Raw genomic sequence first — 70,145 nt, 5'->3', positions numbered from 1 at the left:
ACCTCGAGTGGAATGAGCTTTGAGAAAATCCAGAACAAGTTTGTTCTGAAGAAGGTATGCCAGATCAATAGCCTCCTTGATCCAACATGCAGTCGTCACCTTGGAAGCACCGTCCCCCTTACAAGGACCCGCTAATAGAACAAAAAGATGTCCCAACTGTTGCAACTTCTGGGTCCTGGTCCTATTCTCCTACCCACCACTCAAGGGAACTCAGCCAAAGAAGATGTACGACGGCCTCTTAGCGACGCAGGCAGCGAAACTGGACCCCTATATCTCCAACCTGTTGTCAACTACAAGTGACTTTAAATCATTCCGAAAAGAAATCAAAACCCTGCTATCCAAAAAAAATATAATACAGCCTCCCCACCGACCCTAACAAGTAACCAACCCTAAACTCTTCTTCCCTACTAGTATTCCTCAATTCTCCTCCCTTCCCCAACCTCTCCCCTCTGCCTCCTCTATTTAACCTCCCCTAAACTGTAATCCCCCTGCATTTACTATGTAAGCGTCCCCTAAATTGTAATTCCCCTGCATCTACTGTGTAAGCGTCCCCCAAATTGTAACTTCCTGGAAATGTCCAGCTATCTTATACTGTAATCCGCTTAGAACTGCAAGGTACAGGCGGAATAGAAGTCACTAATGTAATGTAATAACCGTGAAGAACCCTACGGCAGTCCAATTTGCACAACTGCCTCTGCTCCAAAGAGCCCTCCTGACTACCTAAGACCAGAAGGGCAACAGACTGGTTGACATGAAAAGGAGAAGCTACTTTCAGCAGAAAAGAGGGAACCGGCCACAGTATGACCCGCTCCCTAAAGAACTCCAGGAAGGAGGCCTACACGAAAAGGCCTGCAGTTTGGAAATGCATCTCACGGAAGTAATGGCCACCAGGAATACCGCCTTAAGAGTAAGGTCTTTCAGAGTGCAAGAGCTGAGCGGCTCAAAAGGAGGACGATCAAGCACAGTAAGCACCATATCGAGATCCCAGGCAGGAACCGAAGGACAAACTGGAGGCTGGAGCAATTTCACCGCTCTCAAGAATCAAATCACATGCAGAGAAGAGGCTAAACACCAACCCTGCACAGACTGCGAAAAGATGACAACGCTACAATCTGAACCCTGAGGCAGGACCAGGCAAGGCCCCGCTCCAGGCCATTCTGCAAAAACTCTCAATATGTGAAGTAAAGACACGCGAAGGGGAGCCACGCTACATGCGGAACACCACTCCTCAAAAGGCCAAATGCGCACATAAGCCTGAGAGGTGGAAAGTCTCTGAGAACCATTCCTACTTAGGTGTACCCTTTCAAGAACCAAGCCATAAGACAAAAGGGACCCAGATCGAACATGGGAATGGGACCCCGAGTAAGAAGGTCAGGCGAGAGGGGCAAAGGAAGAGATTTGCCACTTGAAGACGAACCAGATCTGCGTACCACGGGCGCCTGGTGCTAGTCCGGGGCCATACACACAAACAGGAGATTCTACCTCCTCAGGGTAGAACAAAGAGAAGCAAAAGAGGCAACCTTGGTGCTCAATCTGTTTGTTCATTCAAGACCTGACACATACCCGTTTCGGCCGTATGGCCTGCCTCAGGGGTCTTATCCTCAATGAGAAACACTTTGTTTTCAAATCTCCTCTTATAGTGAAACAATCTAAATGGAAATAAATGAATGGTGGTTTGAAAGGATGACCTTTAAAAGCTAATCAGCTATGTATAAGAGCAATGCCATATCTCTGGGGCCACCAGGATCACGCAACCTGCGTGCCAGGCAATCTGAAGAACTCTGCCCACCAGTAGCCATGGAGGAAAGCCTGCATCAGAGCATTCAGCACCTTGGCCTTGACATCCCTGCGCCAACTGAAGAACCTCGGCGCTTTGGCATTCACATTCGTGGCCATGAGATTCATGACTGGCCGTCCCCATGACTGAACAATCAACTTGTAGGCTTCTAGCCCAAGACACCACTCACCGGGATCCAGCACATGACAACTGAGGAAGTCCGCCTGTTCATTGTCCACTCCCACTATGTGGGAAGCTGAGCTGTCCAGATGACCCTCTGCCCATTCCATGAAAATAGTTGCCTCCTGCGCTACCAGATGACCATGGATGATTGATTTAAGCCACCGCCGTGGCATTGTCCGAGAGAACCTGAATTGACTTACCCTCCAGTAACAACTGGAAGGCCACTAACGCCAACCAAATGACTCTGTTCTCCAGAATTTTGATCGACCAAGACGCCTCCACCAGCAACCAGCTTCCTGAGCTGAATGACCGAGACATTGAGCTCCCCAACTGAGGAAACCGACGTCCGTAAGAAACTCTGGGGCTGATCTAGACTCACTCTCTGAACCAGATTGGAAGACTGTAGCCACCAGCGCAGGCTGCGATGAACTAATCCCAAAAGAGGAATGGGACAGTCCAGATCGTGAGTCTGCGGCAGCCACCGCCAAAGAACAGCATACTGATGAGGATGCATACGAGTCCGAGCCCACCTGACAACTTCCAGGGATGCTGCCATAGATCCTGAGACCTGCAGAAAATCCTGTGCCCGAAGGCAATGACAATCCATCAGGGAGCGAACTTGTGACTGCAATTTCAACCCTGGGCCTTGGAAAGAAAAACTCTCCCCAAGCCAGTGCCAAAAAAAAAAACTCCGATACTCCAAGCACTGAGATGGAGTTTTGGACAGGTTGATCACCCAGCCTAGCAACTGTAGAAACTCCACAACCTGAGTCGTGACCTGGGAGCTCTCATGAAAAGGCTTTGCTCAAATCAACCAGTCGTCCAGATAAGAATGAAACAGATTGCCCTCCTTGCTCAAGGCCGCCACCACGACTACCACTACCATAATTTTGGTGAAAGTCCACAGGGTCGTGGCCAGACCAAAAGGAATCGGACAAAACTGATTGCGTTGTGATTTTAGGGCAGCACTAAGGAAGCACCGATGGGAGGTCCGAATCGGAACATGCAGGTAGGCCTCCGTCAGGTCAAGAGAAGTCAGAAATGTAACAGAGAGATAGAGAGAGAGAACATAAAGATCAAATAAAAACACATAAAAGATGTTAACAAAAGCTAACCGGTAAGAAAATCATCTTAAATTTTATAAAAAAAATTTTAAATGTATTATGTTTAAAAAATATAGTAGCTCCTAATCAAACAAAATAGCAAACCAAAGATAAACTTTAGCCAACAGACCTTTTAAGAAGCAATTCTTGATCAACAACAGATAATTTCAATTCTCCTAAAAACATACCTGATTTAGTTGCCAAACATACCTGATATGCCTGGCAACTAAAATTCAATGCAAAGAAATGCAGAGTAATGCATTTGGGGATTAATAATAGGAAGGAACCGTATATGCTGGGAGGAGAGAAGCTGATATGCACAGACGGGGAGAGGGACCTTGGGGTGATAGTGTCCGAAGATCTAAAGGCGAAAAAACAGTGTGACAAGGCGGTGGCTGCTGCCAGAGGGATTCTGGGCTGTATAAAGAGAGGCGTAGTCAGTAGAAGGAAGAAGGTGTTGATGCCCCTGTACAGGTCATTGGTGAGGCCCCACTTGGAGTATTGTGTTCAGTTTTGGAGACTGTATCTGGCGAAAAACGTAAGAAGACTTGAGGCGGTCCAGAGGAGGGCGACGAAAATGATAGGAGGCTTGCGCCAGAAGACGTATGAGGAGAGACTGGAAGCCCTGAATATGTATACCCTAGAGGAAAGGAGAGACAGGGGAGATATGATTCAGACGTTCAAATACTTAAAGGGTATTAACGTAGAACAAAATCTTTTCCAGAGAAAGGAAAATGGTAAAACCAGAGGACATAATTTGAGGTTGAGGGGTGGTAGATTCAGGGGCAATGTTAGGAAATTCTACTTTATGGAGAGGGTAGTGGATGCCTGGAATGCGCTCCCGAGAGAGGTGGTGGAGAGTAAAACTGTGACTGAGTTCAAAGAAGCGTGGGATGAACACAGAAGATTTAGAATCAGAAAATAATATTAAAGATTGAACTAGGCCAGTTACTGGGCAGACTTGTACGGTCTGTGTCTGTGCATGGCCGTTTGGAGGAGGATGGGCAGGGGAGGGCTTCAATGGCTGGGAAGGTGTAGATGGGCTGGAGTAAGTCTTAACAGAGATTTCGGCAGTTGGAACCCAAGCACAGTACCGGGAAAAGCTTTGGATTCTCGCCCAGAAATAGCTAAGAAGAAAAAAAAAATTTAAATTGAATCAAGTTGGGCAGACTGGATGGACCATACGGGTCTTTATCTGCCGTCATCTACTATGTTACTATGTAATGAGAAATCAACAGGTTGTTCTTGTAAAAAACACCTCTTGTATTGAACCTAACGATATAATAACTAATATAAGCATATAATAATAATAATAACAGCTTATATACCACAATACCGTGAAGTAAATTGATTGACTTTAAGAGGGGAGGAAGAAAGAGGGTTAATAGGACAGGAAATCCATTTTTGAGGAGAGAGTGATCAATAGAACAAGTTAATCGCTATAGAGGGGAGAGAGAAGAGAGGATCAGTTGTCTAGATGCTTTAGGAACAAGTGTGTTTTCAGACGTTTCCTAAATTCCCCATAAGTAGTGGGCGAAAGCAATTGTTCTAGGTCTTTACCCCATGATGCTGCTTGGTGCGAGAGAAGATGTTCATGGTGTTTTTTCAGTTTACAACCTCTCACTAAGCTCATTGTGACTGCTTTTATAGATACAAATGGCATTTTTCTACTAAACAAATTGGAAACATTTCTAAAAACGTTTTCTTACTAGAAAGCTTTTGCTGAATGCTAGCGGTAGAAGACAGTTTCGTTTGATATTGGGCAATCAGTTTTAAAAGGAAATTTATTATTATTATTAGGATTTTATATACCGCCTATCAAGGTTATCTAAGCGGTTTTACAGTCAGGTACTCAAGCATTTTCCCTATCTGTCCCGGTGGGCTCACAATCTATCTAACGTACCTGAGGCTATGGAGGATTAAGTGACTTGCCCAGGGTCACAAGGAGCAGCGCGGGGTTTGAACCCACAACCCCAGGGTGCTGAGGCTGTAGCTTCAAGCACTGCGCCACACACTCCTCACTAAATTCTGTAACAGGCAACTAAAAAGACCCCTGAGGCAGGCCAAGAGCCGAAACACTGGCGGTGTTGGGTCTTTTACTGAACAAAGAATTATTTGTCCCAGTTCTGTTGGTGTGGACACTTCTTTGTGGGCGTCACTGACTTTTTGTGTGTGTGTATTTTGATCCCGTTGTCCGTTTTGCAAAAACTTGGCGGGACATTTATATCTACTCTACACCAGAAGTCAGAATGAGCTCCATCTGCTTATATTAGTTCTTATATCGTTAGGTTCAACTCAAGAACAACCTGTTGATTTCTCATTGCATATCAGGTATGTTTTTAAGATTAACCCTTTCAGGACCAAGGGACATATTTGTCCCATAACTTTAAAATCCTATACATTTTGATTGGGATAGTCTACAGTTCTAAATTTGATATGTACGGATTCCATATGATACTGCCTTTATGTAAACAAACTGGTTCCGACATTCATTCATTAGCGTCGTTGCTAGATTGACGAGAAGATTCACTTGCCACACTGTCCATAAGCCAGAAGTGTGATTTTTTTAAATAAAAATAATGATATTTCACAAAAAAAAAATCAATTTTTTGGCATCTGCAAGCCCTTTTTACCATAAAAATGTCGTCAAAACCACAAAAATTGGCCTGCGATCCTTATGGTCCTGAAAGGGTTAAGGGCTCCCTTTACTAAGGTGCGTTAGGGCCTTAACGCGCGCTAGACCTTGATGCCAGCATTGAGCTGGCATTATTCTAGAAGTGTAGTGCGTGGTAATTTCGTGCATGCGCTAAAAACGCTAGCACACCTTAGTAAAAGGAGCCCTAAGTCTGTTGCTATTACTTTTCATTTTTATTATTGGCCTTGGTAATTACTATTTGAAATTATTATCCGTTGTTGATCAAGAGCTACTTCTTAAAAGGTTTTCTTGTTATGCTGGTAAAGTTTATCTTCGTCCTTTTGGTTTACTATTTGATTAAGAGCTATTTTTTTTAAAAAACTATCATTTAAAAAAAAAATAATTATAAAATGTATGATGATTTTCTTGCTTATTGGTTAACTTTTATTATCTTTTATCTATTTTTACATGATCTTTTATGTCATATAATATTTATATATGGTAGCCATTTTAAGATTTGTTTTTTTTTTTTTTTTGCTCCTTTTACAATGCAGTGGTATGGCTGCTGCTGCAGTAATTGCTCCAACACCCAGAGGGATTTAACGGGCATCGGAATATTTGCCACATAGCAGCCGTTATTGCTGCTGTGTAAAAGGGGAGATATGGTATAGATCTTGTTTGTCGGATAGATTTATTTTTCTGTTTGTAATTTTATTTTATTTCATTATAATAGACTCCTGATACAGGCCTTAGGCCAAAACACGATTGTGTCAAGTCTTGTAGACTATAAGGACTTTCTTTAGCACCTTGACGTCCTCTCTACTCTGACTATTTATTGCTCATATTCTGTGGAGTTTTTCTTCTGTGTTGGGTTTTGGTTTTTTTTTCAAATATAACAATCAAGTATAAACTTGTACAGAAAGCATGATTCAAGAAATATAAGAATTACATTCAGACAAACACAAAAATCAAGAAATAATTTCCATCTTAAATCTCGCTCAAGTCCTCATATAAGATCCAAGATTAAATTAAACGGAATTTAAGCAATCAATTAATGAAGAAAATATAGGTAAAACTGTAGTAAGGCCGTCATCTATCCATCATGAGAAAATTATTTTTGTTATTAAGACCAGCAATTACTGCCCTGGGTGCTACCTTTTTTCTTTTTTCAAATGTATAGTCCATTATAAGTCGCATAAATTTGTTTTCTTTGAACCTTCACAACTGACAACATTCCTATCACTGTCAAGGCTGGAGATAGCTCATGATGGATAGATGATGGCCTCACCACAGTTTTACCTATATTTTCTTCATTAATTGATTGCTTAAATCAATTAATCTTGCTTAATTAAATCAATTAAAATTGCTTAATCTTGGATCTTATATGTTTTTTTTTTTTTAATGAACATATCCTATTTTTCATTCTTTTTTTTTTAAAGTACCGTATTTTCGCGGATATAACGCGCGCGTTATACGCGATTTTACGTACCGCGCATACCCCTCGCGCGTTATATGCCTGAGCGCGGTATACAAAAGTTTTTAAACATAGTTCCCACCCCGCCCGATTCACCCCCCCAGCAGGACCGCTCGCACCCCCACCCCGAACGACCGCTCGCACGCGCTCCCACCCGCACCCGCATCCACGATCGGAGCAAGAGGGAGCCCAAGCCCTCTTGCCCGGCCGACTCCCCGACGTCCGATACATCCCCCCCCCCCCGGCAGGACCACTCGCACCCTCACCCCGAAGGACCGCCGACTCCCCAACAATATCGGGCCAGGAGGGAGCCCAAACCCTCCTGGCCACGGCGACCCCCTAACCCCACCCCGCACTACATTACGGGCAGGAGGGATCCCAGGCCCTCCTGCCCTCGACGCAAACCCCCTCCCCCCAACGACCGCCCCCCCCCAAGAACCTCCGCCCGTCCCCCAGCCGACCCGCGACCCCCCCTGGCCGACCCCCACGACACCCCCACCCGCCTTCCCCGTACCTTTGTGTAGTTGGGCCAGAAGGGAGCCCAAACCCTCCTGGCCACGGCGACCCCCTAACCCCACCCCGCACTACATTACGGGCAGGAGGGATCCCAGGCCCTCCTGCCCTCGACGCAAACCCCCCCCCCCCCCAGCCGCCCCGCGCCCCCCCTGGCCGACCCCCACGACCCCCCCACCCGCCTTCCCCGTACCTTTGGAAGTTGGCCGGACAGACGGGAGCCAAACCCGCCTGTCCGGCAGGCAGCCAACGAAGGAATGAGGCCGGATTGGCCCATCCGTCCTAAAGCTCCGCCTACTGGTGGGGCCTAAGGCGCGTGGGCCAATCAGAATAGGCCCTGGAGCCTTAGGTCCCACCTGGGGGCGCGGCCTGAGGCACATGGGCCAAACCCGACCATGTGTCTCAGGCCGCGCCCCCAGGTGGGACCTAAGGCTCCAGGGCCTATTCTGATTGGCCCACGCACCTTAGGCCCCACCAGTAGGCGGAGCTTTAGGACGGATGGGCCAATCCGGCCTCATTCCTTCGTTGGCTGCCTGCCGGACAGACGGGTTTGGCTCCCGTCTGTCCGGCCAACTTCCAAAGGTACGGGGAAGGCGGGTGGGGGGGTCGTGGGGGTCGGCCAGGGGGGTCGCGGGTCGGCTGGGGGGGAGGGGGGTTTGCGTCGAGGGCAGGAGGGCCTGGGATCCCTCCTGCCCGTAATGTAGTGCGGGGTGGGGTTAGGGGGTCGCCGTGGCCAGGAGGGTTTGGGCTCCCTTCTGGCCCAACTACACAAAGGTACGGGGAAGGCGGGTGGGGGTGTCGTGGGGGTCGGCCAGGGGGGTCGCGGGTCGGCTGGGGGACGGGCGGAGGTTCTTGGGGGGGGGGGCGGTCGTTGGGGGGAGGGGGTTTGCGTCGAGGGCAGGAGGGCCTGGGATCCCTCCTGCCCGTAATGTAGTGCGGGGTGGGGTTAGGGGGTCGCCGTGGCCAGGAGGGTTTGGGCTCCCTCCTGGCCCGATATTGTTGGGGAGTCGGCGGTCCTTCGGGGTGAGGGTGCGAGTGGTCCTGCCGGGGGGGGGGGATGTATCGGACGTCGGGGGGGGGCATCAGGCTTTCAGGATGGGGACAGACCTTCAAGGGGGGACAGGACTTCAAGGGAGGACAGTGCACGGAAGTCAGGGGGGGTGAACGGAGAGTCGGGACAGCGCACGGAAAGTCAGGGCGGGCGAAAGGAGAGTCGGGCAGCATGCGCGTTATATGCCTGAGCGCGGTATAGAAAAGTTTTTGTACATATCATCGTGATTTCTGCGCGCTATACCCCTGTGCGCGTTTTACAATGGTGCGCGTTATATCCGCGAAAATACGGTATATTTTTATTGAAAATGGCAAATGGTCCAGACATGGAATCACAGTCAGCAAAAGAATAATACAGGAAGAACAAAAGTAACAATGGAATATCTAGCAGAGCCAAACCTCCCCAAATAGCAAGTCCAACAAGGAGGCGGCCAGAGTCCAGCAAACCAATCCAGATCCCCACCATCCGTGACTAGTACAGTTTCAGACTAGACCAACAGCCATAGTAGTTTTCATTAAGAAACCCAACAACCCTCAAACAAACAAGCAGCAACCCATACTCTCCAATCCACACAACAGACATATATCAGTCATACAACAACCAACGCAAACTGACCTCCCCTATGAATCCTGCCCCCCCCCCACCCCCTTTTGGAGTACAGGTAAGGAAGCATTAGTGCCACAAGCGGGCATTCCAGGAGAGCTAAGGTAGTGCCACCGTCAAAGAGCAATTAGGTGGTAAGGAGATCTAGCAAGCACCCCCCCCCCCCAAAGACACATAATGCCTCATGTCCAGTCTGTGCGAATTATCATAAGCATGAATCTCAAATTGAGCCATCTCTCTCAGCTTGGCCCGCCATTCAGCGGTGGGAGGGGAGTCCTCAGAAACACAGTAGGTCAGAATCAATTTTTTGGCCACTAGAAGGGCATTGTACAGAAATCTACATTGGGGAGGGGGAGAAGCCCTGCTCTTGCAGAGAGCCCTGGAAGCCAAACAGCCATAGTCCCACTCTATAGGCCTATGGAGGATAGATTCAAGGAGGCCCAGGAGGCCCTCCAAAGGGTAAGCTCAGTGCACTCAAGAAACGAGTGGATGTAGGTACCAGGCTTACATTTACACTTGATACAGAGATCACTATCCCACAATCCAAGCTGCACCCCCCCTATGCCGGGTGATGTGAGCGCAGTGCAAAATTTTATACTGCAGTTCCTGATAGTCTGCTGACTTAGAGCAAAGATAAAGGGTCCGGAAACAGTCCAGGAACTGTGGGTTGGTAATGATCTGTCCAAGAAACACCTCCCAATGCTCCCACAATTTGCTCATCCCAGGAATCTGGGAAGAGAGCCGCAAGACACCGGTGTCAGGTCAAAAGTGCACCGGGACAAAGGCGCGCCCACAAAATTGAGCGCAGTGCGGAGGTGTGCGCCACTCAAAATTACTGTTTTTAGGGCTTCGATGGGGGGGGGGCGTGGGGTGGAACCCCCCCACTTTACTTAATAGACATCGCGCCGTGTTGTGGGGGGTTTGGGGGGTTGTAACCCCCCACATTTTAATGAAAACTTCACTTTTTCCCTGTTTTTAGGGAAAAAGTTAAGTTTCAACAGCTAAAACGCTGGCTGTTACAAAAAAAACCACGAACAACATATAAAAAGTTATTTGCGGTTTTTCTGTAATTGCGCCTATGGTCCACCAGCATCCCCCGCGAATATGGAGGGAGAAGTGTAATGGCTTTCTGAAATCAGTTTATACACCTGTATGCAAAATACACAAATAAATGCAGGTTTTAAAAAAAGAAATCACATAGAGTTTCAAAAATAACCTCCTTAGTCTGTAAATCCTGAAAAAACTATTTATTGCAGGTTTGTTTGGTTTTTTTTTTGGGGGGGGGGTGTTTGGGCAAAAGTATGTACTGCCCTTTAACCTCCTGTAACACTGCACCAGAAGAGAACAGGCAATATGATATAGACTAGAGAATGACACGGGGAAAAAATCTGTCCCCGTCACTGGACCACCGTCCCCTTCACCGCCCTGTCCCCGCCGTCCTTCATCGCCCCGACCCCGTCCCTGCTGTCCCCTTCACCGCCCCGTCCCCATAGCATCCACCCTTCCCTCTCACCACCTTACAGCCCTTCAGCGTCCTGAGAATCTCCCTCCCCCTTACCTTTGTGGCGCGTTAGTAAAGAAACTTAAGGGAGGGATGGTGCGTGGTCACCTCCCAAACCTAACTACGGCCAAATCTATCTCCCTAACTTCCAGTTGCGTCAGAGGAGAAGCTTTCGCCTAAACACGCGCGACTGCAGGCAGGCAGGCTTTGCCGGCTTCTGTAAGTTTTTTACGAAAGCGCCATGAAAGTAAGAGGGAGGAAGGGAGATAGATTTGGCGGTAGGGAGGGAGGTGACCGCGCGCCTTCCCTCCCTTAACTGCGGGGACAAGGCCATTCACCGCTCCACAGGGCGGTGGATGGCCTTGTCCCCGTGCCCGCAGTGAGCACTTCCCTCCCCCACCACTGTTTCGGCGGGTTACCCGTGGGTAACTGCCACCATGTCATTCTCTAATATAGACTAGCCACAGTTATCTAACAATTCTTAGAAGGTCACTCTCAGGTTACGTTGCTAATTCAATTTAACTCCTGTGGTTAATCCCCCTTTGGTCATTAACGAGGAGCTGGATGTCAGCCAGTCATAGACATATAGCAGAGCCTGTAGCCCATTGAACCAGGTATCATGGCCCATCAGCTATTATTTACTCATTTAAACAGAGTCTTTCAGCCACAGTTTAAGCATCCAGATGCTTGTTCAGCCTGCGTGTCTTCTCCTTCTTGTTTCTATTCCCATGCTTTTTCCAGGGTTTTCCGACTGTACCTTCATGACTGGCGGCAGACACTGGGCCACTGCCAGGTTTATACCCCATCACTGTCTGAACACCTTTAGTCAGGGCTCGGATGTTCTCCTACAAAACACACACAAATGCTGTCAGCGGGCCAAGTAACACCAGACAAGAACAGAAATGGAGAAAATGCAAGCGCAGGATAAACAGAAGAGTTAGTAGAAGATCCTCAAGGACTGAGAAATGCTTCCAGAGACTAAGGAAAGGTAGCGATTTTTTCGGTGCTGACTCCGCCCCCCCCAAATTACATCATCATTAGTTCCTTTTCTTAATCAGAGAGCAATTAAAGAAAAAAAAAAACAGTGCCAGGGCTCACCTGATAGCAATAAGCGCATCATCTCCTCCGCCAGCCTCTCTCGCCTCTCACAGCTCAGAACTGAAGAAGACAGCGCAGGAAACGCAAGTGCCGAGCGCTTTGAAAACCGACGCGTCCTTCATGCAGGCCCCCGCCCCGCTCTCATTGCGACACGGAGCGGAAGCAGAGCCTGCACGAAGCCCAGCCAGCCCAACCAGCGAGATTGAGACAGAGAGAGCGCTGCTCACGTACACAACACACGTCACTGGCTTGAGTAAAAGTTTCCACATCTCCCCCCGTATTCGCGGGGGATGCGGGCAGAACATAGCCACGAATAGCGAAAAACCGCAAATAACTTTTTGCATTGTCTATTTTCGGTAAAATAGACCTGAAAAAGATAATAAACCGTGAATAACCCGACCTGCGATTTGCTCCGTACAACGCCGGGAGCAGCGATTTCCAATGTGAAACGCCGGGTTCAGTGATGAAAATTAGGGGGCGAAGTCAACGGCCAAAAAACCGCAAATAACTTTTTGCATGTTATTCGTGGTTTTTCGGTAAAATAGACCTGATAAAAAGATAATAAACCGTGAATAACCCGACCTGTGATTTGCTTCATACAACGCCGGGAGCAGCGATTTCTAATGTGAAACGCCAGGTTCAGCGATGAAAAATTAGGGGGCAGAGTCAGCACCCGAAAAATCACGAATAAGCAAATCCGCGGATACGGAGGGAGAAGTATACCCTATAAGCACCAAAATGCAAGCGCTACCAGTACACGGGAGAGACCAAGATCATAAGCATGCCCTGGTTTTGGAACAGAATTCATTACAGACACGGACTGCTATGCTCGTTCTCTTATGTACCACAGAACTATTTTGTAACATTGTCCTGTATTTTTATCTTTTAAGGAAAGAGGGGAAAACTAGTGTTTAGAGCACTTGACTTCAAGTCAGGGGAAAACTAAGGACAGGAGTTCCAACAATCCTCTGGCATTTAGCTCACAGCAGGTTTACTTCTAGTACACGAGGGGCTAGATTCTCAAAAATCCGCATAAAAAACCGATAGGCTGCTATCGCAGCCATTACAGAAGCAATTTTTAAAAAAAGAGTGATTCTACCAAAAATGCTCATGCAAATGAAGTTGGCGGAGAGTAGCAAAGACTCACTAAATTCGCTTGTGCCCATCGCTGGTGATAGTGATGGGCACATGCGTAGAATAAACGCAAAAAAACCCAAACCCATCTCTCCCGCTGCCAACCAACACAGCGCCACTAACCAACACACTCCCCCCGGCAGCGGGAGAGATGCCCACCCTCTCCTTCCGCCAACCAACACCCCTCCCAGCAGTGAAAGAGATGCCCAATTTCTCCCGCTGCCAACCAACACCCTCTCGGCAGCGAGAGATGCCATGCTCTTCTGCTGCCTTGCAAACCCCCCCCCCCCCCACTATGCCTCTGACGACCCCCCACCCTCTCCCCTTTACCTTTAGATGTCTGGCTGGAGGAATGCCTATTCCCTCCGGCCAGCTGGCCTGCCTCTTCAAAATGGTGGGCCTTCCCTTCCCTGGTGCATCCTGGGATGAACCAGGGAGGAGTCTGAGGCTCTGAATGGCCCAGATGCATAAGGCCCCTCTCATAGAAGGAGCTTTAGAAACATAGAAACATAGAAGATGACGGCAGAAAAGGGCTATAGCCCATCAAGTCTGCCCACCGTACTGTCCCTTCCTCTTAAGTCTATACCCAGTGACTATTTAGTCAGATTGACTCTCTTAGGGATCCCCTTTAAACAACTTGGGCCAATCAGAGCCTCAAAGTCCCTCCTTGGATGCACTTGGAGATGCTCTGTGAAGACCAAATGAATTTTTCATTTGGTGACTGGGAGATGAGCTTGGGTCTATCACAGAGATCCTGAATCCAAAATGGAATCAATGCAGTGGAAGTACAACTCATCCCCCACCCCAAAAAAATTCAAGACAGAAAAATCTGCAGTCAGTCATGGCAACTGTCTTCTGGGATGCTGAAGGACTTTTGCTTCTGGAGTTCATGCCACACAAGACAACCATAACCGGTGAGAGTTACGCCAATACAATGATCGCGTTGTGAGAGTCAATCAAGGAGAACAGATGAGGAAAACTAGCAGCAGGTGGGCTGTTTCTTCATGACAATGCGCCAGGGCACGTGTCACGCCAATCACAGGCTGCCATCCGAGAATGTGGGTTTCAGCAACTGAACCATCCACCCTACAGTCCTGACCTGGCTCCTTCGGATTATTTCCTGTTCCGTGTTTTGAAGAAATCTTCCCCTGGATAGCAGTTTTCAAGTGATCAAGGAAGCTATGATGTCCTGGTTTGAAGGTCAAACAAGAATTCTTTTCAAAGGGGTTAAGGTCATTGCAGAAAAAGTGGATGAAGTGTATGGAGCTATCAGGGAACTACAATGAAAAATAAATTTTTTTAATATGATTTCTTGTAATATTCATGCTATGATATTTTAATTATTGATTGTTTTTGTATTTTCCCGTAGATTTTACGGCCTCTTTGAATGTAAATAGCCTTGAACCTTTTTGGTACAGTGCGATTAGATTAGAAAACTCTTTTCTTTCCTACTGAGATAGATAAATTATTGAATGCCCCTCATATTTTGTTCCAAACATCCAATGTATTATTTCAGTTGTGTAAAGTTCTGTCTGTAAATCATATTAAGTTTTATTACTGAAACAAAATCCATAAACAAAAAAAAAATATATGAACAGATTAATAAGATCTTTGAGCACAATTATCTCCAAGAACTGCGCTTCTTACCTGGTGAAAAAATGCTTTGTCAACTCCATTTTCAATTTGCTTCACTTTCTGTTTCCTGTCTGGCGCTGAGTCCCCACTCTCTTGTGCAAATTTGGAAGATTGGAATCTTTCAAGTTGTGACTGGAAGTCTGATGAGTCAATGGCAGGTGGTGGGTGACAGAACAGCAGTTTACCCTGTTGTAAGAATGCTGGAGTTACATTTCAATAAAAAAAAAAACCAGAAGCAGATGTAGTCTATTGACTGGGAGACCTCCTAAAAGGTTACACAACAAAGATTTTAGAATATGGACTTGAGAGCCCATGGACCCCCCCCCCCCTGATTCAGATTAGATAATGACACGGAGCCAAATTTTTCCCCGTCCCGCGGGAACTCATTTTCCCGTCACATCCCAGAGAGTTCTGGATTACTGCAACATCGCCTATCTGGCAATTTCCCAGAAGAATATGCAGTGATTACAACTAGTGCAGGCTGATCTTTGGGTTGAAGAAGTTCGATCATATAACTCCCTCCTACTGACTCCTGCATTGGCTGCCGACGGAGGCACACGTGAAGTTTAAATTTGGCTGCTTTTGCTTTAAGGTACTATTCGGCCTAGCCCCCAAATACATAACCAACCTATTCTCCTTTTCAACCAATAGACATAAGAGAGGCTCAAACTTGAATTTTGTTCCCCCCCCCCCCCGGTTAGAGGATGTAAATTCAAAAGACAACACCAACATCTTCTCTCTTATCAAGCAGCATTATGGGGCAACGATCTGAAACAACTACTTACGCTTGCCAATACCTATGGGGAATTTAGGAGACAACTGAAAACACATCTGTTCTTAAAGTACATAGGAAACTGATTTGCACAATCTCTCCCACAATAACTGATCTCTAGAGCTGTTAATCAATAGATATTAACTACGTTAATTCTACTCAATCTGTAACATTTATAATCATTGTAAAACCGCATAGAACTTCACGGTCCTGCGGTATATAAACCGTTGTTATTATTATGTCCCTGCCCCACTCCTGGAAGATCCTTCCACATCTGCACAAGCCTCAAACACTGTGTGGTTAAGGCAGAGTTTACAGGAATGGGGCAGAGACAAAACTCACGGGGACAGGATGGGGAAACTGAGTTTCTGTGGCTAAAAGACAGTTCTTACTTGTCCCGTAGGAAAACATTCCTATCACCTCTACTCAACTGCTTCTTTGGGGGTTAGGAGAGGAGAGGAGTACGTTATTTAGAAACAAAGACAGATTGGATTTAGCTCATGCCTCTCTTAGTAGTTCAAGGTGAGTTATATTCATCCACAGCCTTGAACTTCCTCAAAAGGAGATGTCCAATGTGTTTTTAAGAACTTAGTCAAGTGGTTATCGTATTCCGGTATACCAAAAAATATTAAAGTGCTGGAGACGGCTTCAGAAGTAGGCTTTCACCTTTCAAAGCTGAGCTCAAGGCAAATTATAACCAGGTACTGTCAGTATTTTACTGTCCCAGAGATTTTACAATCTAAAATTTGTTGTTACACTATAGATATGGACGTATGAATTCAGAAATAAAGGGTTATGGTAAAAAATTTTAATAAGATTTGGGGCCCTTTAGCAAATTTTGTATCCACCAATTAATAGTCCAAGCCTTCCATTTTATTGAGTTTTACACATATCCGGATTGGGAGGGAGGGATGGGGGGGGAGTTGTTTATATTTTTATTGTTAGTAATAAGTGCTGTTATTTGGTGCCAATAGTTGTATTTTTGTATGCACTTTGTATGTTATTAAAATGAATAAAGACTTATTAAAAAAAAAAAAAAAAAAAAAGAAAGGGAGGGGTAGAGGCACAAGAGATAGGTGAAGTGAGATTCCCTAGTTCTCAGCCCACTGGACTACCCTATATACTCGAATATAACCCGGGATTTGGGGGCAAATAAATTGGCCAAAAATGGGGGTCCCGGTTTATATTTAGGTCATCCCCCAGTGACCACCCAAAACACCTCCCGGACTTCCTGCAGGCCTGCCTTAGGCCTGGACAGGAGGGATCCCTCCTGTCTCCTTCCCCGGCCGACACTAATAATTACCACCCTCCCACACCTCACATACCTGTTCCTTGGTGGTCCAGCGTGTATTTATTTATTTTATTTCTTATATACCGCTATACCGTGAGGTTCAAAGCGGTTTACAATGAAAATAAAGATACATTAAAATAAAATAAATAAAAATGGTACTTTGGATTTCCCTAGCTGTCCCGAAGGCTCACAATCTAGCTAAAGTACCTAAAGAAAACAATAAATAAAAATAAAATAAATGTAATAAAATAAATTCCCTGGCGGTGCAACGTGTATCCCATGCTGAAATCCTCCTGAAGATTGTAAATGTAGTAGCCAGTGGCGCATCAGGGCCGGCACACAGCAGCAAGCTTTTCATGCTGCCGGCCGGCCCTGCACCGCTCCTTGATAGGCTGCCACAAGTTCTTGTGGGATTTGCGGTTCTCGCGGCAGCCTATTAAGGAGTGGTGCAGGAACGGCTGGCAGCACAAAAAGCTCGCCACTGCTTGCCGGGCAGGGTGCACCACTGGCTACTACATTTACAATCTTCAGGAGGATTTCAGCGTGGGATACACGTTGCACCGCCAGGGAATAGGTACGCGAGGGAGGGAGGGTGGTAATTATTAGTGTCGGCCGGGGCAGGATACGGGAGGGATCCCTCCTGTCGCGGCCTACCATTAGGTGGTTTAAGTTAAGGGGAATGGTTAATCTGCGGGCTGAGTTAGAGGGCAAAGGGGAGTACGGGACAATCAAGTCATTGTGACATCACTGATGAGGTTGGCTCTTTTTAGGGGGAAGAGGGTACAGGGAAGGAAGGTAGGACAGTGATCAGAGCCTGGCAAGGAGGGGGGCTTGGGTCACAGCCTGGTAGGGAATGGGACTGAGTGCAGGGCATGGAGGGAAGGGGGCTAGGTGCAGAACTTGGCAGGGAGGGGGGCTGAGTGCAGAACCTGGCAGGGCAGGACACTTGAATATTAAGCCGCCCGACTTATATTTGAATCAACCATTTTTCCTCCTTTTGGGGGGGGAAATGGGGGTCTCGACTTATATTCAAGTATATACGGTACTCCTCTATTTCAGGCACTATTTTATGGTTGTTGAAGAGAGCCAGCCAATCGATTTCTGCAGATCCATCTGGAGCCTCCTAAAATAGAAGAGCGTGCAAAGAGTTGCATTTGCAGGGTTTGGTTATCTCCTGAAAATCAGACCTGGGTCAGGAAAGATCCCCCCCCTCCCAAAAGGAAAGGTCACAGAATGACACTCCAGTTTCCTGCACAGTCAGCTAGTGTACACGTGCGAGGATTTCCTCTCTCTGGCTGGATACTAGCAGACATCACTGAGAAGTACTTACACTCACGTAGTCCTTCAATATATATCGAGCGGATCTTGGCTGATCAGGCTGTCCGTGAGCTGTCATGAATCCCCTCATATCTGTGGCACAAACAGGAGATTATTATTTCTGTGGCACCTACCAAAGCTTCTGAATTATTACTCAAGACAAAAGAAAGCAGAGTGCTAGCAATAGCCAAAGGCATTATTTAAAAAAGTTTTCATCACAATATGAAAACAGATTTTTTTTTTTCTTTTTACCTTAAAAGGCCATAGGGCCAGTCTATGGGAAAACACACAGTGGACTATCTTCCTAAGCTTGCTTACTGCAGCTAAAAATGCCTTAGAGCAGGGGTGCACTCAGGTGTCCTGTGGTAATTTTGGGTTGGCATATGGTATCTAATGCGCTAAAAAATATTTTTTCATATCGGGGCAAAGAGTAGATATGCTCTGTGCTAATCAGTTGGTGAGCATAAGAATTGCCACTGCTGGGTCAGACCAGTGGTCCATCGTTCCCAGCAGTCCGCTCACGTGGCGGCCCTTAGGTCAAAGACCAGCGCCCTGAGACTAGCCTTACCTGCGTACATTCTGGTTCAGCAGGAACTTGTCTAACCTTGTCTTGAATCCCTGGAGGGTGTTTTCCCCTATAACAGCCTCCGGAAGAGCGTTCCAAATTTCTACCACTCTCTGGGTGAAGAACTTCCTTACGTTTGTACGGAATCTATCCCTTTTTAACTTTAGAGTGCCCTCTCATTCTCTGGGTGAATAACCTGTCTTTATCTAAGTCTATTCCCTTCATTGGCGTGTGCTAACCAATTAGCACACAAGCCCTCACTGCCTATAAAACAAGTGGCACTAGAAGCTCACCTCCTAATGGGAAAATTAACGTGTGGCCATTAATTTAGAAAACTAAAAAATTGACCATTTTACCCCAGCAGTGAAAATGGTCTTATGCGGGTCATTCCTGCACATTAAGGACATTTCTTATCCCAGGCACCTCAGTGTGTTTCACTTTTTCAAGATATGCATCTGAAAAAGCCAATGTAATGCTAGGACTTTAAAAAAACATTCTCGGCCCTGTTGTCTTTCCACAACCCAGACAATATTCCCCCAAAGAAGCTTAATCTGTACCACTTACATGTAAGCAGTGAAGTCTGCACAGGGAGATGGAACAAGGGACTAATCCTTCCATTCACTGGGTCCAATATTCAGTGGCCCTTATCGAGGTAGCAGTGGGGCCAGCCACTGATTTTCAGCACTTTGATATGGACGATGCAGCTGAAAAGTGTCACCGACTGTCCCAGAACTTACCAGAGCACTGTCGATATTCAGCTGCCCTAACTTTACCTGGAGGCTCATCCGGGAATCAGTTTATACCCAGACATTCAGCACAAGTATCTCGATATGGCCCGTGGCTGAACATAGGAGTATGACTTTAAATGCTGAGGTTTGTGTTTGAAAGCAATTCTAGCCATAGAGTATAAATTTTGGAAGGGGGGTAGGCACAGACTATCAAAGTCCAATCTGGCTTTCACCATCTAAAATGTGCACCTTAATATTACCACGAGCATTTTCAAGATCTAAAATTCAGATATATGGGAAGGTGTCCAAAGAACTCTAGGAACACCTGTATCTCTATATCCCACAGCATCTGGTGTACAATAGATTCATGATTACTGGGTTTTATAATCATTCCAAATGGCATTTCATAATTATTTAGCAATAAACAAAATCGATATAACTGCAACGTATTTATTTTTAAGCCTGTAGAGACCCATCTTATTTTCAAATGGCAGGAAACTGCGTGCACAGGCTTGGCCATTGCAGCTAAAAGATGGTGCATGACATTACCCCATTTTCAAACAATGCAGCGAGTTTGGAACATTGGTAGCACACTTGCATGTGTTCTTTTGAAAATGAAACACATACTCCTAGATTAAACACATGCCTCTTAAATACATCCCCTGCCCAATATTCCCCCCATGTCTCCTCCCCTTCTGTCCCTGCCTCTCTCCGCTTCCTCTCACTTCTTTGTAAGTCGCCTTGAACCTGCTTAGGTATGTGCGACGCAGAAATAGATTAGATTAGATCTTTTGTATGCAGCCAAAAAAACATGTTATTAAAAACATGTACTTTCAGGAGCCTGAACATTCATTTACTAGTGGCAGCTATTGGGCCTGGATTCAATTCTCACCTCTTCTGCCTTCTGCATATATTGAGCAGGCCAGGGGATACTGCAGAGTCCATGGGGTAAGGGAGTCCTAGGCATTACGCAATGGCAACACCTAGTGGCTGGATTTCAATGATCAGACAAATAAGAAAGGATGGAAAAATTGGGGGGGGGGGATAGATGTGAATGAAAGCTCATTTAGCACCAGATTGCAGCCCTGGTTCTGATTAAGCTGGAAGTCCAATGAAACAGCAGGATCTAACCAAAAACGTCCACTTACCTGGCTGTGAATGACCTAGGCAGGGTCACACAAGTCTACCCCACATAAAAAGCGCCGAAGCCTTTTAAATTTAACTTTTCATATGTAGAATAAGGATCTTGGCTTAAATTTCAACATCATCATAAGATTAAATCATTAATAAGAACAACTCTTCTTTGCAAAGAATGTATAGAACGAATGAAAGAGAGGAAGAGAAAGGAGGAAGCTGATGTTATTCCTTTCATACGAACTAATGCTTCACGCACATCCAAATGCTGTTAAGAGTTCCTCAGATGTCGGAGGACGGTCTGAGACTTCGTCTTCTCTGGGTCTTACAATGTTGATTCCATAGATTGACTCGAATACGTGCCTTGGGATACGCTGGCAGATGTAGATCAGTAAAGGAATAAGGGGTATTTATGGAATAGTTTTTTAAAAATAGTTTTCGTTTATTATACAATGCCTTGAAATAATTTATTTTAAAACAATGATAGCGTTGTCAAGTTGAATGAATAAAAAGGCAATTGCCATAACGGGGAGCTGCTGGCCACTCCCAAATCCAGTATCATTCACTAGAAAACCTAATATATTTAGATCAGTGATTCCCAACCCTGTCCTGGAGGAACACCAGGCCAATCGGGTTTTCAGGCTAGCCCTAATGAATATGCATGAGAGAGATTTGCATATGATGGAAGTGATAGGCATGCGAATTTGCTTCATGCATATTCATTAGGGCTAGTCTGAAAACCCGATTCCTCCAGGACAGGGTTGGGAACCACTGATTTAGATCCTTAAATCTCACTTAAAAACAGGGCAAGTACTAACAATATCCGGAACTAGACCTACAAAGAAAGCAGAGCACAGAAAACGAAGGATATAAGTGAAATCGCAGGAAGGTGATCTCTCATTTGATCTATAGGCAAAATCCCAGAGCAGATCATTTCAGCTTTGGTGGAAACGAAAGACGGCATCACAAGACCTGGGCAATCGCAGAGGCAAAGGCCAAACTCCACGTACAGGGTCTGCGGGGAAAACACAAAGACTTTATACAGGGTCTCTTTCGCCAAACACCACCCCATCTACTGAAGGAGCTAGTTTCCAAAGTATCAACGAACGCCTTTCATATTATGCCAAGTCCCAGCACTCATTCCGTCCGAGGGAGCTGCAACTTTCCAGCCAGTGAGAGGTTCACAGTACCTGAAAGTGCTTTGTATGGCCTGGCGTTGCGGACACCGACACCTTCTTGTGCCCAAGGATTGTGTTGATTGTTGAGCTCTTCCCAACATTGGGGTAACCCACCTGCAAAGGAGAGGAACATAGATACAGTTTATCAAGCTGGGAACAGCACTGGGATCGGTTCAGAGTCATAAGAGCGCGGGACAAAGCTGCGACGACATTTGACACCAGACAATTGAGCGCAAGACTCAAGCGCGCCGCCGTATTTTAAAGAGCTCCGATGGGGGGTGTTTTCTTAATAGTGTTCGCGCTGCCATTGGGGGTGGTTTTGGAGGGTTGTAACCCGCCATTATAGAGGAAACTTAACTTTTTCCCTATTTTTTAGGGGAAAAGTTATGTTTCCTGTATAATGTGGGGGGTTACACCCCCCCCAACAGCAGCGAACAACAGCATGAACACTATTAAGTAAAGTGGGGGGGGAGTTTCCCCCACACACACCCCGGAGCCCGGAGTCTTGCGTGCAATTGTCTGCTCTCAAATGTCGGTGTGGCTTTGTTCGTCACGCTTTTGTCCTGTCACCCTGGGATCAGTGCCCCATGCAGCTGGATGTTAAAAAAACAAAACAAAAACACCCCAACCCAAAACTTCCCCTTCATTTCTCACCTTATTCTACTCTAGTCCTTCCCTCCCTCCCACTCGGTGCTTTAGAACTGCTTCCAGGCATGTCTTTCATGACCCTAGCATCAGCTTATCCTAATTCATCTCCCTTTACAAGTCTTCTGCATCACCATTTCCTTCAGGAGGAATCATATACAGTGGTGCCTCACACAACGAACTTAATCCGTTCCAGGAGCAAGTTTGTTATGTGAAACGTTCGTTGTGTGAAACGCGTTTTCCCATAAGAATACCTGTAAAACAAAATAATTCGTTCTGCAGCCCTGTTGTCCCATAAGAATACCTGTAAAACAAAATAATTCGTTCTGCAGCCCTACATTTCCCTCCCTCCACCTCACCTCACATGCAGAGCCTGCCAGCCTTCTCCCTCACCCAGCCGCACGATCTCAAAAAGCTGTGCACGCGCAGCTGCTGGAGTTGATCAATGTTCTCTCTCCTGCAACTTCCGGTTTCCGGTTGCGTCAGAGGAGAAGATTGAACAACAGAGCATGCGCGGGCATGTGCTGCTCCCTGAAAGCGTGTGGCTGGCCGAAAAAGAAAGCCGGAAAACTCGGCATCCGAGGTAAGGTGAGGGTGCTGCTGTTCCCGGCTCACATTAGGAAGCGGCGAGAGTAGTTCCGCCCCCCCCCGGGCCCCTCGGGCGACTTCGTTGTGTGGGAGCAAGACAAAAAGTTCGTTATGCGCAGCGTTCGCTGTACGAGGCGTCCGTTATGCGAGGCACCACTGTATTAAAAATCTGGTGCATTTTAATGGGGCAAAACTTTAAAAGTAAAAACTCAGAAAATAGTTAAGCTCTGGAACGAGTTGCCAGAGGTTGTGCTAAGAGAAGCTAGCGAAGCTGGTTTTAAGAAAGATTTGGACAATTTCCTAGAAGAAAAGTCCATAGTCTGTTATTGAGAAAGACATGGGGGAAGCTACTGCTTGCCCTGGATCGGTAGCATAGAATGTGGCTACTCTTTGGGGTTCTGGAATCTTGTTACTCTTTGGGGATTCCACATGGAATGTTGAACTCTTTGGGGTTCCAGAATCTTGCTATTCTTTGAGATTCTGCTTGGAATGTTGCTACTCTTTAGGGATTCCGAATGGAATGTTGCTACTCCTTGGGTTTTGGCTAGGTCTAGTGACCTGGATTGGCCACCGTGAAAACGGTCTGCCCCAGTAAGGCTACTCTTATGTTCTTAGATTGTATTCACTTACCATTCCTACTGTGATCTCCCCCTCTTTAACCTTTGACCCTTTATGAGTGGCTTTAAATATGTCCAGTAATTCCTTGCTCTGCACCAGATGGCTGGAGTTACAGATCAGTTTCTTAGGTACTATTGCTGCACTGCGGCCCGAGAACCTCTCGGTCCCGGACTGGGCTTGGTCATCTTCAGAGCAAGTCTGCCAGTCTTCTTCCTCTTCGCAGTCCAGGAACTCATCGCTTTCATCCTCCTCGTCCTCGATAGGAAGCTCAGTGCCGTTAGGACCTGGATCTCTACTTGGAAAGTTCATCTCATCGTCACCTTCAGAATCGCTTTCTCCTTCAGATCCATCTTCCAATACTTCTTCCTGGTATATGGAGGAAAATCATGTCACTCATAATACCACAACAAAGACACAGAGCAGGGCAGGGAGTCACCTTAATGGAATTACAAGTCAGAAGCAGACTAAGGAAGCCCATGGTATTTTCAATCCACTCAAAGAAACTTGACCCTGAACTAAAAGTCTGTAGAAAAAATGAACAAAAAAAAAAAGTAGTACTTTATACCAGGTGGAAAAATCAAAGTATTAAGTAAGGAGACAAAATAGTGAATTTTATAGCTCATCTAAGGAAGAAAACGGTATATTTCCTACCAATTTCAAAGAAAAAAGTAGCTTCAACCCCTGTGGCTCAACTTGAGTCTTCAAGTCCTTTGAATATAACAGGAATCCTGGAAACTTCTGGGGATGAAGTTATAAGTCGTTCAGCACTTCTGGTTACATTTGGTTTTCACCAGGACAAAGAATCACTCCTTAGGCTTTTTTTTAGGCTGAAGGAGGTGTTTTTTTTTTGTATATAGCAATATTTCCATGTTTCCAGATGTCTCAAAAATAACACAATGGCCAGCGTTTCACTAACTTGCTGCCTCAGGGTGTACAATTGACCGGTACACCGACGATGGCCAGCGTTTCACTAACTTGCTGCCTCAGGGTGTAATCAGAGTCCGATCAAAAAACTGAAACCAGAAAAGAAAATGTATCAATATCTGGAATTAAAGCAAACTTCTCATATGTTTACAGAAGCCACCTTGACATACCTTTTAGTAGGACGCCGCAACGTCTCAAGCGATCCAAAGATCGAAAAAGATGGCTACACCATGACTGCGCCGGGTTATGAACTCCCGGGGAATGACGTCAAACCCCCGGGGGGTGGCTGTGTAATAGAGCAGCTGACTAAACAGCTGATTCAAAAGAGCCGCGGTCAAAAATTGCAAATTAACCACTCACTGAAAACTTAAGTTTTAAATTTTATATTTTATATTTTTATATTTCATATTTTAAATTAATGTTTTGTGTTTTGAATGATTTGAATGAGGTGTATGATGTTTATGATATAGAGCTGACAACAAAAATTAAAAGAAAATGTTCCATTCTAGTTTTTGATTTAGCCCGTCAGGTTCTTCACTGTTCAGTTTGAAAATCCAAGCTTGTTCGGCCCGCAGAAGTTTTTGCTGTCTGTCTACACAATTGTCCCTGATGTGATCAATGACACAACATTGTAGGTCAGTAAAATCATGATTGTGTTCCAAACAATGTGTGACCATGGGAGCTTGGAGTCGATTATTTCGAATGCAGCTTTTGTGTTCCGTCACTCGTGTTCTAAAGGGACGGATAGTTTGTCCCACATATAATCTTGGACAGGGGCACATAAAGACATATACCACAAAGGTCGAATTACATGAGGTGTTGTGTTTGAGCTCGAATATTTGTCCTGAGCTTGGATGCACAAAATTGTCTTTAAGTTCACGTGTGATTAAGCAGGTGGAGCATTTACCACATTTAAAATGGCCTGCAGGTTGGTCTCTGGCTGAAACAGGTTCTGTGACGTCAGACGGGCTCAAAAGTTCCTTGAAGTTTTTTTGCCGAGAATATGCCATTCTTAAATGGGTCTCTCTGAATGTAGGTTGTAATGCCATTATGTCCCAATGGTTACGTAGAATTCTGGTGATGTGGTTAGTACTGGGAGAATATTCTAAAACACATGTGACAATATCATCTTCATCTTCCTTATCCTTATTGCTTGGAATAAATAAAAGATCTCTATTCATGAATTTTGCTCTTTTGTAAGCTTTCTTCAATACAATGGAGGGGTAACCTCTGTTTGTTAACCGGGTGTATAGCTGTTTGCTATTAGCTTTATAGTCTGACATGTTGGAACACAAGCGTCTGTAACGAAAGAACTGTGACGTGGGCAAACTACGTTTCAGCGCTGCTGGATGGTTGCTGGAGAAACTGAGGAAAGTGTTTCTGTCTGTGTTTTTTCTATAGACAGTAGTCTGAATGGAACCTCTGTCTCGGACAATCTTGACATCTAAAAAAGATATGGAATCAGGATGACACTCCATGCTGAATTCAACTTTCTGATGCCTGGACTTTAACCAAACATGAAATTGATTTAGTTCTTCTCTAGAGCCCACCCAGATCACAAAAATGACATCGTCGGTGTACCGGTCAATTGTACACCCTGAGGCAGCAAGTTAGTGAAACGCTGGCCATCGTCGGTGTACCGGTCAATTGAAAGATAAGTAGAAAAGTTTTTCTTCTATCAAGCTTAGACAGCCCTGCCTATAGTCTTTTATAACTGGGAGCTAACAGAGGTTTTTGCCAGTGAGGTTATCACCCTACCACCTTTATCCACCATTGTGGTGGTGGCAGGGCCCCTATCTGAGGCTTTTCCTCGAGTTCAGTTTGAACTTTCTCCCTACGACTAAAGCAGTACTGTCTACACATAATATTTGACATCATTTATTGTTTTTTCTCGTGAAAGTGTTTTATATTAATACTGATTTTTTCACGGTTCCGAGTATTTGTGCTCAAAAATAACACAAACCAGGAGGAAACGGTTTTTAGAAATGAGACAATTTGTGATTGCATTGGGAGCTAAATTTCAATTAAGATATCCATGTGAATGTATGATCTATTTAGATCAAAGATCTTATATTTTCTATGAACCCTCCCAATTAAGATATTTTCTTGAAGGAACAGGAGTTGCAATGTCCGCCACTTCTGATGAATAAATGATTGACTGAGTATAAGGTGGTTGAATTAATGGAAGATGTAACACTATAATATATTAGGTATATTTCTTTTCTTTGATTGTTTTCAAAGTCATTCACTCTCTCTGATATGTGAATTGTCTCTTCCTAATGAGGACTCTTAAGTCAGTGCATTGCAAATGGTATTTCTCTTTTTTCTTATTATAAAATTGTGGTAAAGACTCTGATTATACATATATAAATTTCTTTCAGAAGTATATATATATATATATAAATGCTATAAATAGAAAAGAAAAGGGACGGCCAGGTCAAGATATTCACAAATTTGCAGCATATTTTATTAAAAGGCTTGCTGAATGCACAGCCTTTTGCAAAAATATATATGTGACCTTAAGAAGCTATTTGGTATACATTTGGTGGCAGTTTTCTCCCCAGGACCTTCCGAATAGGTGTGTCACAGTTAATTTAGCAGAGAATTATATAATACTACTAGTCTTATAGCCTGTTACATTAACGGGTGCTAGAATATGTGTGTGTGTCTCTCTTTATTTCTTTCTCTCTCTCTCCTTAGCCGCTTTCTTTCTTTCTGTCTTTCTTTTTCCTTGGCTGTCCATCACCACCCCTTGCCTGCTCCCCCTGTCCATTCTCCCTTCCTTTTACCTCTCCTGTGTCCACCACCACCCCTTCACATAAGCTCTCCTTATGCAGCAGCAGCCCTTCTCCCTTTGTTTTACCTCCCCCCTGTCCAGCAGCACCTTCCTTCTCCCCCTGTTCAACATTAGGCCTCCGTTTAGTTTAGTTTAGTTCCTTTTTCTTCACCCCCCTGTCCATCAGCACCTCTTTCCTTCTCCCCCTGTCCAGCAGTAGGCGTCCCTTCCTTTTTCTCCCCCCCTCCTCCTTCTTATCCCTATGATACACTTACCTTGCTCTTCCTCCTGATCAGAGGTTCCCGACAGCCGCCCAGTTGCACCCATTGGAAAAGTTCCCTCTACGGCATCCCGCACCCCTCCTGACGCGACTCCCGCTGTCTTTCTTTCTGTCTGCCTCTGTCCCTGGCCCCCTTTGTCTGTTTGTCTTTCTGTATATCTCCCTGCCCCTGTGTCTTTATTCTTTTCTTTCTGTCTCCCTTCCTCCCTCTGTCTGTCTGTCCGAAGCAGCATTCCCTCCCCCTCCATTTTCCTCCCCCCACACCAGTTCCCTGTGCACGTGCACCTGCCTCTGTGTCTTTCTTCTTGTCTGTCTGTCTCCCTTCCTTCCTCCCTCTGTCTGTCTGTCCAAAGCAGCATTCCCTCCCCCTCCATTTCCCTCCCCCCAAACCAGTTCCCTGTGCACCTTCCCCTGTGTCTTTCTTCTTGTCTTTCTGTCTCCCTTCCACCCTCTGTCTGTCTGTGCAAAGCAGCATTCGCTCCCCCTTCCATTTCCCTCCCCCCCACACCAGTTCCCTGTGCAGCAGCATTAGCGTTTCCTCTACCCCCTTTCCCTTCCCACAGTCGCGACTACAAATGCGGGCCCGAGTCCTTTGCCGCCCCCCCCCTTCCCTTCCCTTCCCGCGGGCCCGACTACACAAGGCGATTCAAGCAGCGTATGCAGCAGTCTTCACACGCTGCTTCGGGTCCTTCTACTGCCCTGATTTACTCTGGCACAACCGGAGCAAATCAGGGCAGTAGAAGGGCCCGAAGCAGCGTGTGAAGACTGCTGCACACGCTGCTTAAATCGCCAGTCGGGCACGCGGTAAGGGAAGAGGGGGCGGCGGCAAATGACTCGGGTCCCGGGCAGCGGAAAGTTGCTGGGCTCCTCGGTGGGGGCGCTGAGTGGCCGCGATCCCTCTCCTCCCAGACCTTTCCTCCCCCCCGGAGGAACGGAGATCGAGTTGCCGCCATTTTGAAGATCGTTCTGCCCTGCTCCTTGCCTTAGTATATTTTTAAGTTGAAAGACACGGTGGCGGCAGCTCCTCTCAAGATCCCTGACTGCATTGGACTTCCGACGCAGGTGGGGATCCTGAGAGGAGCCGCTGCCTCGTCTTTCAACTTAAAAATATAGTAAGGCAAGGAGCAGGGCAGACCGAAGAACAGCAGAGTCGGATCGTGAAAGGAGCCGCTGTTACAGGGAACCATTGCGACCGCGGCGATGGCAAAGCTACTTTAAGGGGAGGTAGGAAGCAGGTTTTTATTGAAGAAGCACAAACAGGGAACGGCGGCGGCGAAGGAAGAGAGGGAGAGAGTACTGTAGGGGCATGCGGCTCCTAGGGAGAGGTCACCGCGCATGCGCACTTCCTATGTGTCGCTACAGCTCACGGAAAACCGGCGCACGCATAGGAAGTGCGCATGCGCGGCCTAGCGTTTTATTATATTAGATACTCCCTAGCTGCATGCAGTTTTTTCTTCACACAACCTTGCTGGCAACCTGGGGAGGACACGGGTTGTGGTGCTGAAGCAGTTGCAGAAGGAGCAGAAACGTGAAGAGAGGAGATGACAAGCAATTAACTGAGCCCCGCCGAGGGCCACATTTGGGAAGCATTGCTATTTTGTGGAGCAGAAGAGACTGAAGGTATCAAAGGTTAATTATTTTGGAATTGATCTGGGAAGCCTGGAAAAATCTGAGTATCAAGACACATGCTTTGGAGAGCTACTATCCAAACAGGTTACAGCAATGGAGGAGACTTTGAAAAGTTTCCAATGATACCATCGACAAGTATCTGGTTGGTTTACCAAAAATTTTAAAAAAGGAAAGAAAATTAAAGGCGGCAATATGTAAATTTCATAGTTGTCGGACAAGACATGGACGATTTGATACAAAAGGCACTGGGGTAGGGGTAAGATTTAAAATTACATTGAAGATAAAATTTAAAGGGAGGTAAGGTGGGGAAGGGGATGAATCAGAGGAGAGGGAAGTCGCTTCTTCAAAGGGGGTTCGCACTGATCATTAAAGTAAACGGGGAAGGGATCTTATCTTCCATTTTGGTAAGAATCTTGAAACAGAAAGGTTTTGAGTTTGATTTTAAATCTGTCAAGCGATTCTTCAAGGTGGAGGTGAGATGGCAGGAAATTCCAGAGGGCAGGGGCTGTGGCGGAGAAGATGGTGTTACGGGCACAGACAAGTTCCCCAATTGGGGGAACAGTCAGGGTCCGTGAAGATGCGTAAGGGATGAAGTATTTTTTTTTAAGAAGGCTGGGGAGAGAGGGAATTTAAATTTAAAGGCGAGTAAGAGCATTTTATATGTTGTTCGGTGGGAAACTGGTAACCAATGAGCTTTGCGGAGTAACATGATCATATTTTTTTTGCTTTGTAAATAAGTTTAATGACGGTGTTTTGGATCAGTTGTAATCAGGGCTATGGAGTCAGAGTCGGAGGAAATTTTGGGTACCTGGAGTCGGAGTCCGAAGTACAAAAAACTGAGGAGTCGGAGTCGGAACATTTATCTACCGACTCCATTTTTGAACTTGGCATACTAATCACGAGCAATTCTTTCACCTATAGCACCCACTATATACACAGCACAAATGTTGCGAGCAGCTTCTGCAGCCTTAGAACCTTGATTAAAAGTAAAAAGAAGGTGGTGTCGAAAATGCTCATTTCTCTCAACTTGACATTCCATTTTAACGATCTGAAAATTAACCAGTGTTGTGGAGTTGGAGTCGGAGCCTGAAGTACAAAAAACTGAGGAGTTGGAACATTTATCTACCGACTCCACAGCCCTGGTTGTAATTGACAGATTTCTTTTTGAGTTATACCATAATATAGCGAATTGCAGTAATCAATATGTGAGATAATCAGGGAATGAATTAGAGTGTGACTAGAGGGCTCAAGAACAGATGTTATAGAATGAATTTGTCTAACCCCCTCTTTTATGAAACTGCGATAGCAGTTTCTAGCACGGGGAGCTGCGCTGCTCCCGACACTCTTTCAGATGAAGCATTAGACTGAGAGACGCTTCTTATATCTGAGAAAAATTCTGTAATCAAATGTGTTTCTTCTTTCGGAATAAAAAAGTCATATTTAGGGATCAGAAAGTTTGGCATTTTCTGACACAGAGGAGGAGGAAGCTCTTTTTACAACTCTAAAAAGAGGCTCTGAGTGATGGCGGTGGTGAATTTTTTCTAAGCTATTTACCAAAAATCTGATTAAAATTGATTGAGTACATCTGAAAAGATTCCCTCAGTGGCTTCTGTTGGCTAGATGGGGCTTAACTCCGAGTAACATTAATTGTACAGGCTTAAATTAAGAGCCATATTTTCCTTTATTTTGGAACGTTTACCGATTCTTCTTTGCAAGAGGTATCCAACAATTTAAACTTTCCCTTCCTTCTAAAAAAGGGATTAAAGGAGTCGAGATCTTCAGTCAATCTTTGGTCTTTAAACTCTCTCAACTCTGGAATGATCTCCCCCTTTTTTAAAGAAGTTCCAGTTCATTTCAATTTTTCCGTAGATCTTTAAAAACGACTCTATTTGCCAAACATTTTGAAAATTAATTCTTTTGAAATTTTGCTATTATCTTCTGTTTATCATTAGTAAATCATTCCCTGTTTATTTAATTGCTGTAAACCGAGTCGAGCCTTCTCAGAATGATGACTCGGTAGACAAAGTTAAGCTTTAGTTTGATACTTTCTTGGCGTTCCCCCATATTTGTGGGCTTAATAAAGAACAGATTGTATTGTGGGACTAATTACTATGCATTTATTTTCTGTTAATTTTTGAATGTGAATTTACCCCAATTTCTAAGCCAGAATAGATTCTTGTAATATTTTTAAAATATAATAAATATTAAGGTAACAATAAAAGAAAGCGTTTTTGTTTGGTTTGGTTTTTTATTATGTATCTTTTACTTAATTGTACTCCACTTAGAACTGTAGGATACTGCGGGATAGAAATATTTAAATAAAATAAAATCATTTGATGATATGTCAATGTAAGTGCCAGCACTTACAGGTTTACGTGGAAGTTTTAATTTTTAGAACTTCCCTTTAGACTTTAGGGGTCCTTTTAATAAGGCGTGCTAACTGATTAGCACATGCTAAATGCTAACACGCCCATTATAGTCTATGGGCATGTTAGCATTTAGCGCGCTTTAAAGGACCCCTTAGTGTTTGTCCCTTTTTTGAGAACTTTATTCTATTTAGTTCACATTTTCTTTAATAAAAACATCATTACCTATCGTACATAAAACCAACAGGAGGAATTTTTTTTTTCACTCAGAGAATAGTTAAGCTCTGTAACATGTTGCCAGAGGATGTGGTAAGAGCGGACAGCGTAGCTAGTTTTAAAAAAGGTTTGGACAAGGTCCTGGAGGAAAAGTCCATAGTCTGTTATTGAGAAAGACAAGGGGGAAGCCACTGCTTGCCCTGTATTGGTAGCATGGAATATTGCTACACCTTGGGTTTTGGCCAGGTACTAGTGACCTGGATTGGCCACCGTGAGAACCCTTGATGACCATTGGTCTGACCCAGTAAGGCTATTCTTATGTATATTTCAAAGGTATCCCCCCCAACCATATCCCCTTCAATTCTGTGCAAGATGCAAGTATAAATATGCATTAAGCAGCAGCATTTCTAAAATCCCTACTCACATTTACAGTAAATCAGTTTTATATGTGTAAATGGCACTCAATTGTTCTAAACTCACCCCCCCCCCCAATCAATCAAGCAAATGAACCATGATCCCTGTTCAGCATATGCGGGTCCCGATAGCTCCCCAATGAAAGCGTTACCTATTCTACCTTAGTCTCTGCGCCCAGTCGCTGGCTCTCCAGAAGCGCCGACCAGAACACCACTTTTATGCCTTCAGCCTCGAAGAATTTTGCCCAGGCTCGCCGCTGCTCCTCAGTCAGTAAATCTGCCTTGTTGACCAGAATGATGTTTTCTTTATCCTGACCAACCTCTTTCACATAACGCTCCTAAAAGAAAAATCAGAACATCCTCTTGAATTAGATGGTGCCTCGGTTAACTGTTGCCATGTAAAGAAATGGACTTTTTGTTGACTTTGCAAGTTGATCCCTATGGTATTGAAATATCTTCTCAGGAAGAGAAAAGCAAAGAGTTGAAAAGTCCAAGAAAGGCTCTCTGATTTATTTAATGTTTAGCGATTGTTAAGTTGCTGCCTACAGAGGCATTTCTTTCCCTGCTCTCCTATCTGCACAACTCATGAAAAACAAAGAAAGGAAGTTATTTTAATTGTGTTTGCTTACCAGATCCTGGCATCTGAATAGGAGAGGGTTCCTGGCATCCACAATCTGGACTACAACATCACTATAAAGGAAGAAGCAAAGCCAGTTTGTGTCTCAGTGAATTGCCATGTACCTAATTTGCACTTTCTGATCATTATTATTTGTCACTTGCAATATAAATAAATGTTGCATTTTGCTAACACCAAGCCTGGCCTATTTGCTAGTCAGTACAGAGGGGAAGGGGTGTTGATTTGGATCTTTGGGAATACAGATACAATCTAGATAAAGAGATTTCATAAACCAGAGCGCTAACATATTGTAAACCCTGTGTTCCAGTGTCCTGGCCTAGCCAGGCCATGTAGGTGATCCCTTAGGCCAGTGGAGTAGCAAAGGAGGTTAGTGCCTGGCATAGCCACTCCTTACACCCCCTGCACTTCCCCACCACACCGTGTGCCACTCCTCCAACCCCTCCCCTCCCCCTTTGTGCTGTTCGCACCGGCCTCTGCTCCCTTCTGACTTTGCATCCTGGTCCCATGACCAGGATCTGACGTCAGAAGGGAGCTTTGGATGGTGTAAGCAGCAGGTGGGTGAACATTTATTCTTAATTATTTTTATTAATTTTTCAAATGATATACCAAGTAATCACTTGTACAGAAAGTTAGTAAAGATATGACCTATATCCAATATAAATCATATTCAATCCAAATAAAAAACTAAATACAGGGAAATTCTTCCAACCAACTCAACTCAAGTCCTCAAAATGTGGATCCAAGATTACATTAAAGTGAGCAAAAGAAATTATTATTAGAAGATAAAATACAGACAAAACTGAGAAATGGGCAGATATATGATTATGGAGCTGTTGATTTCTCTTTATCCAGTCGAGACATAGCCAGAAAAGCTGTTAACTGTTGTGGTTCAAAGAACGGTAGCAAATAATACCCTTGCAAGGATGTCCCAAGTAAAACGTTGCTCCCAGTGAAGTGACTCCAGATTTCAACAACAAAAATTCTCTACATCGCTTTTGAGTTTCTCTGGAGAAGTCAGGAAACATTTGTATTTTGCAACCAAGGAACTCTTTCTGTGTATTTTTAAAGAAAAGTCTCAATAACCATGTTTCATCTATGGCGAGAGCTACGATCAAAATCATTGCAGAAGGTACAACTGTTTCTCTGTCTGAAGTTTCTAATAATTCAGAAACATTCAATAATGCTTGATTCGATACTTTTTTTTTTTTTTGAGATTTTATGTTATAACATTTTATTGAAGGAATCAAACAAATATACAACAATATGATACAAAAAGACATTCTTTACAATCAAATTCACAATAAAACATTTGCATAAACATTTTATCATTCCTCCAAAATATATTTTAATATATCTAAACCACTTTTCCCCTATATCCCCCCTCACCACTCCATACATATATATTAAAATCATTCCAATTTCCCTCCCTACCCCAGAATGAAAGGCGACACAAAACACCAAATAATCAAAAATATTTAAATTAAAATAAATTAATTAATTAATTAATTTTAAAAAACCCCACATTTATTTAAATCTAATATAAAGTATTAAGAATCATACTTCTTGCTTTCGAGGATAATTTTTGTATATAAGGATCCCAGATTTTTAAAAATAATCGTGTTCTTTTAGGAAATTTACAAACCTCAAAAACCTCAAATAAAATTAAACAATGGAATTGATTCCTCCAATGCCAATAATTTGGAGGATCTTTTTGTAACCAATATTGTAATATGCATTTATGACCAATCATACATGCTTTTTGAAAAAGAATACATCTTTCATGTCCAAAAACCCCACAAGCTGCTGCCTTACCAAACACACCTTTTGGAGATTCAACCAATTGACAATTCTATAATGATCCCAAAAATAATAGGATGGCAGACCAGAAAGATTTGACCAGATGACATTTCCAAAATGCATGAGACAAAGTATTGGAATCCTTCTCATTTTTGATACAAATAGAAGAATTAACTAATCCTGCAAGAAATGCTTGTACTTGTGAAAAAAATGCCCTATGTAAAACTCTATATGTACATTCTCTCCAAATATATCCTGTAATAATTTAACTTGCGTTTAGGCCCCTTCTTTATTTGGCAAGTAATACACTTGAACAAATGGTGGTAAGGTTTCTTGCAAAGTTTCTATCAAGTATCTCCTAAGCATTTCCCTAGGAGTAACCGAAGTCAATCTAGGGAAATTAATTAATCTCAAATTATTATTCCGGGAGTTATTTTCAAGTGTCTCCAATTTCTTTCTTAAGTTAATATTGTCTTTAATTAGGGACTCCTGTACTTGTTTGGTCATAGAAATTTCTTGATCAAGCTTTTGAAGGTGGGTGAACATTTAAAGAGGATCGGGGGTGTGGAGGGGTGGTGAGGAGGAGAGACACCAGCACCCCTGAGAAGACGGTGCGCGGGGCAGTCCTCCCCCCGACTCCCTTTACCACACTACTGCCCGAGGCCCTCACTAATACAATTGGATGTCCACCCAACCCAGGGGAGATAATACATATTACTACCATTCTGTTTATACCTGAAGACTGAGATTTACAGTACGTAGACTGTTCTTGTGCTCATGTGTTCATTCCTTCAAGGCATTTGCAAGACAAACACGTCACCTGTCTCTTCTATCAGAAGAGCATTCTCATTTCTCATCAGTCACCACCTCTTCATGTGTGCGCGTGTGAAATGCAAAAAGCCTCACCTTCGTTCAATCACCCTCCACAGCTGACGCCAGAAATCCAAATTCCGCTCAAAGGGAGTCAAAATGAGATGCTTTTCTTCTTCCAACCTTGATCAAAAATCAAAGTTAAAAATATCAATTGTTTTAGAGAAGAACAATTGGCTTTAGATAATCCATTACCTTCTCCTCTTAGTTGTCACTAGTCCATTACTGAGATTCAAAATGCCCAGCCAGAGGCTGCTAAGATTTCTGTCTCTATGCCAATACTTACTGTACAAGCTGGCGTCTCCACTCCAGAAAGCTGTCTCTCTCTGCTTGCTGGAGCTTCTCAGCACTAGTACTCTCATCCCAGTAGGGTCTATGGTAACCATGAAGAAACAAAAAAGATTTCAACATGATGTTCAATTATTATCATTCACTGAAATGAAAAGATTGAAAAAAAAAAAAAATTGTTCTGGGACTTCAGATACTAACAGGTACCACGGATGAGCTTGAGCTATGAGCTTGAGTCTTGTTACCTACAGTTCTCTTAAAAGGTCCGGGTTGGTGTTTTCCTCACCTCCGTGGTATACATAAGAACTGTTCATTTTCATCATGGAGTTTCTGGATTTGTTTGGTCTCCTCTGTGGATAGCAGACCTGTTCTTGCTTCAGCAGAAACAAACTTAATGTTCAACTTCTCTATTCAAAAGATAAAAAAGGAACTTTACAAATAGAAGCAAGCTAATTTTGGAAAGTTACCTCAAAATACTAAGGGCTCCTTTGGCAAGGCTGCTACGGCAGTGGGCATCAGAGCGTTTGTCGCACGGCAGCCACTACCTCGGCTTTGTAAAAGGGGCTCTATATGTCCATAGAAGAAAATCAGTTCTCTAAAGTAAACGAGTTTTGGTGGGAATGTCAAAAGGTCCAGAAATTTTGGGAGCAAGTTTTCGAGTATGTAAGCAGACTAACTCAGATCCCGCTTAAGTTGAACCCTGAAAGGGTAAGAATAGAAAGTTTTAACATTTTCTCGATCTAAACCTTTGGACTTGGCATTCATAGCTTAGCAATGGCGAATGCTAAATGAACCTACTTTGAGAGATATAAGGGAACGTTTAGGAATAGTGTGTGAAAAATATAGACTTTCGGCCATTCTAACTAACCAATGAGCAAAATTTAATCATACACGGGGGAGCTATATTGAATTGGAAAAAGAAACTTTCGAAGGAACTATCTGATTATTTTGGATTTGGAACCAGGTCTCTTGGGAGGGAAAGGGGGGGGGGTGAGATAGGGAACGGGAATGTTCAAACTCTAGCATTGATAAGATGTTTTATTTTTATTAATTTAACAATTGTTATGAGGCATATTCAACTTTAATTGTGTTTTGTACTGAGTTTATTGTATTAAAAACATTAAATAAAGAATAAAAAAAAAATAAACCAATTTTATTTTAATGACTTAAATCCTTTCACTTACTTTATAACATTTTATTGAAGAAATGCAATAAATACATAATAATATAACACAGTAAAATAGTCATTACATTTAAATTGACCATATTAACTTCTAATAAATATTTGTTTATCATTCCTTCAAAATAATTTTTTAAACAGGACTTATTCATAGATTTTGTTTAGAATTATAGGAGTTTTGATTGAGCACAATTAAACAATGTTTTACCATGAATTCAACTGCAAAGAACATCCTCCTACATCACATTTTTCATTTGCATAAACATTTTATCATTCCTCCAACATATATTTTAATATATCTAAACTATTTTTTCCCCCTACATCCCCCCTTATTACTTCATATATATATATATATCTCAATATCAAAATCATTCAAATTTCCCTCCCTACCCTAGAATGAAAGGTGACATAAAACATCAAATAAATAAAATAAATAAATTTTTATATCTAATATAAAGTATTAAGAATCATACTTCTTGCTTTCGAGGATAATTTTTGTATATAAGGATCCCAGATTTTTAAAAATAATCGTGTTCTTTTAGGATCTGTGATGTATTTCAGAAATAGAAACACTGAGTAGAACACTTTTGTTACAACATAAATTTGTTTTTTCTTGAGATAGCTAAAGAAATATTTGAAACAAATCTCGCTAGACTGAGGTCTCCAATTGGAAAATCTGGACCCCCAGGCCGCCTATCCTTGCCCTAATCCCGCCCTAGTCTGCTCTCGTCGGGCAAGGAGGAAATCGGTGCATACGAGGATGACGCGTGATTTGACAAAGTGCCGGGTTTTGCAAAGCCGTCCAGACCCCCCAGGCATGTCCTCAAAAGGAGGCCATATCCGGGGGGGAAATCCGGACGTCTGATAACCCTAGGTCTAACTGCTCCATACAAGTTGTATGTAGCATTATTTGACACCAAAACAAAACATAGGGCTCCTTTTATCAAGCCGCGCTAGCGGGGTTGACGCACGCGACTTTTCATCACGCGTTAACCCCCGTGCTGGCCTAAAAACTACCGCCTGCTCAAGAGGAGGCGGTAGCGGCTAGCGGTATTACGCGCGTTAAACCGTCAATGCACCTTTGTAAAAGGAGCCCATAGACCAATGGAAATCACTAATTCAAAAAAAAAAAAAAAAAAGTACGACACTGTTGCTTGCTAACATGGTTTCTCCTCAGAACTTTACACTAACAGTTTTAATTGATACAGTCTGAACATGATTAGGTGACATGCATCGTTTTAAAATTATGCACAGTACACTTCTCCCTCTGTATTCGCGGGGGTTAGGGGCAGAGCTGGGCTGCGAATATTAAAAAAACGCGAATAATATTCGGGCCAGTTCTGTCCCTAACCCCCGCTTCCCCCGGCTATTTTAAGCTCTGAAATCCCCCCCCCCCCTTAAGCCTTACCTGGTGGTCTAGCGGGTTTTCGGGGCAGGAGCAATCTTCCTACGCTCCTGCCCTGTGCAGATCGCTCACAAGAAATGGCTGCCTTGAGCTCCCATAGACTCTCGAGCCATTTCCTGTGAGCGATCTGCACGGGGCAGGAACGTGGGAAGATCGCTCCTGCCCCGAAAACCCGCTAGACCACCAGGGAAGGCTTAAGGGGGGGGCTTACAGGGCTTAAAATAGCCTGAAAAAAGATAAAGTATTTTTAGGTGTAAAACCGCGAATAAGCGAATCCGTAGATACGGAATTGGCGAATAGGAGGGGGAAGTGTAGTTTTCTTTCAATGATCTAACCTTTAAAAGTAATTTTGAGAGAACACCATACAGCTAGGGGTTTCACTGGAGGTTACCAATTTGATTTCAATCATTAATATTCAATTAACAGAAATAAAGAGCAGATAACCGCCACTAGGCCAATCCAGTCAGCCCATCTCCCTGTGCCTGTCAGTTTCCCTTTTGCACTCTGATTTTAATTACCAGCAACAAATTCAGTTCCTGCCAGCTCAGCTGTTGCAAGGAAATCATCAAGGGAACTCTGCTCCGTCACTGACTGGAGGTTCAGCCGATCCCAGTTATAGCCATCATTTAATTCACTCGTATGCAGCTGCAAAAAGAAATCAAAAGTACTTCACTGCAAACCTCCGTTCATAAAACTAAATTCAATAAAGAGACTCTGGCTTCGAGATGGCCGCCCTGCCCTCTAGTGGCGGTCTTGCAGTGCTAGCACTAGTACCAGGGCTGCTATTAGAGGTTGTGGTGGGCGTTTTGAGGTCACGGTCATGATTGGCAGGAGTAAAAGGACATAGCTCCTACTGTACAGACCCACTACACCACCAGGTATATTTCAGAGGCCTGGGGATGGGGGGAATCAGATGGGTGGGAAGATCAGAATGAGAGGAAGGGCAGAAAGATCCCTTTAGACCACACTTGGCGTTGGAAGTTGTTTGGGCATTGGCTGACATTTAGTACCAGTGCCAAGATAGCTAACATGACAGCTTTTCCTGCAAATTGGACTCAAGCACTTGGATACTGCCAGTATCCAGCTAAGTTCCATCTCTGCTCAGACTCTGCCCTTCTGGGATTTAGGATAGCTGGTTATGTGCCACTGAATATCAGTAAGTAGCTGTGAAGAGGCCGATTTAACTGGATGACACCCTCTCCCATCCAGTTAAATTGCTTTGAATAACTTATGATCAACTGGTCAATTGAACATCTAGCTTGGAAAAATAAATCCTTTAACAATATAAGAATAGACTTTCTAGGTCAAACCAATGGTCCATCAAGCCCAGTAGCCTGTTCTCACAGTGGTCAATCCAGGTCACTAGTACCTGGCCAAAACCCAAAAAGTAGCAACATTCCATTATCTCAGAGTAAACAAGATTCCAGAACCGCAAAGAGTAGCAACATTCCATGCAAAATCCCCAAAAAGTAGCAACATTCCATGCAGAATCTCAAGGAATAGCAAGATTCCGGAACCCCAAAGAGTAGCAACATTCCAAGCAGAATCTCAAGATTCCAGAACCCCAAAGAGTAGCAACATTCCAAGCAGAATCTCAAGATTCCAGAACCCCAAAGAGTAGCAACATTCCATGCAGAATCCCTAAAGAGTAGCAACAATCAAAGCAGAATCTCAAGGAATAGCAAGATTCCGGAACCCCAAAGAGTGCAACATTCCAAGCAGAATCCCTAAAGAGTAGCAAGATTCCGTAACCCCAAAGAATAGTAACATTCCATGCGGAATCTCAAGGAATAGCAAGATTCCGGAACCCCAAAGAGTAGCAACATTCCATGCGGAATCCCCAGAATAACAAGATTCCGGAACCCCAAAGAGTAGCAACATTCCATGCAGAATCTCAAGGAATAGCAAGATTCCAGAACCCCAAAGAGTGCAACATTCCAAGCAGAATCCCTAAAGAGTAGCAAGATTCCGTAACCCCAAAGAATAGCAGCATTCCATGCGGAATCTCAAGGAATAGCAAGATTCCAGAACCCCAAAGAGTAGCAACATTCCATGCGGAATCCCCAGAATAACAAGATTCCAGAACCCCAAGGAGTAGCAACATTCCATGCAGAATCTCAAGGAATAGCAAGATTCCGTAACCCCAAAGAGTAGCAACATTCCATGCGGAATCCCCAGAATAACAAGATTCCGGAACCCCAAAGAGTAGCAACATTCCATGCAGAATCTCAAGGAATAGCAAGATTCCAGAACCCCAAAGAGTGCAACATTCCAAGCAGAATCCCTAAAGAGTAGCAAGATTCCGTAACCCCAAAGAATAGCAGCATTCCATGCGGAATCTCAAGGAATAGCAAGATTCCGGAACCCCAAAGAGTAGCAACATTCCATGCGGAATCCCCAGAATAACAAGATTCCAGAACCCTAAGGAGTAGCAACATTCCATGCAGAATCTCAAGGAATAGCAAGATTCCAGAACCCCAAAGAGTGCAACATTCCAAGCAGAATCCCTAAAGAGTAGCAAGATTCCGTAACCCCAAAGAATAGCAGCATTCCATGCGGAATCTCAAGGAATAGCAAGATTCCGGAACCCCAAAGAGTAGCAACATTCCATGCGGAATCCCCAGAATAACAAGATTCCAGAACCCTAAGGAGTAGCAACATTCCATGCAGAATCTCAAGGAATAGCAAGATTCCGGAACCCCAAAGAATAGCAACATTCCATGCGGAATCTCAAGGAATAGCAAGATTCCGTAACCCCTAAGAATAGCAACATTCCATGCGGAATCCCCAGAATAACAAGATTCCGGAACCCCAAAGAGTAGCAACATTCCAAGTAGAATCTCAAGGAGTAGCAAGATTCCGGAACCCCAAAGAGTGCAACATTCCAAGCAGAATCCCTAAAGAGTAGCAAGATTCTGTAACCCCAAAGAATAGCAACATTCCATGTGGAATCTCAAGGAATAGCAAGATTCCGGAACCCCAAAGAATAGCAACATTCCATGCGGAATCCCCAGAATAACAAGATTCCGGAACCCCAAAGAGTAGCAACATTCCAAGTAGAATCTCAAGGAGTAGCAAGATTCCGTAACCCCTAAGAATAGCAACATTCCATGCGGAATCCCCAGAATAACAAGATTCCGGAACCCCAAAGAGTAGCAACATTCCAAGTAGAATCTCAAGGAGTAGCAAGATTCCGGAACCCCAAAGAGTGCAACATTCCAAGCAGAATCCCCAAAGAGTAGCAAGATTCCGGAACCCCAAAGAGTGCAACATTCCATGCTTCCCCCATGCGACTTTTGCACATGAAAGCGTCCCAAAAGCAGGTCTCCGATAGCTACAAGGTCTGAACGCAGCAGCCCGACAGGCTCTCAGAGACCAGTGAGGAGCAAAGCCCGAGCGGGACCTCACCCAGCTGCCCGTCTTGCCGAGACTCCGGTTGGCCACGTTCCTCTCTTTGATCAGCGCTCTGCCCAAGCCGCTCGTCGCCTTCTTCTTCCCCATCGCGGTGCGACAGAGACAGAGGAGGACCGGAAGGAGCCCGGACCAGACCAACTCGGCGCGCCGTTCCCTCCCCGCTGGGGTTAATGGTAGCGTCCACAGTTTTCCGGTGGAACCTGAGAGCCCGCCCCAAGGGTTCCGGTGTCTCTCTGTCAAGGTACCGGAAGTACATAAGAGCTGACGGACTGGGACAAACGGAAGGTCCGTCGATCCCAGATTTTAGGAATAAGCAGCATTTCCCAAGAATGGCTTATGAACTTCTCTTTTGGGACATTGGCCAAACCTTTTTTAAACCCCGCTAAGCTAACTCGTTTCACCATATTTTCCCTGCAATTCCAGAGTTTAATTACACATTTAGTAAAGAAATAGATTTGAGTGTGTATATTTATTGTTCGACCCTGGAAATGGCCAGTTCTTGGCTTTGTGAGCTGCCTAGATCTGGTTTGATAAGGGCACACTCCAAATGCAGAATGCAATGTAAAATTGGCATTTAATGAAAGCCCAGATTGTTTAAGTGGATAAATCACTTTGCTCTCCTACCCCCATGAGAGGTGAGTAGTAGCACTCACTTTCTGCAGTTCCTCAGAAGTCCTGGGTACCAGAAGCATTTTCAGAAACTCAGCTGTTACCCAGTAGCATAATGAGGGTAGGTGGTGCCCCTCCCCCACCCTCCTTCTCGACCCTCCCATGCTGTGCACGTGCCCCCCTCCCCGTACCTTTTTAATTTTCCAGGTGAGAGCAACAGCACAAACTTGCTGCCCATGTCGTGTCAGCTATCCCTCTGACATCACTTCTTAGGCACAAGGCCTGGAAGTGTCATCAGAGAGAGACGACGCCAACATGGCCAGCAAGTTTGTAATTCCTTTAGATTCTGCCTGGAATGTTGCTACTCTGGGGATTCCACATGGAATGTTTGTAATGCTGCTCCCACAAGGGAAGGTGTGCACAAGCACAGCGGGGGGCGGGGGGGGGGGGGCGGAGAGGCGTATGGATGCCTCCCCCCCCTTACTATACCAGCGTTGTCACCCATATGTACACCAGTAGCCAAATGCATGTTTACACTTGCCATTCAGCCATAAGACAAGAGAGAAATTCTCTAGGCCATATTGATCAAATCATCACTATCTTATGGGAGCTCAGTTCAGCATGCATCTCCTGCTGCCAACACTGCCCTAGGACTTAACAGGCAGCTTGGCACCTACTCAACCTTATGCCACTTTAAATGCATTTCAGCTTAACCATAAACCAAAGTAACCTCTCTTCATTCTGCTTCTGTATATCTGCCAAACAGCTGTCAAGCCTATCTCTAATAAGGCTCACCTATTCTCCTACCAGGGAAATCCTTGCGATGAACTTCCCCAAAACAATGGCTTTCATTCTTTATGTTATTACTATACTGATCATTATTTCATTTTATCCACAGCGCTGTGCACTCAAGCAAGAAAGGATATATAGAAGAGAGATTGGCAAGAGTTTCTTTCAATATCAAGAATTTCAGCAAGTTCAATTATATTGGAATTAACTTCTTCCCTATTTCTTTAACCCTTCCAAAATCTGGTGTTACATAAAATACTGCATCTGAAGAATGAGTGCACTGATAAAATAGCATGATTTAAACTCCAAGAGAATGCAAAACAATTGCAATATTGTACTGCTCTTCTGTGTGCTTTGTATCATCACTGGAATGCCCAGTCCTCTTTATTCTGTGAACCACCTAGAACTTTTTTGGGGTTGGCAGTATCGAAAAATAAAGTTGTTATTATTATTATATTTACATATGGATATTAGAAACATGACAGCAGATAAAGGCCAAATGGCCCATCCAATCTGCTCATCCACAGCATCCACTATCTCCTCCTCTCCCTAAGACAGAGTTGTCAAAGTCCCTCCTCGAGGGCTGCAATCCAGTCGGGTTTTCAGGATTTCCCCAATGAATATGCATGAGATCTATTTGCATGCACTGCTTTCATTGTATGCTAATAGCTCTCATGCATACTTTGACACCCCTGCCCTAAGAGATCCCACATGCTTTCTTGAATTCAGACACCGTCTTTGGGCTTCTTTTACTAAGCTGCACAAGTGGTTTCATTGCCGCATGCGCTAGACGCTAATGCCAGCATTGAGCTGGCATTAGTTCATGGGGTTAGCGCATGTGGCAATGCAGCGCGTGCTAGAAACACTAGCGCATCTTAATAAAAGGAGCTTTTTGTCTCCACCACCTCTACCGGGAGACTATTCTATGCATTTACTACCCTTTCTGTAAAAAAGCATTTCCTTAGATTACTCCTGAGCCTATCACCTCTTAACGTCATCCTATGCCCTCTCATTCCAGAGCTTCCTTTCAAATGAGACTCAACTCATGCACATTTACATATTTTAATTTATAACATTTTATTGAAGGAATCAAATATATATACAATATTATGATACAAAGAGATATTCATTACAATTAAATTCATAATAAAATATTTGTATACATATTTTATCATTCCTCGAAAATATATTTCTATATACCTATCTCCCCTCTCCCGCCTTTCCTCCAAAGTATCTTTAAATCTGTCCCCATTCGCCTAATGACGAACACCACACACCATTTTAGTAGCCTTCCTCTGTACTGACTCCATCCTTTTTATATCTTTTTGAAAGTGGGGTCTCCAGAACTGAACAGAATATTCTAAATGCGGTCTCACCAGAGTCTTATACAGGGGCATCAATACTTCCTTTTTCCTATTGGCCATATCTCTTCCTATGCACCCTAGAATCCTTCTAGCTTTTGCCGTGACCTTTTCAACCTGTTTGGCCACCTTAAGGTCATCACATACTATCAAACCCAAGTCCCATCAGTGGTGTGGGTAGGAAGGGTGGAGGGGCAGACCACCCTGGGTGCCATCTTGGTGGGGGTGTCGGCACCTCTCCTCTTCTTGGCTATTCCTCCACAATTACACCCAAGGTCAGAGGTGGCTAACGTATCCCAAGGAGGCTGGCGTGAGAAGCTGCTCCTTTAACTCAGTGGTAGCCAGAATCCCTCCTCCACCATATTTTCTTAGCAGGACCAAATGTCATTTGACTGTGGTTTTGAGCTGAAGCACTAAATTCTTGGGGGGTCGATATTCAGACAGCAGCATCTAGGATTTTGCTGACCGCTACTGGTTTTATACCCAGGCCACTGTCCAGAACTGATTTATGTTCTGTCCCAGCATCGGTTCGATTGTTTTTTTTAATCCAGCCTCATTATATTCTGATTTCATGTTCTTAACTTTGGGGAAATTCTACAATACGAGACTAATGCTTTTAATATATTTATACAGTTTTTACATTCTGAAACCCTTTCATTAGAAATTTTGCTGTTTAGTTTTGACTCCCTCTTGTAGTCCTCAAACAGTGAATCGAATTTGCTTTACTCGGGGGGGTAATTTAAAGCCCCCCCTTTTTTTTTTTTTTACACAAAACCACAAAAGCGGTTTTTAGCGCAGGTCGGTGCGCTGAATGCTCTGTACTGCTCCCGATGCTCAGAGTTCCTATGAGCATCGGAAACAGCGCAGAACATTCAGCGCGCTGGCCTGCGCTAAAAACTGCTTTTGCGGTTTTGTAAAATGGGAGTTATTTATTTATCTTTCTACAATGTTCTCCCAGGGGAGCTCAGAACAGTTTACATGAATTTATTCAGGTACTCAAGCATTTTTCTCTGTCTGTCCCTGTGAGCTCATTATCTAATGTACCTGGGGCAATTGGGGGGATTAAGTGACTTGCCCATAGTCACAAGAAGTGTGGGTTTGAACCCACAACCCCAGGGTGCTGAGGCTGTAGCTTTCACCACTGTGCCACACTCACCATTGTCAACCCAAATCAATGCATAGTATTTTGTGCATTGTCATTTTTTCTATGTTCCAACTTAGACTAATGATTTTGTGGATTTTTCTGATGATATAATTAGTCTCTGCACTTGTGAGTGTAATTCCATGTTCAACAGGCAGATGGCATCAAATCACCAACAAAGTAAAGGGTAAGAGACTTGCTGTACTGTTTATTTGTGTGGTTTACTCAATCAAAGCGGTTTACATGAGGCACTGAATTGTTAATTGACTTGCCCACTAGGAGCTACAGTGGGAATTGAACTCACAACCTAAGGATACTGAGGCATCTGCTCTAACCACTAGGCCACTCCTTCAGTCCTTTACTTGAGCACTGTAAAGGCAATAAACAGAAAGGTACATTAAATAGATTGTGAGCCCACCGGGAGATAGGGAAAATGCTTGAGTACCTGATTGTAAACCATATAGACAACCTTGATAGGCGGTCTATAAATACCTAGAATCCTCTATAATAAAACCCTAACAGCCAGAAAGTGGAGTGGCCTAGTGGTTAGAGCAGCTGTCTCAGCACCCTGAGGTTGCGAGTTCCATTCCCACTGCAGCTCCTTGTGACTCTGGGCAAGTCACTTAACACTGCATTGCTCCATGTACAAAATAAGTACCTGAGCATTTTTTTGCAAGTGGCATACGTAGAAGTCATTAACATAGAATAGAGCATGACATGGGGAAAAAATCTGTCCCCGTCACTGCACCGTCCCCTTCACTGCCCCATCACCGCCATTCCCTTCACCGCCCCGTCACCGCCATCCCATTCACCGCCCCGTCACCGTCCCCGCAGCATCCATACAAGCCTCAGTACTGCAATATTTAGCTTATTCCTTCCTTATAAATCAAAGTTCTGGCTGCTGAACTGGAGAAAGAGATGTTTAGCTACTTTATCCTAAAGCAAAAAAAGAAAAATAAATTAAATCTAATTTTTTTTTTTAACCTTTGTTGTCTGGTTTCTGCTTTCCTCATCTTCTCATTCAGTTCCTTCCATCCACTGTCTTTCTCTCTGTGCCTTCCATTTGCTCTGTTACTGTGCCTCTCCCTTCACCCCCCCCCCCAATTGGTCTGGCACTCATCTTCTTCACTCCGCTCCCCCATAGTCTGGCATCTGTCTTCTTCCCTTCTACCGTCTTCTCCCCTTCTACCATCTTCTCCCCACTCTCTATTCTCCATCCTCTTGAGTGTCTTCTCCCCACTCTCTCTTCCCCATTTCCCTTCAGCGTCTTTTTCCTACTCTCTCTTCCCCATTTCCCAGCATCTTCTCCCCACTCTCTCTTCCCCATTTCCCTTCAGCGTCTTCTCCCTACTCTCTCTTCCCCATTTCCCTTCAGCGTCTTCTCCCCATTCTCTCTTCCCCATTTCCCAGCGTCTTCTACCTACTCTCTCTTCCCCATTTCCCAGCGTCTTCTCCCCACTGTCTCTTCCCCATTTCCCAGCATCTTCTCCTCTTTCTTCCCCAGTTCCCTTCAGGCTGCTTCACCGTCTTCTCCTCTCCATCCCCCCAACCCCAGCACCCTTCACGCGGTCCAGCAGCTCCCACCCATCGGCCAGCCGTGCATCTCCCTCCCTCTCTTCGTGGCAAAACAGGCTATTTCCTGGAAACAGGAAGTTGCATCAGAGGAGACTTTTCCAGCAGGCAACGTGACGCAACTTCAAGGCTTCGGCTGTAATACAGCGCATAGCCTTATAGAAATTGCCAGTTTCACCACAAGAGAAGGTAAGGGAAAGGGAGGGAGATGCACGGCTGGCCGGAAGGAGGGAGCTGCTGGACTGCAAAGGGTGCTAGGGGTGGGGATGGAGAGGAGAAGGTACAGTTTCAGCACAAGAGATGGGAAAGGGAGGGAGGGATGGAGATGCATGGCCTGCGGGAGAGAGGGGGCTGCCACACCACACGCTTGTTCATCGTGCGTGCTCACCATTCACCGATCCACGGGACGGTGAATGGCCTTGTCTTCGATCTCGCAGTGATCTTTTTTATTGGTCCTTTGCTATATGATCTTATGCCCACATTTTATAAATCTCCTGCACACTTCTTTTCACCGGGGTGGGAGGGGGATGGGAGGGTTGAGACTTATTAGGTATCATAGACTATGTAAATTTTTTAGTATCGTTATGAGACAATGTAAAGTCTTGTATACAATTGTATAACTTAGATTGTTTTTAGTTCAATCTTTTTATTGAATTTTAATTTATAACATTTTATTGAAGGAATCAAATAAATATATAATAATAAGATACAAAGAGATATTCATTACAATTAAATTCACAATAATATTTCCATACATATTTTTATCATTCCTCCAAAATATATTTTTATATACCTAATCCATTCTTTTCTATACCCCCCTTGATCCCTTCCCTTCCCCCCTTCATTCTTTTTATTTCATTTATAATATTTTTAAAGAATTACCTTAGATTATTTTTAATTGCATTATTTTTCAAAAATAAATAAATAAAAAAAAAAAAGAGATAAAGTGGTTTCAGGTGTTTCTGTGGCCAATGCACTGACATAATTTGGTTGTTTTTTTTATAAATCTTTATTGATTTTCAAACTTTGACAGCGCAATAAAATTAATTGAACATAAACACTGCATAAAACGCACTATTAAATACACAATTAATACATAAAACAATCATTTCCCCCTCCCAATTATTAATACAAGAAGACGTACTATGTTATTACAATATTAATAATTACATTACATTAGTGATTTCTATTCCGCCATTACCTTGCGGTTCAAGGCGGATTACATCAAAACTAAAACAAGAATTACATTTCAACTTTGAAATAATAGATTAAACGATGAGATAAAATTTTAAGGGAGAATTATGGGTTTTAGATAATGTTTGGTAACTAGAAAAAGTAGAGAGTACTAAAGGTTTATAGAGTGTTGGAAGTTGGGTTAGGTTTAACGTGTTTTTTGAAGAGTATGGTTTTAATTCTTTATTCATTTTTGCATATTACAACAAGTGTATTAGATAAAATCATATGAACTTATAAATACACACTTGAATAACTCTCATATTACACATTAAATATAGCATTTCATTACATATTTATATTCTATAATATCTTGAATATTATATAATACACCTAATATCTAAACAATTATTATTAAATAGAAGCCCTCCCATCCCCATCCCCTCCCGTAACAGAATTTCATACATATATAGTGAGACTATTGATATATTCATATGCATTATGAGATAAATAAAAATAATACCCACCCTTTTCCCTTCTATCAAATATCTTACTTTGGGAAAATGTTATCATTCATTACAAAAGTCTAGAGTATGGTTTTAATTTCTTTCTTGCAGGTTTTGTAATCTGTGGATGAAGATAACAGAGTGGGGAGTTGTTTGTCCAACTTAGCTGCTTTGGAGGCTATTAGGTTGTCATAAAGTTTTTTTCGTTTGACATTTTTGGATGGGTTCTGTGTCTGATTGAGGAGGAATTCCAGACTATTACATTCCCCTCCCGATGTGTAAAAAGAGAGATACATGACAATTCTATGCAGTCAGTGGGCTCCACACCCTTTGAAAAGCACTACTCAACCCTAAACATCCCGCATTCATTCTCTCCTGCAGCATGCTGCAAGCTGGTCCCGTCTGCCCTCCAGCCACGCCTCCCCCCGCCCGGGAGGAGTCGGTGGTTCCTTCCAGCCTATATGTAGCGCCGCGTCGGCGCCTCGCGAAGACACAGCGAGCAGCTCGCGGCCCGTGGCGCGTGCGATGAGCCGGAGGGCGCGCGGGTCGCGATGCTGCCCTGGAAGAAGGACAAGCTGGAGCTGATCGCGGGGGAGGAGCAGCTGCAGCGCGCGGCGGCGGCCAAGCGCAAGGGCTACGCGCTGAGCCTCAGCTACCCGGCGCTCAGCTCGCTAGCGCGCGCCTGCCCCGAGGGCGCCCTCAGCCGCGTGGGCAGCATGTTCCGCTCGCGCCGCAAGAAGGTCCGCATCACGGGCGAGGACCCCACCTACACGGTGCTGTACCTGGGCAACGCCACCACCCTGCAGTCGCGCGGCGAGGGCTGCACCGAGGCGGCGGTGGGCAAGATCTGGGCCAAGAGCGAGCTGGGCAAGCAGGGCACCAAGATGCGGCTGACGGTGGGGCCGCAGGGCATCCGCATGGCGCACGCGGGCGAGGAGCGCGCGCCCCGGCCCGGCCACCTCTACCTGCTGCACCGCGTCACCTACTGCGGGGCGGACGCGCGCCTGCCGCGCGTCTTCGCCTGGGTCTACCGGCACGAGCTGCGCCACAAGGCCGTCATGCTGCGCTGCCACGCCGTGCTCGCGTCCAAGCCCGAGAAGGCGCGCGCCATGGCGCTGCTGCTCTACCAGACGTCGGCCGCCGCCCTGGCCGACTTCAAGCGCCTGAAGCGGCGCGACGACGCGCGCCACCAGCAGCCCGCGCTCGGCGCGCCGCTCGCGCCCCTGCGCAAGCTGCTGCTGCTGCAGGGCTGCTACAAGCCGCCGGCCGAGCGCGGCCGCAGCGCGCCCAAGTTGGGCGCCATCAGCGAGGACGCGCTGGGCGAGGAGGAGGAGGAGCGCAGGGAGCTGGAGCGGCTCGTCGGAGACCTGGGCGAGCTGAGCCTGGGCGAGAGCACGGGCAGCGAGTCGTCCCTGGAGGAGACGGGCTGATCCGGGGGAAGCGCCGGATCGGGACTTGTTTACACTTCCTTGGGGAAGGACATTTGGGACTTTCGGACATGTCAATGGTATCTTTGCTGTGCAAAAGAAGAAGTGTTACATGTGATTTTTATTAAACCATTGGAAAATAAAAGCATAATTTAACAGAGTTTTTTTTTCCTATTTTTGAAAAGCAATGCCTCAAAAGGATCAGAAAGTACAACTTAAGATTTATTCCCTCCCTTTGACAAAATGATAGAACGCAGGACCAGCATCACTTACCAACCTGACCCTATTAATAACAACAAGATTAAAAGAAGGTACAAATTGATTGAACTTAAAAGAGGTGAAAGAAAGTGGTTAATAGGTCAAGAGAACCGTTATTGAGGAGACAGATGTAAGGGTCAGCTGTCTAGATACTTCAGGAACAGGTGTGTTTTTAGGCGCTTCCTGAATTCCGCATAAGTAGCGGGCGAAAACAATTGTTCTAGATCTTTACCCCATAATGCTGTCTGATGTGAGAGAAGGTGTTGATGGTGTTTTTTCAGTTTACATCCTCAAACAGGGGGGGAGGAGGGGAAACGAAGGTCGAATGTGAGCTTCTCTTGCAGCAAAGCATTCGGTTACCAACTGGCAAAAGCAATTGAACTCTTCCCACTGGAATTTGCACAGCCACAGCATAAACAGTTTTGCCAAAATCTAAAAACAGGGCTTTTTAAGAAATCCCTACCAGGGGTCCAAAGAGACTCGGACTAATAATACAAGTCAACCGAAACAAAAACGATATTAATGGTCAGCTGCTATTTAATTGATAACTTTTATGTAGCATGTATAATTCGTTGCAACATGTTAACTCTACACAGAATCCCTGTAGCAATGTGCTGCTTGTAACCGGGCTAGAACTGGTAATTAATGAGGATTCTGTGGGATATAAAATTGCAGATGACAGCATCAATAATGGCCTCCATTTTAAAGGGAATCGATGCTGCCAAAGAAGTCTTTTTTTGTTGTTGTTTCTTTGAAATAAGAATCTTTTTTCTTTTTTTTTATAACATTTTATTGAAGGAATCAAATAAATATACAATAATATGATATAAAGAAATATTCATTACAATTAAATTCATAATAAAACATTTTTCATTTGCATAAACATTTTATCATTCCTCCAACATATATTTTAATATATCTAAACTATTAAGAATTGAAGCTGCAGAAAGTCAGAGCCTTCCAGTATTAATGTTAATCTGTTAAATGAACTAGTAAAGGTCATTAGAGTTAAAGTTTTGGTAAAACTGTTGCACTTTTATCATAACTGGTAAAATGTACAGACTGTTCTAGTCCTAACACAAGACACTGTGAAAACAGTTTGGCAAAAGCAAAGGGGTTGGAGTTGGGGGTGGAAGGAGTTAAACAAGTTACTCGAAGAAAACAGTGCAGTTACCAGAAAAAAAAAAAGCAACCTTTTTTCAATATGTAAATTTTTGCTACAACAAACAGCTGTCCAGGCTAACCAAAAGCAGCGCTGTGTTCTTTTTTTGGCAGAATTCATAACGCAGCCCGTGACATTTTATAAAGGGTCTCGAACAAACTTGTTTGCTAACAAAGAGGATCAGAAATATTTACAAGACGCTCTCTAAATAACACAGTATGTCATTAAATAACAGCCTCAAAAGTCTTCGTGAGGCATTAAAGCCATTAGTTGTTCGGTCCATTAGAGCATATTTTGATGTTTCATCATTTAGAATTCTGGGACAATCCCTTATACTGAGTCAACTTGATTACTGTAACATCGCCTATTTGGAAGCTAATTTTGGGATTGAAAAAGTTCGGTCATGTAACACCTTCCTACCGACTTCTGCACTGGCTGCCGATGGAGGCACGTGTGAAGTTTTAAGTTTGGATGTTTTTGCTTTAAGGTATATTCGGTTTAGCCCCTAAATACAGTGGTGCCTCGCATAACGAACGCCGCGCACAACGAACTTCATGTCTTGCTTCCTACAACGAACTTCGTTTCACACAACGAAGTCGCCCGAGCTGCATCCTTCCGCGCAGGCACTGCGCTTAACTGCCCTCTCTCCGCCTGGCTCCCTGTGCAGTGGCGGACCGTCGGCTCGCAGGGGCCCGGCGCTTACTGCTGATGCGTTGGGGGGGGCGGAGCTACTCTCGCCGCTTCCCCGATGCTAGAAAAAAAAAAATGAACAGTTAAGTCCCAGTTTTTGCCGCTGAGACTCTGCCCTCTCTAAAATTAGACTCTACTTAGTCTGTCTTTAAATTTAAAAACAATTATGTTTTTAGATGTATCTAAATAAAAATAATAACAAAAAATTTATCTTTTTTTATGTCATCTTAGCATATTTTATGCTACAGAACGAATTATTTTTTTTAACATGTATTGTTATGGGAAAACGCGTTTCACATAACGAACTTTTCGCATAACAAACTTGCTCCTGGAACCAATTAAGTTCGTTGTGTGAGGCACCACTGTATATAACTGACCTTTTCTCTTTCTCAACCAACAAGACATAAGAGAAGCTCACATCTGAATTTTGTTTCCCCACCGGTTAGAGGATGTAAATTTAAAAGATATCATCAACATCTTTTCTCACATCAGGCAGCATTATGGGGTAAACTGTTGTTATTATTATTATTATATGGACAAACCACAACACCCATGGTGCAATGCGTCTTGTAAAAATTTCTAATCCTTTATGTGTTTTATAAAGGATGCTGTGGTATGTAACTGCTTTTTAGCAGCTCGTCTGCTTGCTTGGTTTTTTTTTTTTTAAATACAGTAAAATGTTTTGACATTGTTTCAGACCATCGATTGAACCATATCCAGGTCATTCTCTTCTTGGCTGGAACTTTTCAGCACCCCTTCTAGTGTTAAGAGTTTCAGTCTCTGGTAACCAGAGCTGAGATTGTGATGTCACAATGCCTCATTCCACCAATAAGAGCCAACCTCATCAGTGATGTCACAATGTCTTGATTGTCCTTTACTTGGCTCACTTTTATTGCATACGAGGGGGGTGCTGTAATGTTCTCAGCCCGACCAACCAACTTCCTATATTCTGAGCTTTCTTTTGCCTCTGTAGTTGAAATGATTGTTATCTTATTTCTTTATGTGTCAATTTGCAGAAACAAAATTCTATGTTTTGACATTGTTTCAGACCATTGATTGAACCATATCCAGGTCATTCTCTTCTTGGTTGGAACTTTTTCAGCACCCCTCTAGTGTGAAGAGCTGAGATTGTGATGTCATAATGCCTCATTCCACCAGTAAGAGCCAACCTCATCAGTGATGTCACAATGGCTTGATTCCTATACTTAGCTCATGTTTATTACATACGAGGGGGTGCTGAAAAGTTCTCAGCCCAACCAACCAGCTTCCTAAATTCTGAGCATTATTTTGCCATTGTAGCTGAAAAGAGGGTTATCTTATTTCATTAAGTGCCAATTTGAAAAAACAAAATTCTCTCTTTTAAAAAAATATTGTTTCAGCTGATTGAACCTTATCCACGTGATTCTCTTCTTGGTTGGGCTCAGAACTTTTTAGCACCCCCCTGGTAGTGTTAAGAGTTTCAGTCTCTGGTAACCAGAGCTGAGATTGTGATGTCACAATGCCTCATTCCACCAATAAGAGCTAACCTTAACAGTGATGTCACAATAGCTTGATTGTCCTATACTTGGCTCACTTTATATTACATATAAGGGGGTGCTGTAAAGTTCTCAGCCCAACCAACCAGCTTCCTAAATTCTGAGAATTCTTTTGCCACTGTAGCTGACAAGAATGTAAGCTTATTTTGCCAAGTGCCAATTTTCAGAAACAAAATTCTATATTTTTAGCATTGTTTCAGATCATTGATTGAACCATATCCACGTCATTCTCTTCTTGGTTGGGCTGAGATCTTTTCAGCACCCCCTTGTACTCTGTAGTCATCCCTCAACTTCACACATAGTCCTAGGCACAAATTTTCAGGCACTTTTCTGTACCATTGCGATAGTCTTCTTATGGATAAGTCAAGAATGGTCTCTTCTATAGCTTTTGTCTCTGATTTAACCCCTTTTCCCCTCCCAATATTGTAGAGATTCATTGCTCCACTGCGTGACCCATTTGGGAATCCAATGATGTTAGGGACATTTTCTTTTGACTTTTCATTTAAATAAGAAGACTTTTAAAATTAAAATAGAAGAACAATTAAGATATATAACCAACATCAATAGAAACTATGATATTTTTTGAAGCAAATTATTATTTTTTTTAAATCACTACTTCCTAAGGCCTCACCCTACAGTCTCCTAATTTTAAGGCTTGGTCTTGTCACAGGCCCAGGGACCACCAATGCCTCCTAACATCAGGGTCTGATAATGACAAAGAATATGCCTTCTAATCTTTGAGGACCACAAACAGCTCTGGTTTTCAGACTTTCTTTCATCCACATGCTTGATAGATTTGTATGGATACCCTCTGGGCTGTATGTAGACCAATCTCATCTATTTTCATTAAGGTTATCCTGAGAACATAATCTGTTTATAGCCCTTAAGGACCTATCGGTGAATGCAGCTGAGATAAGGGGATACAGTTAGGGTTTCCGACTCAGACGGATCGGGCTTTGCCCCCACATGAAGATACAGTGCAAAGGGATAGGAGGTCAATGCAATCAAAACTCCTCTTTAGGCTGGACTGTAAGATTGTAAGCCAAACGATAATGTTCGCCGAGGACAGTTTTAGTAGCGATTGTATTCATGGCACAAACTCTCCTTAGGCAAATGGTAATGATAAAGGCAAAAGAAATCACCATGAACTATTTCATGAGTTTTCTATATGTTTCACAAGGTGTAAATAACATGAACTCCGCCATAATAACTTCTGAAGACAAATGAATGCCTCTCGTTCACGTTATCCCTTTTGCTCGAAGGAATAGAAATAAAACAAAGAAAAGAATGATACCTTTTTTAAAATCATTATTAACCAATTTTACATTACACATATCAAGTATAAACTTGTACAGAAAGCAGGGTCTAAGCTTAAAAGAAAAAAAAATATTTTATAAAAAAAATAGGAACTCTATGAGTGTCAGGAGCCGCGCAGAGCATTCAACGTGGCTCGCTGCGCTAATAACCGCTATCGCGGTTTAGTAAAAAGGGGGGAGGGGAGTTAATAATGTCAAATCAGTTTGACAATAATCCTCTGAGATGTGAGGAAAGCTTTCAAAAATATGCTGTACATTTCAAAATGATTGGGGGGTGCTAAGTACAGTGCTAACACTCCTCCCTGGACCCAAGGAAGTAACTAGCCCACCCTAAGGGAATCTCAAGTCCAACTGGCTCCCATGTTTGCCCTCTTTTTTTATCTTAATAATAAAACCCTAGCCGCGCATGCGCACTCTGAACTGCGTGCTTCCATGATCTGTAGGTCTGTGGCCGCAGGAGTGTGTACGCGCACCTAACTGTGACAGTGGCCGGCAGAGAATCTGTACGTGGGACTCCCTGCTCTTCAGCTCCTCCAGGCAGTGGCAGACCAAACAGGACCCGATCGCAGAACCCAAGGTAATGTTCTGACCGAAGTTATTTTTAAGGAGAAGGCTTCCGACACAGGCAGGGATCGTGAGAAAAGCCGCTGCTGCGGCTTAGAACTTAAAAAATAACTTCGGTTAGAACTAAGGGAGTCTAGGCCCCAAGTGTAACGGTCGTCGTCTTCGCCTCTCTCCCCGGCACACCCGAACCCCCGTTCAGCCTCCCATCCGACCCTCCCTTCCCGCGGTCTGGCCGGCTCCCTTAGTCCCTTTCCAGCCCCCCTCTTCCTGTCCCGTGGTCCCGTCCTGATTCCAGCAGCCGCCGCTGCACTTTAAACACGCTGCTTCGCGGCCTACTGCCCTGATTTGCTCTGCCCACCGAGGCCTAAGAGCCAATCTCATTGGTGATGTCACAATGGCTTGGTTTCCCTATGCTTGTTCCCATTTACTAGATGCATTTGCCTCTTTGAAATGAAGTGTCAAGAAAAGTGTGGAACAACTTGTAAGTTTCATGGCTCCACATCATTCTCTTCTTGGTTGAACTGCGAAATTTTCAGCAGCCCCTCGTAGATCTCATTCTTTTTTTTTGAAATAAGCCTTCAAAATGCTAGATGTTTCAGTTTTACTAAAAAGTTACTCGAAGGGTTGCTCTCTGCTTCAAGTCATGCTAAGAAGTTTCCAAAAACTTGGTCAGGTCAATACAGGTAGTCCCTGAGTTACAACTCATAGGACGCAGTTACGGCTTCATTTGATTTCACTGAGCAGTATTTCCAGTGGCCTAGACTCCTAAACCTCTCCTGCAGCTGATTCAGGAATGACTCATGTGGAGTTGTGCCTGCTGTACCTTACAGGGACAGTTGGCCTTTTGTCAGCTGGGAGCAGAATCTTAAAATCTACAAGTTCTGAGTTACATACAAATCCGACTTAAGCACAACTTTAAAAACGTAACTCGTTCTTAATCCGGGGACTGCCTGTATAGGAATAATCAAGCCATTGTGACATCACTGATGAAGTTGGCTCTTAGGCATTGGTGGAAAGAGGCATTATGACATCACAATCTCAGCTCTGGAATGTTGTTACGATTTGGGTTTATACCAGGCACTCGTGACCTGGGTTGGCCACTTTTGGAAACAGGAGACTAGGCTTGAGGGATCTTTGGTCTGTCCCAGTTATGACAAGTACAGGCAGCCCCCGAGTTACAGACGCCCGACTTAAGAACGCAGTTGCAGCTTCATTGGATTTCACTGAGCAGTTTTCCAGTGGCCTAGACTCCTCCACTTCTCCTGTAGCCGATTCATGAATGACGCATGGCCACATTAAGAACAGCATGTGGTTGTGCGTGCTGGACCTTAGAGGGAACACCGGTTGGGTCAGTTGGCCATTTTGTGAGCTGGGAGCAAGAATCTGAAACTCTACAAGTTCTGAGTTACAAGGACAGCTTTAAAAACGTATCTTGTTCTTAACCCCGGGACTGCCTGTATAGGAATAATCAAGCCATTGTGACATCACTGATGAGGTTGGCTCTTAGGCATTGGTGGAATGTAGCATTATGACATCACAATATCAGCTCTAGAATGTTGCTACTCCTTGGGATCTTGCACTATTTCATGTGGCCTAGACTCCTCCACTTCTCCTGCAGCAGATTCAGGAATGACACATGGCCACATTAAGAACAGCGTGTGGTTGTGCGTGCTGGACCTTAGAGGGAACACCGGTTGGGTCAGTTGGCCCTTTTGTGAGCTGGGAGCAAGAATCTGAAACTCTACAAGTTCTGAGTTACAAGGACAGCTTTAAAAACGTAACTCGTTCTTAACCCCGGGGCTGCCTGTATCTGAGATGGCTTCTCAACCATCTACGTTTTCACCTTCTCTAGAACCAACAGTTTTCATTTGTAAATAATAAACATTAGATAATACCACTGTGTCTGAACCTTTGATCAGCAAAACGTATTTCAGATACTTCCTAAACAAAAAGTAAAGGTTGCGACAGGAAAATTCACTAGCTCCCATGCTTTCAAGCCCTTTTTTTTTTCTTTTTGCCTCAGAAATTCCCTGGCATACAAGCTTTTTGGATGCCTCTGTGAAAATGTTTCTTTATATAATCTAAACAAATTCAGACATCACGACGTATTCCGCTGGGATCACGCTGTCAGCTCTCCATCACTCCTAATATGTAATCTTTCTAAAACATATGGCTAGAACACTCTTAATCATCCCCTCTCTAGGAGCCCAATTTCCATCCATTACATTGAGTGCCGAAAAACAAATTCTACCTTTTCTTCTCGTAAACTCTAAAGCTCTCTGGGCCTCTCTAGTGCCAGCTCATCTACTCCAGCAAATAATTACTTTAATAACTAAAGTCAGAGCCCCTGCTTTTTACTCAAAAAGACTGTAATGGATAATGGGTTTGTTTGTTTTTTAATTTATTCAACTTTCTAGACTGTTCTCTCAGGGGAGCTCAGAACAGTTTACATGCATTTATTCAGGTACTCAAGCAGTTTTCCCTGTCTGTCTCAGTGGGTTCACAATCTATCTAATGTACCTGGGGCAATGGGGGGGGGGGATTAAGTGACTTGCCCAGGGTCACAAGGTGTCACAAACCCTCTGCAGCGGCGGGCTGTCGTGTGACAAACACAAGGATTCTGGCGTGTCCCCTCTAACCAGGGGTACCTTCAGGACTTTTCAGGTGGCTCTAGGCGACCGCCTAGGCCTATGAGAGACAAGGCAAGCAAAGAGTTTCCAAATATCACCAGTGAAACCAAGTTCTTCAAATAGGAATATGATGTTTATTCTGACCAGGTGGTCAAAAAGATGTAACATAAAATAAAGAACACTTTTGCATGTTTTCCAAAATAAAGTTAATTGCAAAAATAAAGCTTTAACAAAACAGCAACTTCCTGTAGTTGGTTATTCCTAGAATCATGTGCTCTGACTCAGGATTGCTTTACCCTGGTGTTCACTCATAATTCAAACTTTCTCTCAGTATTAATATCAGAGGCATGTAACAGCAGATTTCAGCAGCCAAATAAAGTTTGAAATAAACCTTTGCTGTAAATCCAAATTAAACCAAACTCTTTAGGCAATATAGCTACAGCACACTCTTGCAACAGTTCAGCTTTTCCCTCAGCTCCCTGGTGCAGGCAAAACACACAGCTGAGAGAGATAAGCTAATTAGCTCCTCAGGAACGGGAGCCACGGCAGGATTTTCCAAAGTTCAAAACACCAACTTAAAGGTTCTATCTTGAGCTTCTTGTTCCCAAACTTGACTCTAAACCAATTCAATAGTTTAGGATTCAGGTAAGTATTATTCTTAAACTCAAAAATACTCATAAAGTCCAAACCTATCTCACATTCTTCAGGCTTGTTTGCACAGCAGGAAAAACATAGGCAAAAGGGGAAAAAACCCACAAATTTTTCCCAGTTACTCACTCTCTTCATTCAGTGTCCATACATTCTGTCTGGCTCTCTAGCATAGGGCCAGCTACTTGTACCTCCATGCTTTCCACACGGTCTGGAATCTGGAAGTTTGAAGTGGGAAGGATTTCTTCCAAATCCTGCATGGGCCAATCTGGCACGGTTGTCTCTCCTGCTCTGCTCCACAGCTCCTCACCTGCCTTAGGCTGTGGGAGTAACTCACCCTGGTCACTCGCTCCTCCTCCTCCTGCTTGTCTCAGCCTGCTTTTAAACAGCTCAGAGCCAATCCCCTTCATGGGCTTTGGCTCTAAAGCAGCTTTTCTCTGCCTGGGTTTATCTAATGCAGCTATATTCCTTGTGGCTTCTCTAACTGCCCTAAAGCCCGGAGGCTGCTGTTGCCAGTCTGCCTGCCTCTGCTCCAGATCACTACTGCTCTGATCATAGGGGCAAGGGAGGTCAGCCTCAAGTTGAGCGCCAGAATCAATTTGATCAGCTCTTCTGCACCCGATCCTATTAGGGACCGAACTAGTGCTGGTGCTGGGTTTGTCACAAAGGAGCAATGTGGGTTTGGACCCACAACCTCAGGGTGCTGAGGCTGTAGCTTTAACCATTACACCACTCTAGAAATCAAAATGTATTAGAAATGAGCCAAGTAAAGGACAATCAAGCCATTGTGACATCACTGATGAGGATGGCTCTTATTGGTGGAATGAGGCATTATGACATCACAGTATCAGCTCTGGTTACCAGAAACTTTTCATTTTCTATACTGTTCTCCAGGGGAGCTCAGTATGGTTTACATTAATTTATTCAGGTACTCAAGCAGTTTTCCCTATCTGTCTCGGTGAGTTCACAATCTATCTAATGGACCTGGGGCAATGGTGGGGATTAAGTGACTTGCCCAGGGTCACAAGGAGCAGCTTGGGTTTGAACCCACAACCTCAGGGTGCTGAGGCTGGAGCTTTAACCACTGCATGTGTGTGGCTCTCCTCACAGGTCCCATCTAACCAGTGGCGTGGTAAAGGAGGTTGGGGGTGGACCGCCCCAGGCACCATCTTCACAGGGGTGCAGGCGCCGGCCCCTCTCTTCCTCCTACGTACCTCCTTAAATATACACCGGCATGAGAAGCGTCTTCCACCTGCTGCTTGCGCCAATCTCAGCTCCCTTCTGACATCACTTCCTGATCGCGGGACCAGGATATGGCATCAGAAGGGAGCCAAAGCCAGCGCAAGCAGCAGGTGGAAGATGCTATTGTGCCAGCGAACATTTCAACAGGTACATTGGGGGAGGGAGGCGCATGACATGGTGGGGAAGAGTAAGGGGGCACATGGCGCAGTGATGCTGGCTGCCACCACCATGGGCATCAACCTCCCTCGCTATGCCACTGCATCTAACTAAACATCACCTAGAATTAATAGACAGACTGGAAACTGGGAAAAATGCTTGAGTACCTTACTAAATTCATGTAAACCGTTCTGAACTCCCCTGGGAGAACAGTATAGAAAATGAAAAGTTTCTGGTAACCAGAGCTGATACTGTGATGTCACAATGCCTCATTCCACCAATAAGAGCCAACCTTAATTGTCCTTTACTTGGGTCTCTTCTAATACAGTTTGATTTCTAGAGTGGCGCAGTGGTTAAAGCTCCAGCCTCAGCACCCCAAAGTTGTGGGTTCAAACCCAAGCTACTCCTTGTGACCCTGGGCAAATTACTTAATTCCCCCATTGCCCCAGGTACATTAGATAGATTGGGAGCCCACCAGGACAGACAGGGAAAAATGCTTGAGCACCTGAATAAATTCATGTAAACCAATCTGAGCTCCCCTGGGAGAAGAGTAGAGAAAATTGAATAAATAAACTATGCAACTATATGATTGCATATAGATCATCTAAAGTTGGGCATTGGGATGATGGGCACTAAGAGCTGGCTTCTAGAAATGTTGCCAAAATAAGTCCGTTTCTGTCTGGTAATCTTGCCTTCCAGGGACAACTCTGGGTTTATATGATCAAGAACATCTTTGTTGGTGATTCTAGCTGTTCATGGGATTCGTAGAAGTCTTCTCCAGCACCATAGCTTGAAGAAGTTGATTTTTCTTCTCTCTGCTTTCATGAGTGTCCATGTCTTCAAGTTTATTGATTTTTAATATACCGACCATCAACGAGTATCTAGCCGGTTTACAATAAAAGATAAAATAGAAGTAAAATTATGTTTATAGATAGTAAAATTAATAAAAGAGCAAAGGGGAAGTGGACATTAAGGACATTTGACGATGACAAACATGAAAGTGAGGTTGACAAGGGAAGGAGGGGGAGAGTTACATTATTAGTGGTGAAAAGAGAGTAAAAGAGAGAGAAAAAAAAAGGCTTGAATGTGAAAGGGAGGGGAAGAGGAGGAACAGAAGGTTGCTTCATAAAAGCGGTTGGGTGAATTGGAGATGGAAGATTCACGAGCAATAAAATGCGTCTTGAAATAAGCCATATGTCGTGATTGAAAACACAATGGCAGCGATTCAACGTTGTTCGATGGTGACCGAGATGTTCTTGCACTTCCATATTTGGTCCATGCTCACCATGGCTGCACACCCCAGTGCTCGTCAACGCTTGATCTCTGCTGTCGAACCGCCACCGTGATCAATGAGGGACCCAAGGAAAATGAAGCTGTTTCTTCATTGTTGATCTTTATGTGGACTTTCTTGTTGGCGGTAGTCATGATTTTTGGTCTTCTTGATGGTCAGTTAAAGTCCCATCTTCTCACTTTCTTCTTTCAGCTTCAGCATCAACTTCTTGAGGTTCTTCTCACTCTCTGCCATCAGGGTGGTATCATCTGCGTATCTCAGATTGTTGATGGTTCTTCTACCCCCAACACTCGAATCATCCAAGCCCAGCTTCCTCATGATTACTTCTGCATAGAGATTGAAAAGAAAAGGAGAGACTATGCATCCTTCTCTCATACCCTTTTTGATTTTGAACCATTCTGTATCTCCATACTTGTTCAGTTAGGACATAGCTGTTAATTTGTGCCAATTAGATCCAATTAATAGCAACTATAGCTAATAATTGGTAGTTAATACTAATCACCAATTACCAGCAGAACGAGGGGGTGCTGAAAAGTTCTCAACCCACCAAGAAGAGAATGATCTGGATATAACACTGCTGGAGAGGGTGCAGAGACGAGTGACAAAGCTAGTAAAAGGTATGGAGAACCTGAGCTACAAAGATTGCCTCAGAAAACTGGGATTATTCACCCTTGAGAAGAGAAGACTGAGAGGGGATCAACAAAATGGAGCAAACTCACTCACCAGCAGGGGGAAAGGGTGGTAAGCAAGAAATAGCTTTATTCACATTGGCGAATGTGACCCAGACTCGGACCAGAGGTCATGGCCTGAAGCTGAGAGGGGACACGGCCAGGACAAACGTCAGAAAGTTCTGCTTCACACAGCGAGTGGTGAATGCCTGGAACTCTCTCCCGAAAGAGCTGGTGGAGGAAACCACCATTCTAGGATTTAAGGGAAAATTGGATGCACATCTTGCAGGAGACATTGAGGGATACGAGTGACTAGTGTATTCGCCAGGGTACACTTGGCTGAGCCTTCGCGTGTGCGGATCAACGGACTAGATAGACCCCCAGGTCTGATCCGGTGCAGGCATTTCTTATGTTCTTATGATATGGTTCAATCAATGATCTGAAGCAATATCAAAACATAGCATTTTGTTTCTACAAATTGGCACTTAACGAAATAAGATAACACTCTTTTCAGCTACGGCGGCAAAAGAATGCTCAGAATTTAGGAAGTTGGTTGGTTGAGCTGAGAACTTTCCAACACCCCCTCGTATGTAATAAAAGTGAGTCAAGTCTAGGACAATCAAGCCATTGTGACATCACGGATGAGGTTGGCTCTTATTGGTGGAATGAGGCATTGTGACGTCACAATCTCAGCTCTGGTTACCAGAGACTGAAACTCTTCACATTACGAGGGCCAAGAAGAGAATGATGTGGATATGGTTGAATCAATGATCTGAAACAATGTCAAAACCTAGAATTTCGTTTCTGCAAATTGTCACTTAATGAAATAAGTGGCAAAATAACACTCAGAATTTAGGAAGTTGGTCGGTTGGGCTGAGAACTTTCCAACACCCCCTCGTATGTAATAAAAGTGAGCCAAGTCTAGGACAATCAAGCCATTGTGACATCACGGATGAGGTTGGCTCTTATTGGTGGAATGAGGCATTATGACGTCACAATCTCAGCTCTGGTTACCAGAGACTGAAACTCTTCACATTACGAGGGCCAAGAAGAGAATGATGTGGATATGGTTGAATCAATGATCTGAAACAATGTCAAAACCTAGAATTTCGTTTCTGCAAATTGGCACTTAATGAAATAAGATCACACGCTTTTCGGTTCCAGTGACAAAATAACGCTCAGAATTTAGGAAGCTGGTTGGTTGAGCTGAGAACTTTCCAATACCCCCTCGTATGTAATAAAAGTGAGCCAAGTCTAGGACAATCAAGCCATTGTGACATCACGGATGAGGTTGGCTCTTATTGGTAGAATGAGGCATTATGACATCACAATCTCAGCTCTGGAGACCACAGACTGAAACTCTTCACACTACGAGAGGCTGCTGAAAAGTTCTCAGCCCAAGAAGAGAATGGTGCGAATATGGTTGAATCAATGATCCGAAACATCGAATTTTGTTTATGCAAATTGACAATGAAATAAGATAGCACTCTTTTCAGCTACAGTGGCAAAATAATGCTCAAAATGTAGGAAGCTGATTGGGCTGAGAACGTTTCAGCCTTTCCCTTTTAAAAAAATCTCTTTATTGGCCAATCTTTCAAGAAGTCTAAGCAGCATGACATCTCCACTGGTCGGTCTACTTCTTTGGGACTTTTGAATCTGACTCATTATTTTGAGAGGGCTGAGCCAGCGCTTTGCATAATGTCTTCAAAAGACATGACGTATTGCTCATGAGTTATACGATTTGGCTGTTTCCTGATGTTGCAAAGGCTGATGTAATACAAAAGGAAACCATTTCTTTATGAAGCACCAGGAATGGGGGGTTCTTTTTATTTCTTAAACTCCCATGAAATGTATAATGAATGCTTGGCTAAGTGAAATGGTATTAAAAGCCTTCTACCAATCCATTAAAAAAATGTTAAAGACCAATTTGGAACCTCATAATGTATTTTTTTTTTCCTTATAACATTTTATTGAAGAAATGCAATAAATATATAATAATATAATACAATAAAATAGTCATTACATTTAAATTTACCATATTAACTTCTATGTTATAACATTTTATTGAAGGAATCAAATATATACAATAATAAGATACAAAGAGATATTCATTACAATTAAATTCACAATAAAACATTTGCATACATATTTTATCATTCCTCCAAAATATATTTCTATTTCTATATACCTAATCTATTTTTTCCTATATCTCCCTTAACCCCTTCCCTTATCCCCCTTCATTCTATTTATTTCATTTATACTTTAGATTGTTTTTTTAATATTATAATATTATAATAAATGAATTAACAGAAATACATTTCAAGTAATTTAACATATATTAAAATAAACATTCCTATTTCCCTCCCTACCCTAGAATGAAAGGTGACATGATAATGTATTTTTTAATATTCTTTTTACTGCCTATATGGATTGTATTTCGCTGGTTGTCAGTTCATTCTTTATTGTAAACCCTTAGAACTGTTTTGGTATTGCTGTATATAAAAATAGTTATTATTAATGAGGTTTCATACAGTTAAATACATTTTCTGACCCTTCTCTATAGTCAGCCTTTCTGAGTGACGAAAGGGTGGTCAGACTCAGCACATGGATCTAGTTAAGTACATTTATATGGGATCTCTACGTGGGTCGAGCAGCACTCTGACTTAATGGGGTGGGACAGTAGAGTGGGCAGACTTGATGGGCTATAGCCCTTTTCTGCCGTCATCTTTCTATGTTTCTAATTAAGGCAGTTTCTGGCTCTCCTATAATGCAGCATTTTCTTTTCACATTGGTTCTTCCTCCTGTGATTTAAGGACTTGGATCCTGAATGATTGTGGTCTTATTGTATTGATAGGACCCTTTTGTTTCTTTTTCTAAGTTTTCATTTCTATAAGAGGGGGTCAGAAATATATTATTTATATCGTTATTACTAAATTGGATGGAGCAATGGATGACCGAATTCAGACTAAAGCTATATTCAGAGAAAACAAATTTTTTATAGCATCGCCACGCCCACTTGACACCAAAGCATCATTGTGCATCAATAACCTTAGTTATCCCATTCAACCCACTATGAAGATATTGGGAGTAACACTGGACCAGAGCCTGACCATGAAAGACCAGGTAGACTCCCTGATTAGAAAGATCTTTCTCGCCCTCTGGAAGCTTCAGTCCATCAGAGCTTACTTCGATGTCTCATCTTTTAGAATTCTGGTACAATCCCTCATACTGAGTTAACTCGATTATTGTAACATCGCCTACTTGGCACTCTCCCAGAAGAACATGAGGCGATTGCAACTGGTACAAAATGCAGCGGTTAGGTTACTTTGTGGACTGAAGAAGTTTGATCACGTGACATCTTCCTACCGACTTCTGCACTGGCTACCGATGGACGCACCTGTGAAATTCAAGTTTGGCTGTTTTTGCTTCAAGGTATTTTATGGCTTAGCCCCTAAATATAACACAGACCTTTTCTCCTTCACAACCAACAGATTCAGGAGAACCTCACATCCGAACTTTGTTTCTCCACCGGTTAGAGGTGTAAATTTAAAAGTCATCACCAACATCTTCTCTCACATAAAGACCTGGAACAACTGCTCGTGCCTACCACTTATAGGGAATTCAGGAAACGCCTAAAAACACATCTGTTCCTGAAGTACTTAGATAACTGACCTATACAATCTTAGTCCTCAACAAATGATCCTTAGAACTGTTATTCACTAACTCTGAACTTTGTTTATTCCACTCAATCTGTAATACCTTTTAATCATTGTAAACCGCATAGAACTTCACGGTCTTGCGGTATATAAACTGTTATTATTATTATTATGTAATGTGATTGTAATTGGAAATCAATTTTTAAAAATTAAGTTGTGAGCTTTCTGGTGAAGGGATTCACAGTTATATCTCAGTACAATCCTTGGTGCGCACGGGAAAACCTTTGTTTCTGAATTCTTACCCCCCAGGTCTTCCGTAATAATAGTTTATGGACTTTTCCTCCAGGAATTTGTCCAAACCCTTTTAAACCAAGCTAAGCTGTTTTTACCACATCCTCTTTCATGTTCCAGAACTTTGAGTATTAAGTGAATAATGTGTTCTCCAATTTGTTTAAAATGTACCCGATTTGTAACTTCATGGAATATCACCTAGTCTCTGTACATTTTGGGTTTACCCATTCTCCTCCACTCAGGATTTGGTAGACCTTATCTCACCTCAGTCAGCTCTTCTCAAACTTAGAGAGCTCTAAACTATTTGACCTAAGTTCTTTTCATTATTTTGGTTACCTTCTCTGCACCTTAAATGGACCTCACATTCCTAATTTCTAAATGCTTTGAGTCGTCTTCAAGACATGGATATAGTGCTATGGAGTTTTACTGAAGAAAACAAATCTGTCCAGTCTTATCGTTCCATCGGTAGATTAGCAATGTTATTTTGTAGATAAATATAGCGCATGACTCTTCTGGCTATTTTTGAGTCACTAGTTTTAATTCTGGAAACTGGGCTTTTGGAAGCAGAGATTTGCATTTATTTATTAATAGTCATCGAAAAAGTCTTTCTATAAAGTGAAGCTTATGTTATGGAAAATGCGGTTCATCACATCGGGATTCTCAGACTGCACAGTGAACATCACCATCTGTGCTGACTCACAAAAGGCCAGGTATATATACTGTAGTTCCTCTCTCATCCTTCTTCCTGTAAACCGTGCCGAGCTCCGCATTCGTGGAGATGGTGCGGTATATAAACCCAAGGTTTAGTTTAGTTTAGTTTATATTTAGTTCCCTATGGAAGACAGTCTGCTTTGATGCTATAACATTATGGGCTTCCTGAGCCAGTTCCTAAATTTAGCCCTTTTGGAAGGCTTAAAAAGTGAAATCTAGCATCAAACTGCTGTAATTCTTCCTCTGCCCAGATCTTCTACATCTCTTCCTCCAGCTGGGGGTCATTGGTTTCAAACCCTGGCCTTCCTGATAGGATTCTAAATATAGTCTGGTCAGAGGACAAATCTGTCAGCCATTTATTAGGCGTGTGACATGCATATCTTCTAATCTGCTCCAAGGCTAATTAAAATAAAAAAAAATCTACATTTGCTTTCAGTTGGTTTTGTGTTCAGTTTTGGAGTGGTGCATTTTGTGCCTAAGGATTTAAAGGGAATTCATCAAGCAGCGTTATGATCTTGATGAATTCCATCTTAATGCACATTAAAGGGATTAGCGCCCATTAAATGCTAAAATCCCATAGGTATAGAATGGGATTTTAGCATGCACTAATTCCTTTAACTGCATTAAGACCATCGGTGTACCTCAAGGCTCCGTCATGGGCCCTCTCCTCTTTTCCTTATTCAGCATACCCACTCTCTCGGTACACTGACCTCCTCCCATGGTTTTCAATATCACAAGGCTCCCAGACCTACCTCTCCATACCAGATATCGCTACAGGAATTCAGGCCTGAATCTCACCCTGCCTGTCTGACATTGCCGCTTGGATGTCTTGCCGCCATCTCAAACTGAGTATGGCTAAAACTGAACTCCTTATCTTTCCACCTAAACTCACCTCCCCCCTTTTGCCGTTCTCTATTTCTGGGGTTAACACTCTCCTCCCCCCCTTTTCGTCAGCTTGCAACCTTGGGGTGATCTTTGACTCCTTCTCTGCTCAGATCCATAAAACCACTAAAACCTGTTGCTTCCTCTTCTGTAATATTACCAAAATCCATCCTCTCCTCACTGAACACACTACCAAAACCCTTATCCACGCTCTCATCACCTCACGCTTAGACTACTGCAACGTACTTCTTTCAGGCCTCCCTGGCATCCATCTCTCACCTCTTCAATCTGTTCAAAATGCCGCTGCGCGACTCATATTCCATGAGAGCCGCTCTTTTCACATTACCCGTCTCTTCAAGTCACTTCATTGGCTCCCCATCCACTTCCAAATACAGTTCAAACTCCTCTTGCTGACTTAGAACTGCATTCACTCTGAAACCCCACCCCCCCAATATCTCTCTTCACTTATTTCCCCCCTATGCTCCTCCCTGTGAACTCCAATCATCGGGCAAGCCACTCTTATCTGTACCCTTCTCCTCCACTGCCAACTCCAGACTCCGTCCCTTCTTTCTTGCCACACCGTAGGCCTGGAACCAACACGTTATGCTCCGTCCCTAGCAGCATTCAAATCCAAGCTAAAAGCCCACTTTTTGGAAACTGCTTTCAATTCTTAACTCCCTCTCACTGCTGTCAGATACCTAGACCCACTGTATCATTTCCTCTACCAGAATCTCCCCAACCCTGAGATGTCCTTTCTGTCCAAATTAGATGTGGAAAAGGAGATAGAAGGGTATAAATAGAGGATTACTGCACAGGTCCTGGACCTGTTGGGCCGCCGCATGAGCGGACTTCTGGGCATGATGGACCTCAGGTCTGACCCAGGAGAGGCATTGCTTATGTTCTTATGTTCTTATAAGCTCGTCTCAGCAGGGACCACCTATTGAATGTTAAATGTACAACGCTGCATATGCCTTTCAGAGTGATGAATTCTTCCCCCCCTCCTTAATTCACTGAGACTTTTGTCTGATCATCATTTTACGATAGTAAGAACAGCTGAGAAGTACAGTGCGGTGTAAAGGCCATAATACCATGCTGAACCAGGCAGAGTACGGTGCAGGGATTCAAACAGAGACTGGATGGATTCCTGAGGGATAAAGGGATCGTGGGATACTGAGAAAGCTAACCAGAAAATAAATGTAGAAACCCAACCAGGTCGTGCAGGTGCAAGACCGGAGGGCTAGGACTTTGATAGGAAGATAGGACTCAATTAGGAAACCAAGGAGGCATGGGGGCACCTACTGGTGATTTAGACAGGTCGTGAACTGTTTGGGCCGCCGCGGGAGCGGACTGCTGGGCAGGATGGACCTATGGTCTGACCCGGCGGAGGCACTGCTTATGTTCTTAACTGTTTTATTTTAAAAAGCAAGCATAAAACTATTTTTAAAAAAGAAGATAATATTATAAATTAAACTATTATAACCCCAAAGTAATATCTATGTATAAAAACAAAATAAGATGCAACCAGGTCAGGAAAGAGGCAACTTATTGTGTTGAAATGAAAGATTGCCAGTACTGTAAGTGTGGTGAAAGAGTCATGAAATGATGAAACGATGCCCGGATTAAACACACACAGCTGACTCGGAGGATCTCACAGTACAGAGTTTGCTCAATTAACTGGTTTTCACTGGGAATTTCAAAGCAGCTTACAAACAAAGACAGCTAAAATGCAAACCACAAATATACATATAAATTAAAAAATACAACAATATACATTTCCCCTTCGAGGGAAATGCTCTCTCCCAGAACACATGGAAAAACTCCCTGATTGGTTGTGGTTAGAATGGCAACTCATGTCTGTGTCATGTGCTCAATATCAAACTGCCTAGCTACAGTAAAGATAATAGCATACTAGTTGATACATGGAAAACATTGCGGTATATAAGCAACTTAACAACTATTCCAATCCATAAATCTACAAACCAGTCTATATGGGTAAACTCCAAGATCCAAATTGGCGGAGAAAGGCTAGTCTGGAAGCATTGGATGATCGCAGGAATACGTATATTGGATGATGTTATTTCTAATGGTGCTATGCTTGAATTTTCACAGTTGCAACATAAATTTGGTCT

The 70,145-nt window shown here is 43.7% G+C and overlaps 2 protein-coding genes across 2 annotated transcripts; one reads left to right on the top strand and one right to left on the bottom strand.

The window, feature by feature from the left end:
• Positions 1 to 11,180: 11,180 nt before the first annotated feature.
• On the bottom strand, positions 11,181 to 41,929 carry LSG1 (large 60S subunit nuclear export GTPase 1). The gene is made up of 14 exons (XM_033959385.1): positions 41,733 to 41,929; positions 38,843 to 38,969; positions 36,026 to 36,146; positions 35,738 to 35,824; positions 35,488 to 35,574; positions 32,777 to 32,837; positions 32,309 to 32,485; positions 23,556 to 23,909; positions 21,705 to 21,806; positions 21,386 to 21,529; positions 20,774 to 20,897; positions 18,101 to 18,180; positions 14,720 to 14,893; positions 11,181 to 11,685 (listed from the first exon to the last, which is right to left on the bottom strand). The coding sequence occupies exons 1-14, from the start codon at positions 41,823 to 41,825 to the stop codon at positions 11,512 to 11,514; spliced, it is 1,905 nt and encodes a 634-aa protein (XP_033815276.1). The 5' UTR covers positions 41,826 to 41,929; the 3' UTR covers positions 11,181 to 11,511.
• A 7,424-nt stretch (positions 41,930 to 49,353) lies between these two features.
• On the top strand, positions 49,354 to 50,476 carry FAM43A (family with sequence similarity 43 member A). The gene has a single exon (XM_033957657.1). The coding sequence runs from the start codon at positions 49,441 to 49,443 to the stop codon at positions 50,317 to 50,319; it is 879 nt and encodes a 292-aa protein (XP_033813548.1). The 5' UTR covers positions 49,354 to 49,440; the 3' UTR covers positions 50,320 to 50,476.
• The last annotated feature ends 19,669 nt before the right edge of the window (positions 50,477 to 70,145 follow it).

This window comes from Geotrypetes seraphini, chromosome 9 (assembly GCF_902459505.1).
Source record: "Geotrypetes seraphini chromosome 9, aGeoSer1.1, whole genome shotgun sequence".
In the NCBI taxonomy this organism is placed as follows: Eukaryota; Metazoa; Chordata; class Amphibia; order Gymnophiona; family Dermophiidae; genus Geotrypetes; species Geotrypetes seraphini.
This window is presented reverse-complemented; position numbering and strand designations above follow the sequence as displayed.

Coding starts and splice junctions, on each gene's coding strand:
- LSG1 (XM_033959385.1), bottom strand. CDS start 41,825: ATGGGGAAGAAGAAGGCGACGAGCGGCTTGGGCAGAGCGCTGATCAAA. Junction 36,147..38,842: donor AGGAACTGAATTTGTTGCTG/GTAATTAAAATC, acceptor TCTTTTGAATAG/AGAAGTTGAACATTAAGTTT. Junction 35,575..35,737: donor TGGAGACGCCAGCTTGTACA/GTAAGTATTGGC, acceptor TTTTTGATCAAG/GTTGGAAGAAGAAAAGCATC.
- FAM43A (XM_033957657.1), top strand. CDS start 49,441: ATGCTGCCCTGGAAGAAGGACAAGCTGGAGCTGATCGCGGGGGAGGAG.